The 72,089-nt window shown below is 45.3% G+C and overlaps 1 protein-coding gene across 1 annotated transcript; it reads right to left on the reverse strand.

Annotated features, from left to right (window-relative positions):
• Nucleotides 1–36,560: 36,560 nt before the first annotated feature.
• On the reverse strand, nucleotides 36,561–54,646 carry Gsdmc (gasdermin C). The gene is made up of 14 exons (XM_048802127.1): nucleotides 54,338–54,646; nucleotides 48,818–49,032; nucleotides 48,008–48,191; nucleotides 45,496–45,664; nucleotides 43,227–43,338; nucleotides 41,112–41,159; nucleotides 40,666–40,710; nucleotides 40,428–40,457; nucleotides 40,113–40,139; nucleotides 39,435–39,515; nucleotides 39,175–39,314; nucleotides 38,719–38,848; nucleotides 37,980–38,053; nucleotides 36,561–37,317 (listed from the first exon to the last, which is right to left on the reverse strand). The coding sequence occupies exons 2-14, from the start codon at nucleotides 49,026–49,028 to the stop codon at nucleotides 37,078–37,080; spliced, it is 1,491 nt and encodes a 496-aa protein (XP_048658084.1). The 5' UTR covers nucleotides 49,029–49,032; nucleotides 54,338–54,646; the 3' UTR covers nucleotides 36,561–37,077.
• Nucleotides 54,647–72,089: the final 17,443 nt, after the last annotated feature.

Below are 72,089 nucleotides of genomic sequence, written 5' to 3' on the forward strand. Positions count from 1 at the left end.
TCTTGCCAAATTGTGACAGCATCCTTCCCGGGGGCTTATGCAACAGCTGGGGCACTGTCACTCATTACAAAGAGCAATGGACATTCTTTTTGCATTGCTCCAGCTTCCTTGATTGGCTGGCCCACCTGTTGGAGTGGAACCACAGAACCATCCGCTCCCTGCACCCCTGCCCTCTGCTTGCAGACCAGCTCCATGGCCCTCTTTCCATTTCCTGCAGGTGAGTGTCATCATGCCACTTGCTCAGAACACAGCTGTCTGGCAAAAGCAGCAGCAGATGTGGAGTCAGGCCCCAATCGCGCTTAGCAGCGTCCTCCACAATCCCACTAGCCCACAGGCAGCGAGTGAGTCTATCTTAATTGAACAAAAAGAAGGTTAATTAGCAATTACTCCTGAAGACACATTTGTGTCTATTTTGAAAATATTTGGGAACCAGTCTACTCAACAACCACCTGGAAGAAAGCTGGCTATATGACTGTCTTCCAATCAAACAGAATCATCACCTTTACACCTTTGAGAAAAGAACTCTTAAAATGATAACCACATTCATCATAGTCCATTTAGGCATTGAAGTAACGGCAAAAAAAGCAAAAAGAAGAATATAGAAAGTGTGCAGAGCCCCACCACCTATTGACAACCACAATTAACCCACGTGTGATCTTCCATCTATCTTCGTTGTAGAACTTGTTTTGCATTTTGTACAAAAATGAGTTCATGCAAAATATGTTAGCTTGTATCCTTTGTTCCACATAACATTATATTCCAATCACCTTTCCATCATTCAATGTCCCGTGTGACAGCATTTGTAAAAAAAATACAGCACATCCCATTTACAAATGAGTAAAATGAGCTAAAAAGAACTAATGTATTCAGTATTCTAGATGTTAGCTATTATAATGCCCTTCTTATTTTTATTAACATACATGAATTGTGCATATTAATGGGGTGTAGTGGCATATTTCCATACATGCATACGTCATGCACAAGTCCAGCCACTCTTTTTTCACCCTACCCCACCCCACCTCCACCCACCCTTCCCAGTCTCTATGAACCATGATTCTACTCTCATGTTGATTTTTTTTTTTTGGCTTCCACATATGAGAGTAAACAAACAGCCCTCGTCTTTCTGCTTCTGGCTCATTCACTTAACATAATGTTCTCCAGTTCCATGCATTTTGCTGCAAATGAGAGGATTTTGTTTTTCTTTATGGCTGAAGAATATTCTGCTGGGTTTGTGTACCACATTTTTTCTTTATCCATTCATCTCCTGAAGCACACCAAGGTGATTCCACACCTTAGCTTCCGTGAAAAGTGCTGCAGAGTGGGTGGGTGTGCACATATCTCCAGTGTGACTTCGTTTTCATGGGGGGGTGGGGGGACATACCCAGCAGTTGGGTATTTGGATCACATGGTGGTTCTGCTTTCAGTTTTGTGAGGACCTTCCTCGCTGTTTATCAATAATGGCTGTACTGATGACCATTCCGCCAGCCGTGTCAGATGGGAATACGGCCTCTTCCTCTGTCAACACTCTCATGTGTCAAGGTTGAAAAGAACTCTGCCCTCGGAGTCAAGATATCTGGGTTGTATTCTCACCAATTCCATTTCCCCAGCCAAAGAGTCTTGGCCACCTCACCATTTTACCTGGGCTTCAACGTCCTCATCTATATGCTATGATAATACAATCTGCCCTCCCAGGCTCGACGGCATCTAAAGAGTAAATCAAATAATGAAGGGAGACACACATTTAAGAGGCCTTTGTGAATTATATTATAGGTCCATCAATGGTGAACTCTAACACTCTCAACTATATCAAAGAATTAAAAATAGGGAAGGAAATACTGAACCCAGCAAATTTTAGAAACAGAGAAACCGACTTCCTGAGAAGTTTGAGACTTGCTCAAAGTTTCACAGTGAAGCCAATGTCTGATTTCACACAATATTCCTGTTAGAAGACCACCTTTAGAGGGATAAATGTCCCCAACATATCCACAGAAACAGACTGAGGACAATTCAGTTCGTTCTGTTTATTTCAGTTCAATAAAGATAAGCTAGAAACTTTACTACCTACAATGACCTCCTCAGTCATCAAATTCCAGCTCTGATTTTTGTCTTAAACTTAACTTCTTTCAACTTCAGGGATTTCTTTGTATGTCCCTTAGAAGAACAAGAGCCCCCTGGAAGGAGCAGAGGGAAAAAACCATCAACCCGAAGCGTGGATTTTACACAGACTGGGAGTTCTCACAGCCATCTCCTGCCTCTGACCTGAAGGGGTCTGGTCAATTGATCACATCCCAGGAATTTGGAGAGCTGCCTGGCAGAGAAAATTAGCTACAGAGTCACCGAGCGGTGAGGCTTGTCACATGGAAGTCACTTCCAGCCTGGAACGCACTGCGAATTCCTGCCTTCTGAGTGGCATTTCAGATGACTGTGGGCAGTCACCAGAGCAACAGAAGGAAGTCAGAAGCAGGGGCATTCCAACTCCCGCCCAGACCCACATCACAGAAAAGGAGAACTCGGAGGCACTGCCGCGACTTCGTGTTGTCTGAGCAGAAACACCAAGTTTCAAGTCGCCCTCATTTTGAAACGCTGAGATGTTTAACAGCACAGAGACCCTCTGCCTTGACCCTCAGCTTTCTAGACGGTTCCCACGGCACAGACGAGGATGGCAGGGTTTTTTGAGATACATCAGAGCTTCTGAAAGCCTTTTTATTACAGGCCCCATACTGTGCCAGGATGTTACCAGGCTGGTCCCTGTATGCTGCCTCAGGAGGGAGCCACTGTGGTCACCATGACAGACCAGAACCCTGGTCCTCAGCTCAGCTAAAGAATTTGAACAAGGCCAATAACTGGCAAATGGCAATGGGGGAACTTAACCTAGGTCTGTCTGACTCCAAACCCAGGATCTAAACATGTGGAATAAATAGGAGGCAGGGGGGCCTTCAAATAATGGACAAGAGTTAAGGATCCCAGCCTTCGTTTGGTTGATCCCCTTGTCTATGGCAGACATACTCCAAGACCCCCAGCAGAGGTCTGAAACCAAGGACAGTACCGCACCCTATATACTAGCACTGCGATACCATGATCAGTGATCTGATGACCTAGATGGCTACTAAGTGACAATAGGCTGATAGCTCATTCAGCACAGATACCCTGGACAAAGGTTATGATTCAAGTCCAAGGTGGCACAGTGCAAGGTATCATCATGCTATTCAAATGGAATGCAACTTAAAACTTAGGAAGGGTTTATTTCTGGAATTTTCCATTTAATATTTTCAAACCAGAGTTGACCACAGGTAACTGAAACCACGGATAAAGGGAGACTTCTGTGTTACCTAGTCACCCCGATGGCAAGGTTATTTGGGCTGCAATGCTGTGAAAAGTCCTCCCCGTGTCAAGATGTTTCATCAGTCTTCATTTCTGCCTTCCGTGCTCCACCATCCTCTCATTTCCCAAACTCTCCTCAGAGAAGTCTGTCTCAGACTCCTGTTCCCATGAAAGACATCCCCTCACATCACAAAGGGACCCTTGTCCAACTTCTGTTCTTCTAGTTGAAGTTTAAGGGAAGCGCTTCTTGCTCTAACCCAACCAAGAGAGCATGAATGTCCTCTGTGTCATGTTGCCCTTGTGGTTACAGTGTGAGCTTCACCTAGGGGTGTGAAATAGGATTAAATTTTTTCCTAAAACTCTGGGGCTTGGAGGGGCCTGGAAATTCCATATTTAACTTACTCTTTCCTCCAGACAGGACTCCTATAAATCACCAAAGCATACAAATCGCCTGGAGAGTCATAGGGAGAGTATTATCAGCCAAAAGCTTTCTATTTATGAGGAAATCAAGGCAGGGTGACTGAGATGAGGTCCCTCAAGTAGACAGTGGCTAGGGAAGAAGGCAGGCAGGAACTTGGGTCTCTCAGAGGGAGTTCTGACTTTCCATATAGCCTTTTCCCATAGAATTTATGCAGTAATACTGACTATAAGCTGTGGACACTAGACAGGTCCATGGACATGTGAGAACATTGTGGTCTTACAGACCTTCAATGCCACTTTTCTGACATTTTTTCCACTGTCCCAGAGATATCAAGAACTCTGTGTTAATTCACCCTTCCCCAGAAGAGCAGGTCAGGACCTGGAAATTAAAGACAGACATGGAGCGCCCTCTGTTGGCAAGGCAAGTCTTAGGCTGGCTCCCCAACGACTGTTTCTCCTCTGTGGTGCCACAGCCTCTGCAGTAGACTCAGCGTGAAGCAGGCCCCAGAGTGGCTCCCAGCCCAGCCCTGACACCCCCGCCCCTGGCGGATTACCCACATGGATAGGACCAGGATTCCTCGCCTCTACACTGGGGTTAATACCACCTTGGAGTGGGCTGAACAATGACCATCTTAAAAATATGTCTACATCCCAGCCCTCAGAACCTATGAAAGAGAAGTTATTTGAATAGAGGGTCCTTGCAGATGTGATTAGGCCAAGGATCTTGGGATGAGATCATCCTGTATTATCCAGAGGAACCCCTAGCCCAGGGACAAGTGACACCAGGAAGAAGATGTGCAGACAGAAGCAGAGCTGGAGTGGTACGACCTCAGGCCAGTGAACGCCTGGAGCCTCACAGGCTCAAAGAGGCAAAGATGCATTCTCCCCCGAGACTCCAGAGTGGAAATGGCCCTGCAGACACCCTGACTGCAGACCCTGGTCCCCAGAACTATGAGAGGATGCATTTCTGGGAGTTGTTTTTGTTTTTGTTTTTAAGCCACTGGGTTTGTGGTCATTGGTTAAAACAGTCCTAGAATGTAACACACACCTGCTGCCTGCTGGTCAGCATGGACGCACCCCAGAGGAAGGACTCCATCATCTCATTGGTGCTATTCTTGCCCTTCTTGTGCTCAAACCAAACGTGAGCCCCTCCGAATCCTACCCATTCCTCCAGGAGACAGCCCCCAACCCAAAACTCTGGAACCAAGTTTTAGCGTTTTGATTTGGGGTTGCTTGTCTAATTTTTTTTAAATATATTTATTTTATCTATTTTTTGTATGTGGTGCTGAGGACCGAACGCAGTGCCTCAGGCAGGCAAGGCGAGCTCCCTACCACTGAGCCACAACCCCAGCCCATCAATTGTCTATTTGTTGGAGGGAAAGCATGCAGGTACCTATGTCCTAGGGGGATTTTCAAAATATAGCCCCGAATTTTGATTCAAGTGAAGCCGGATGGAATCTTTGAGTGTATTTTGAGAGCGTTTCCCAGTTGATTCTGATACAAAAACAGGACTAATATTCAGGCAGTGCACACTGACGGGTGTCGCTCTGACTCTCTGTGACGGGATGGGATGGGAAATATCTTCCTGCTGGCTCCTGTACCCCACCTTCCACCACCCCTGACATGGGGACAGCCTCTAACGCAGGCTGCCAATGCGGCGAAAGCCAGTAAGAATGACCCATCCACTTCCAAGACCCTCATGCAAGACCCTCACACAGAGCTGCTCCTTCTATCTGTTTTATAAACTGGGACTCTGCAGGTGACTCTTTGGGGGAGATTAAAAGATTCTGATTCTTTCAAAACAAATCTTAAAGCCACTGATATACTTATTTTCTAGGCAGGAAACTGAGGTCAGAGAGATTGAGTGACACACCCAGGATCACAGAGTGAGGGACATCCAAGACCAGAATCTCAGACTCCCGAACTTTATCCAAGGCTCGTCGCCCCACCAGCCACCCAGCCTCAGCCACCCAACCCCATGCAGGGCCTGCGGCATGGACTCCAGTGCCTCCCTTCAGGTGTGACACCTCTCAGGAGATCCATGGCTGACACGGGATGGGACACCCACACAGCACCAGCAGCCTCTCCTCTGGAATGGACTTGGTCACCGTCAGCACCGAGGCAGCCCAGTTTCCAGGCCACTGCTGCCAGAGTGGCAGTTGCCTGGAAATCTTCCTGCTGATCAGACCTTTCTCTCCACGGGAGCCTTCCCCTTCCTTGGAGCCAACACCCAGTTTTATCTCGGCTGAGGAAATGTCCGGGTCGTAGGACCGTTGAGATAGTTCTCAGAACACAGTGGTGAGGCGCATGGTCTCAGAGAGGAGAAAGGAGGAGGGGGAGGCACACAGCGATCACCAGACTGGTTCTGAGAAGGAGCCCTTATCTGCTCTGACCCGGCTTGGACCCACAGACTGAAGTCGACCTCGCAGCTGGTCAGTGAATTGGTGGGTAAAGTCCTCGGAAGCCAGGAGAATCCACCACCCAAAGTCAAGCATGCAAGACCATGAGCGCCCAGAGAGAGCTGCCTGCTCAGAGCCCAGGCTGCCCCAGGCCACTGTGCCACCATGAGGAGCCAATGACACTCCAAGCACCTCCCTGAGCCCTTAGCATGAAGGGACTGTCCCCTGGCCCATCCTTCCATCAGGGATCCCTGACGGCCCTTGATGCTGTCAGGAGGATACTGAGTCTGTTTGAAAAGGAGGTGGTCATGAGAGCCCAAGAATCATTCCAACCCTGGGAGAGCAGAGGCAGAGGGTACAAAGTACTACACTGTCAATGAGTAACTAGAAATGGTGGAGTCCATGATTACTAGAAGAGTTCAAAGGGGCACGTTCAGGCAGAAAGGACTAGCCAGCAAAGCTGGGCTTAACATCTTTCATTTATTGATGTTATGGACTTAATAATAGCTAGAATTCAGGAGTTGCTCTCTCAAAAATTCCACAAGGTCTGCATAAGTAGCTCCACTTCACGAAGAGTTGCCTGAAACATGGAGAGGCCAAGTGACCTCTCCCACAGGAATTCAGCTCCCAACACAGTGGGAAGCGAGGCTTTGCCTGACCCCAGGGCCTGGGCCATTTCCTGAGTGCAAGGAGGGCTGGGATAAAAGCAGAAGGAAGAAGAGTCGTTGTAGACAGACTGAAGGAAAATCTTAAATCACAGAGGCAGGAAAGTCAAAAGCAGTCTTGGGACCACTAACAGAGATGCATTTAACTAGCTTGGAGGCTTCTGGAATGGGTAATGTCAATCAAGTGCTTCCTATGCCAGGCGAAGTTCTGAGAACTTCACATGTATTCTCTTATTACACCCTCACATTAATTCTGTGGGGTAGGGTATCATTTCTGAAAGATCAGAATGAATAATGGGGCCCTGAAAGATTAAGTAACTTGTCTAAGATCACACAGTTGGTAAGTGGCAGAAAGAGGATTTGAACAGTCTGGGCTGAAAATTCATACTCCCTATCATCACCCTATACTCGAATAGGTGTACTGTGGACAAGCTGGAGGTAAGCTGAGTGTGGACACGGCCTTGAATGCCAGGAGTCTGCACTCAATCTTTCTGCAGAAAAAAAAAACATGGATTGTAATAAAATAAGTGTCCTTATAAAAGTAAACTAGCAGAGAGGGTTTCAGTGCAGGAAGGCTGGAAGGAACCAGAGAAGCAGGTAGGTGACTTGAGAAAAGTCACTGTCACCGCTTGTGGGAGTTTAATCCATAGCAAGCTTTTTCCTGACCAGAGATCCAGGCTAGTTAAGAGGATGAGGCAGAATGTCCAGCTGTCTCTGTCACCTTCTGTGTGCCTCCAGGGAAGTTTCCAACCCAGGGGACCATGGAGAGGGGAAGGCAGGACACAGGAGAGGGACATGTCCTCGCAGACTCTCCTGTGTCCACCTCTGCAGGAGGGCTCCCCGGCACTCACACAGGGCATTTCCCACCACAAGGAGATGCCACATGTGTTACCTGGCTTGATTCATCCACCCTTTCCAAAAAAACCCAGAGCTGTGGGACAGTGGGGCAAAGAGCATTTCTTTGAGGGGCCTGTCCCAGGGAGCGTTCCCATGTCCCCCTCAGTCACTCGGGATCATCCTTGAACTCCCTGGAACATGGCTTCTGGCCCCCACACTGAAGATGGAGACTTGAGCCCCAATGTGATGAGAGGGCTCCTCGTGGGCACACGACCAGGAAGGGTGGACTCCAGGTCAGACACCCCTTGGTGCTCTCTGCACAGGGGACAGGTCTGGCTTCACCACTGCGCAGGAATAACCAAGCCCCCAACACCGGGCAGGTCCTGCCGAGCTCAGATCTGCAGTTCCACGCTAGTGTGGCCTTCTATGACATGACTGGAGTGCCCTTGGTTTTCCCTCAGAGGATGGCCTGTCTTTCCAGCCTGATGTCCCCACAGCACCCCACACCAAGGATGGCCTCTGAAGACCTGCACATGCCCCGCTGGCCTGCTGGGCACCTCGCCTGGCAGGACTCAGCTCTCGGGTGACAGTATTTCCCTTCTCCAGTCCCTCCCTCCCTGGCCCCTGGAGGCCCAGTGCTAAAGCCTCTTTGGCAAGTTCAATCCTCCCCCTCCTTTAAAGCACAGCTCAAGTGCCATCGCCCCCACCAGGTCTCCCAGGCAATCACGACCGTGCCTCCTGGGCCCTCCACGCCACTGGCTGGCACACTCCCGCTTCTCCTTCGTCCCATTCCCCTTTCCCTGAAGAGCTGTCAGTCATCTCTGCACTCTGAATAAATGCTGGTGAGCCAACATGTGAAGAAATGTGTGAATGGATGGCCGGGGTAGTCAATGAATAAATAAATGCACAGACAGGAGGGGACCCAGGGGTGATAAGCAGGGGACTCCTCGTCAGAACCTCCAAATTCTAACCCAGGACTTTACCCCTGACTTTCAGCACGATCTCAGTAAACTCTCTGCCCTGCTCTTGGCCTCTTTTTACTTGTCTTTCAAAAGAAAGGGTTAGAGGACAATTGCTCACCTCCCTGGCCTCCAATTCTGTGAATGAAAAGATGCCCTTGGACAAACCGTATTAACGGTATCTGAGACCTCTCCCTTGAAATCAGCAATCCTCCTCCCGGAGGCTTATCTGAAACCAGCCTTCGCCTGACCCACCAGGAGCTCTGCTATCTCCTGTGAGACCTCCTCAGGGTGTGTGTGAACAAAAGCAAGCGTCTTATCTGGTTACTCTCTCTTGCACCATCCTGCCCTTGGAAAACATGAATGGATTTGCCTCTGATAGTCTTCCCGTCCCAGGGATGGCTAGAAAGGCAGCCTCGGCTTTCTTGGAACAATTGTGCAATTTCATGCTGCTATCAGGGCTGACAAGAAGGCAGCTACTAGCCTGGACCCTTGAGCTAGGTTCAACTGCAGGTCAAGACAGGGGCCCCCAGCCGCTCAGGGCACAGGAACCACAGGAAGAAATTCCAGGACGTTGCCAGAAGCTAACAACAGTTCCCAGCTGTTCCCAGCCGCCTCCTGCCATTGAAGTAGTTTGGAGTGGGGGTCTTTCTACAGACGCAGCCGAAGAAGGGTCGAGTGCATGGCGGTGCCTCTGGCCCAGCGCAGAGGACAGGCCTGGGAGAACAGGAGTCTCTTTGTCATGGGCAGCTCCTACACATGGCCCAAGACCCTGGACGGAGTCCTCCCTCTCCCCGGAGCCTGTGGGGACCACAGCATCAGTTGTATAGATGCTGCTGTCCTTGCCTGTGGCCTAGACCCAGACTGTAGTTCCTGCTGGAGCACATTTTACAAAGCTCTCTGTTAAAGGGCAGTTTCAGGACAGATCTCCCTTATGTGAAATCAAAACCATACCCTTAGGATGGATTTTGCATGGAAAGCCTCTATCTGCATCCCTCCTCTCCCCACTCTTCCATCCACTTCCAGCCCCTGTCCCCACTCTTTGGCCGTCCATTATTCATCTTTCGAGTCTCACATTTGGTGTCCCCACCTAGAAATGCCTTCCCCACCCATCTAAGCCAACCAAACCCTGTTCCTCCTGAGCTATCCATCACTATCCCTGTTCTGGCCCCTGTTGGACCTCCGTGTGGCCTCACTAGGGCACACATGTGCCTGTGTGGTGACGGCCCCCACCAGTACCATAGCCTCCTGGTGGTGGGAAGAACTGGAATCCAAGTCTCCTGAGTCCTAGCACCACCATTTCCTGCTAGCTCTCCTCCGCCCCTTTTCTGCTTGAACTATTTTTTTTAATTCTTATATTTGAAAGCAGATAGGTGCAGGAGTCTAGAAATCCACATTACTTTCCAGGAGTGCCCCTCGCAGGGACAGAGGTGCCTCTGGAGCCTGAGACCCTGCTCCCCACCAAGCTGGACATCGGCTCATCTGAGAGGGAAGCCCGTGCCACAGCTGCACGCCACCACTCCAGCCCCACGGAGCTGCCTCCACCTCTTTCCTGGCTCAAGGGATTTGAGAGAGTTTGTGCTACAGAGGCTTCTTTTGAACACCAGAAACCATGCAAAGGGAGAATGCATTCCACTAGCAAGCCACCACAGGCTGCTCCCGTGGCCATGTCAATACCCCCAGGGAGGGGACCTCTGGCTTACAAACTGCTCCTCCAGAGCTGAGCTGAAGAGTGCCTGCAAGCCAGTTTCCCACTCTGCAAAGCACAAGCTTCGGACTCCCAGAAACTGTGTTATTTTAGACAAGTTTCTCAAAATTCTTTGAAAATTACCTTCCTAATCTGAAAAATAGATGATGATGATGATTATGATTGTGAAGACCAAGTGATAAAAATCACCACCATCTCTGGCACTTTTGAAGTACTTGTTCTGTGATGACTCCCACCACCAACCTCTGGATTTCTAATTTCCCTCTCCTATTTCCTATACTGCCCCTTCTTGATCTTTATCTCACTGTTATTTTCTGGTCATTTCCCACATTACCAAGGTTTTTTAGATTCTGACCATCTGGGGAGTGACTGCCATCTCCCAGTGGTTAGCACCCAGGAGAGTCTGAAAGAAAGCTCGAGTAGATTCTCCTGTGAGAGTCAAGGACAGTGCATAGACAAGGAGATTCTGAACTAACTTTTGACAAAGGAGGTTTCCAGGTGGAAGAATGTGCATGGGCCTGCAGAGAGGGGATGGAGGGTCTGGGGTGCCTGTCAGTGTGGCAGAGCTGAAGCAGGGGGCTGGGCCAGGGCAATAGAGGAAGAGGAGGTGGATAAAGTCTCATTGTGAAATCTCCAGGTAACTTCCCAGAATGCCCTCCCGGGGCTGAGGGTGAGTCGCGTCTATGTGTGGTGAATCTCAGTCCCTCTCTGATAATGGGGAGGATGCATGGGAGAGAAGCACAGCGAGACACCACAGCACTGGTCAGGAGGTCCTGGAGCTGAACCAGCAAGAGTTGATAAGGGCCCCAATCAGGGCAAAAGACAATAAGGATTAGGAGGGACCTAATGGACCAAGAGATACCCTTGAGACACACCTAGGACACGACACACAGGACCTGGCAGTTGATTTGGGCAGGAGGAGATAGAAAGAACACAAAAACGCCTCTGGATTCTGGGGGGGGGGGGGGGTGCAGGCTTCCTGGGTCAACATGGAGGAGGTTCGGAATGCAGGAACGACACAGCCTTGTTGGGAAGAGACAGCGGGTTTAGTGGGTCACGTGCAGTGTTCCAGTTATCCATGGGATATCCAGGGATGTCCAAAAGGTACGCAGCAGATGGACCCGCGGTAGATCCAGGACATCGGCTTCGGAGACATAGTTTGGGGCCATTTGGCATGAAGGTGATTAATGAATTCACATGTGAATGAGATCGCCGCTAGGCTAGAGCCCATACCCAATAAATAAATAAAAATCAAAGCTAAACCACCAGCATTTAAAGAAAGAAAATATGGCAAGGAGAGCAGTATAACAAACAGCAGAGAGATGGAGAATGAGCCGGTGAGGGTGAGGAGAGAGGGCGGCCATGTGTGGAGACATATACCATCACAGAAGCTAGAATCACAGAACCATGTGCTAAAATAAGTCAATTTTGCTGCATGATAATTTTTAAATAAAATTAACAAAATACAAAAGGAAAAAGTCCCTTATGGTCTACCTACCCACCAAGGAAACCACTTCTAGCACTCCAGCATGCTGCCGCCTCAGCTTTTGCTTTCCTATGTATGAAACGGGGTCAGATGCACCATTAACAAGCACGAACGCCATCTTTCCTAATTTATATTACATTATTTTAAAACTCCATGTGTTAAACAAATAAACTGGTGCCAACACAGGAGGAAAGAAGAGGGAAGGAAGGAGGGAGGGAGAGAGGGAGGGAGCCATGGATCTTGCTGAACAGGCAGAGGGCTGAGAGAGTCTGAGCCTGAGAAGGGCATGTTTTTTTTCAAATTCACTTTAAGCCTTACCTAAAGCTTAGAAGTATACAAAGCTGTTCCTTGGTTTTCAAAGAAGAAAGGGGGAGGTTAAAAAAAAAAAAACTCTCTTTTTTTTTTTTTTTTTTTTGGTGATCCAAGTCCCCATCCAAAACTCCCCTTGGTGTGGTAAGAGCGCCATCTGCTGGACATGAGTGGCATCACCACCGAGTGCAGGAGGTGGCTCAGGTTGGCAAACCCACAACCCCAACAGGCTCAGCCCAGGCCCATGTAGCAGGTAGGAGGTGAAGAACCTTCTCCCTTCCCATGCCCCATTGGACACTCTACCCCTTCCGTAGCCACAGAATTAAATATCAAACATTTCCAGGGAACACAGAGGCATGAGCCCCCATTGAATGTGAGGGGGGCTAGCCGTGATTTAGGTCAGAAAATGTGCAAGAGCTCAACTCCTGGGGTTAGCACTGGGGCTAACATGGTTCTTGGGGCCAAAGTGCAGCCAAACAAACATGGGGGCCTAACAGCTGCCTCTAGCAAAAGAGGAGCCAGGGACGAAGGGGCACTGCTAAGCAAGAGGTTTACAAAGGCAAGGACAAGAACGAGAGGCCAGGACCCCACACTACCCACTGACTTAAAGGGCCAGTCCCAGCCCTCAGTGCCCATCCTGAGTCACGGCTGTGACCTCACTCTCAAGGAGTTGCACCAAGACATTTCTAAGCCAAAATGCTTAGAAAATAGACATTTCGATAAAAGAGGAAAAGGTTAATAAATGAAAATGCAGTTAGTTGAATTCTTGGGATTCACGCACATTCTCTCCAGCATACCCAACGGCTTTTCTCTCACTAATGATTTCCCCAGGAAAACTAAGAAGCCGTTGCTCTTGGGTGCCCTGTGCCTTTGTTAGCATAACATGCTGCCCAGCGCGCAGCTCGTCGGGCCCCAGAGAGACGCACAGCGAAGACAGTCGGCACAACAGACTTGGACTCTCCTCCTGGAGCTCACAGCCACGAAGGTGGCTTCGTGGCAAAGGCCAGGGTTCCCTGGCTGCTAAGTGACCTAGGCAGGTGGCTCACCTTGCGGTGCCACACTCCCTCGCCGGAGAATTACGGACACTGAGTTCTGACCGCGTGAGGTGTCGCAAGGACCAAGTGAGGCTGCGGCTGAAAACTCAAAGCCAGGCCAGCCCTTAAGAAAGGTGAGCAGTGGTCATCACGGTGCCAGTCCTGAGGGTCCTCCTTCTAGAGCACCAACTCTGGATGGTGCAAATACAGAAGTGACGGGGGGGGAGATCTCCCGAGACTGCACTGGCTCAAAACACCACTTGGTACTGTGGTGGGCTGGACAGTGCCCACTTAAAGATGTCCACATCCCCGCCCCAGGAATCTGTGACTTTATGTGACAAAAGCACATGGCAGGTGTGGTGAAGGGTCTTCATGTCACAGGGCAGCCTGGAAGCTGGAAACGGCAGGAGGGCTCCAGGCGGCCCGTGCCCTGCAGATGCCTTGATGCTAGCCCCTGGGCATTCAGTTCAGACTTCTGGCCTCCAAAACTAGGAGACAATACATTTATATCCTTATATGCCACAACCTTTGTGGCAATTTGTCACAGCAGTGACAGGAAACTGATCCAGATGTTAATAAGAACTAAGGCTTGCTTCCTTTGACTGTGTCTCTTGAGAGGCAGCATGATAGATGGAGAGAGGACCAGTTCTGGCGCTCTGTCTCCAGAAATTACTCTGTGTCATGGGACAAGTTACTTAGCCTCTCTGGGCCTCATTGTTACACATCTAAAATGAAGATAAACATATCCGTTTTAAGCGATGGCTTCAAAAGCACAAAGAAGACTCTTAAAAGTTGTATCACTCTTCCCGTTAAAAATACATGGCGCCCTTTGCCTCTTCCCTGAAGAGCTGATTAGTTCAAGGTGCAGCTCTTTGGAGCTTTGGCGACTGCCGTCCACTTGGGCACAGGCCACCAATCATTTCTGGTGTCTGACTCTTCATTGCTGTTGGAGGTTCACACTGGAAACCCAGATCCCTGGTGCTTCCCAAGGGGTAATATTTTAGTGCCTGTGGTCATGCCTGCTGGGACCTCAGCTCCTCCTGCCCATGCTCCCCAGGGCCCTACTCAGGATTGGAAGACTGCTGACTGCCAGCTGTCCCCAGCTCTGGGCCACCTTGAGATGAGCTGGCCAGTTCACCACCATGTCACTCTACTTAGGAACACCAGAGCCATCAACCTTTGCCTGCCCCTGAAATCCTGCTGCTTACGATTGCCACCAACAATGACACTGGGGAGTGGGTGCACTTTCCCGGCACCACCCTGAAGGCTGTGTGAGAGGGTGGGGTCTTCTCAGCCTCCCACTCTTTTTCTGAAGGGGCATTTCCCAGGGTTGACACAAAGGAACTGTGCCATAAAAGATGATCCGTTAGCAATTGAAGAATGAAGACGTTGGTCTTGTGGCAGTTTCCCTCCTAGACAAGAGAAGGTCTGAGCGCGCCCCCAGGCCTGCCACTCCACCTCTGCCCCCACTCTAGTCTAGGAACTGACCTGAGCAGGGCTCTCATTCCACCCCAAGTGTTAAGGGATAATAAGAGGGACCGGAGCGTGAGCGTGGTGGGAAGAGAAGCAAAGGCACAGGAGGGCCCTGGGGAGCACCACGGAACCAGAGTGAAGGACAGGGTCAGGGAGGAGGGACTCGTGGACGTCTCCATTACAGTGGGAGGGAAGGCCACCTCTTGCCTTCCTCTGGACTCTGGCCCCATGCATGTTCGTTCAACAGTGCGGTTTNGTGGACTGCAGAAGGCCCTGGGGCTCTGGGTCAACTGGAAATGAGGCCAGTGGGCAAGGATCCAGGATCCTTCCTGCACTCACATGGGGTGAGAATGGAGGGAAACGGACAGGTGTCCCCAGAGCACCAACTATGAGCTGCAGGCACCAGGCACGTGCTTTCACAGATGACATCAAGGGAGTCAGAGGGCTCTTCGGGGTCAAAAGCCCCTTCATTCCCAGCCTGCGAGCCTGAAACTCCTTCCAGTACAGCAGGGCTTCAGAGTACAGCTGTACCCTGTGCCCCTCCCTTCAGGTGGCCCCCCCACACACCTCTGTCCTGCCCTTCCCGGGGTTTAACCCTGTAGTTGGCAGAGGAGTCCCTGGCTCCCTGGGTCTAGCTGGGGATTGGGCAGCTGGGAATCCACATGTGGAACAGGTATCCCCAGGAGACCTTTTCAGGTAAGTTGGTCCCCTGACCCCATTAGAAAAGCATTGCTTCTTCGAGGAAGGTATTGCCTCAAAGTCTCCTTTTTCACATCAACAGTAGCTCATCTTCCTAAGGCCCCCACTCTCAGGACTCTTGGCTTCTGCCCTAGCACTTAGGCTGGCTTCCAGAACCTGCATTTCAACAGCCCAACAGCATGGCCACCATGTACCGTAATCCAGGTTTTGTACCTGAGAGCACCTGACTGAGAAATCCATCTTGTTTGTGTTCCTCCAGCCAAACTGTGTGCATGCAAGCTGGCCAGCAGGAGGACCTTTATTTTTATAAATCTGTCTGGCCCAGGGATTCCTCTTTTGGCTTTCTGCACCCCATTTTCCCTCTCATCTCTTGCTTAACTTGTCTTCTCCAGTCTTGGAGCCTTCTCTCTACCCACCCCACACCCTCCTGACCCACCCTTGGCCCCAAAGAACTTTGCCACGTGAGCAGGCCTCTTGCCCACTAATGCTCCACACAGTGGAGAGAGTGCGTCAGGGCTTCAGACGTTCCCAGGTGCAACAAATATGTAGCCAGAAAGAGAAATAGGGCAAAGAAGTGCTTCCCAGGGTTTACAAAGGAGGGAGAACAAATGGCAGGAGGAAATAAATACGGAATCATGGAAGCCCAAATTAGTTCCTTGGAAGGAGGGCACTTCTTTGAAATTTCCAGTCTTAAAGTTTTATATGAATTGTGCACTCCACTCCATCATAGAGCTGTGTCAGCTTAAATATAAAATGAAGGTTTGAAGTTACTTATGACTAAAGGGAAAAAAACGAAGAAATCCCTCTTGGTCTCTTGTATGCCTCAACTTTAGAAGTTAAGTTTTAATGCCCTGAGATGATATGGGAATTACCTGATCCATTTTTCAGGGATGCCCAAGAAGAAGGAGGTGAGATGAATTTGGTCATAGGGCAGAGGAAGGCAAGGGCCCCCGTCATGCAAAGAGCCAGTGTTCAGTGGCCCCATCATCAAAAGGGAGAGGAAGTTAAGCAAAGCAAACAAGGAGACACAGACATGACCTGCTGCCACTGGCCCTGCAAAGACAATACAGACACAGTAGAATATCAAGATATTGTTATTCACTGATGATAATATGCACAGAACGGTGTTAGTGGAGGAAAGAATTGACACCCCCCCACACACACAGAGAAAATCATCTTGCTCAGCCCCTGACTTTACAGGCTGGAAAACCCAGTTGGTTGCAAGAGAAGGAGGCTGCCCAAAGACATTAGCCCGGCTGTTAGTCTAAAGCCAAGATGAGGGCAACTTCCGCCCCTGCCTCAGGCTGGTTCTCTGCCCGCTGGTCATGCTGCCCTAGTCCCGAGCGTCTCCCCTTACAGTACCTGGCTTCTAATTCATCATGCAGCTTCAAGGGCTTCTGTGATAGGCATGAAAGTGCAGCTCTTTGACCTGCAATAAATCACTGCAGCTAATGGCCGTCTTGCTCGCCAGGCCCATCTGCAGACAGCCCTGTTCTCACTCACTGGTGCAATAAAGCAGCTGAGGCCGCCACTCACCTTGAGGGAGGCTGGGAGCCAGAATAAAGGGGAGGCCGGAGGGGCACGCGGGGTGTGCATTCCTTTCCCTCTGCCTGGCCTCCCTTCTCTTCTTCCCTCCTTTCTTTTTGTGTCACACAAATATAGCACTCTAAACCATTTATATATTAAATCCTGATGTGAGATGCCATTCCCACAGTCATCTGGAACATTCCCCTCATAGAGTCACTTCAAGATTGGGGGTCTCAGGCAGTGAGCAGGCAAAGATGTCCCCATCCCCAGGCTCTCCAGGTTGCACGGTTCTCTGCTGCATTGTGAGACGCGGGCCTAAGCCATTTACCTCTCTCTGCCTGAGTTTTCTCTTCTATAAAATGACAGCACCTATTCATAGGCTTAGGAGAGGATTAAATGAGTTCGTACATGTGATGTATTTTGGGCACTGGCCGCCACGTGGAAAACCCTGCCTAAGCAATTGCTATTAGTATTAGTGGCAGGCTGCAGCGCCAAAAAATTAATGGTTCTTTAAAGTGTATTAACAAGAATAGAAGCTCAAGCTTGGCTCAGTGGCACACACCTGTAATTCCAGCAGCTCTGGAGGCTGAAGCAGGAGGGCCTTGAGTTCAAAGCCAGCCTCAGCAATTCAATGAGGGCCTAAGCAACTCAGCAAGACCTTGTTTCTAAACAAAATATCAAAAGGGCTGAAGATGTGGCTCAGTGGTTAAGCACCCCTTAACCCCAGTACCAAAAAAAAAAAAAAAGCTCAGTTTTATAGATATAAGTAAGCTCAGAGATGGCTCCATGGTAGAGCACTTGCCTAGCATTTTGGAAGCCCTGGGTTCCATCCCCAGCACTAAAAAAAATGTATCAGCTAATCAGAATATCATAATCGTAGAGGTGAGAGACATGACATTCTGAAAATCTCCACGGGTCAGACTGCATTGGAATTTCCAGAGAAATAGCCTAAAAAATGTTAGATAAACTGAAGAGCATTTTGAGAAGATAGATCCAAGTGGTCTAAAAACTTAATGTTCTCCTGTGTAAAAGGAGACTGATGGGTTAATCTGAAACAGAGAAACTTGGAGGAGGGAAGGGGTGGAGCCAAGGAGGGGAGACAGGAGTTGTCCTCAAATAGAAGAAGGGGTCTTTGATCATCTGCATCTTTGTGACCCAGGTCCTGGTTGGCACTTACACCATGCTTAATAAACCTTAGTGAATGCATTCTTACAGGTGAACAGAGAGCTGATATTAGACATTTTAAGTGATAAGATAGTAATTAACATGAAGAAAATGGGGGGCTGTGGATGTAGCTCAGTGGTAGAGTACTTGCCCAGCATGCATGAGGTCCTGGGTTTAATCCCAGTACTGAAGGGGAAAAAAAAGATTTTTATTTGTTGTTTTGTTTTTGGTTTTGGTACCAGGGAATGAACCCAGGGTTGCTTGATCACTGAGCCACATCCCCAACCCTTTTTTTTATATTTCATCTAGAGACAGGGTCTCACTGAGGTACTTAGTCCCTTGCTAAATTGCCGTGGCTGGCTTTGACCTCACAATCCTCCTGCCTCAGCCTCCAGAGAGAGCCCCTGGGTTTACAGGTATGTGCCACAGCACCCAGCAAAAAAAAAAAAAAAAAGGAGATATTTTAAAATTAATTTTTACAAAGAAGCAAGGAGTTTCCTTAGAAGGATTACTAATAGTGTCCTGTTCAGAATGCTTATGCTGCTGGTCAAGGCACACAGAGGAATTTAACTGAATGACACAGATTATTCACAGATTTCATGTTTCCTGAACCAATAAAAATTTTCTACACACACACACAAAATGGAGATGACAGAGGGTTGCCATCTTTTTTCCAACAATAGATCTTTAAAATAGATTCCATTACCATCTACTATTTTAGTCACTCTGTAAAAACACAAATAAACCCCAAAATAAAAACATTACATTTTAACAGAAGAGAAGGAAGGACATGATTTCAGAATGAAGGGGATTCTCTGAATTCATAAACTGAGCTTCCAAAACCTCTGCTCACTTTCCTCACTCTCCTGCAAGCCCGCAGAACCATCAATGAATAGCCCAGGGAGCAGCCCAGTCTCAATGATTTCAAGGTCCATCTTCTCTGTCTGGATATTTGTAGTTCACAGTCCCAAACTGGAGCCAGGCCCAAGGTCAGTCCTCAGCACATGTCTATGTAAGGGACACTGAGCCGCTCACAGTCATCTGATATCAGGTGGCACCTCTGACCCTCAAGGTAGAAGCCCCATCTGCACAAAGAAGCCAGGTACCACACAACTCCCCACAATATGCCTGGAGAGGGGGGAGTGAAAATTCACAGGAAGCTGGGCATAGTGGCACAGGCCTGTAATCCCAGTGGCTAGGGAGACTAAGGCAGGAGGATCACAAGTTCAAGGCCAATCTGAGCAATTTAGCAAGACCCTGTCTCAAAACTAAATAAAAAGGGTTGGGGATGCAGCTCAGCTTAGTGGCAGGGCAATCTCCAGCCCCACAAAGAAAGGGAACAAGAAAATTTATGGGGAGCAGAGTCTGCCTTGTTGCTCTGCTCTGTGGAGCGGTGGAGAGCTATGGTCTCTGTAGCACTGTGATGACCCTATTACCATAGTGTCTTGCGGTTAACGTGACACTTTTGTGTTCATTGTGTCATTTGTTCATTCACCAAACTCTGAATCCAAGAAGGTCCCACACAAGTCTCACCCACTGAATTGAGTTCTCTCTCCTCCTGATGTTCAAGAAAAACCTTCTACCCCACACATGGAAGCAATTAGTGATGTTCAGCTTGCTGAATGCTTCTGTGCAAAAGGGGTAAATAGCCTTGGACACATAAATTCGGTAGCATTCCTTTCATTATTTGAATCCTCAGCCCAAACCCCGACATATCAGAGGCACGTGGTAAATTGCATTATGACAGTGTGCAGCTTCAAATCCTTCAACATTTCCTATTTGCCCTCCATGTACACAGTCCACTAATTCCAGCCATGACCTGCAGAGGCACTCAGCCTCACCTGGCCCCTTCTGTCTCTCCAATCTCATCCCTGTCCTTCTCCCCTCCATCATCTCCATAGCCTGTTTTCAAAATATCCCCTCAAAAATGTCATCCTTTCCCCCACAAAAGGGCTTTGCCTGTGCTCTTCCCTCTCCTGAATTCCCTTTTCTCACTTTTGGCCAAGCCAGTTCGTTGTCACCCTGGAGAGCTCAGTTTAATTGTGGAGTTCTTTGATCACTCGTCTAAGGCTGTCTCCCAAGTTCCCAGGATAGGAGGAGCTGCCTTTGCTGCCCATCTCTGGATACCAGCAGCTGGCATTGCACACGACAGTCCGTTGGTAATTAATAAACTGAATGAATGAATGAGTGAGTGATACATGAGCTAAATAATGTTTTCTTCTCTTCTACCCACATACTTCTTTGCTGGATATTTTGCCAACACAAACAGCATCTCCCGTTAGAAGGCAGACAGGGTTGGCTTTATGGATTTCTTCTGCTCCCCGTCTAGTTTGCAGTATGGTACAGTGCTTGTATACAACACTCAAAAAATGTTTGGTGAATGAATCATTGAATGAGTGAGCAAACAGGCACACATCCAAACCCTGCTGGGCTGCGCGGAGTTAAGTAAACCTGCAGGGTGAAGGAAGTGCAGTGTCCTCGTGACAGCAAACATGTGTTCTGCGTTTGTCAATGATGCTTTCCTGCGTTCAGGCCCCCACATGGCTTTCACCCATCAGCCCGCTAATGGGATCATAAAGGAAGGGGAGTCAGGGCCCTGGGATTACTCAGAGTCATCAGCTCAAAGCCCTTTTAATGGGAGTTCCTGACTCGATTGGGTGTGGAGAGAAAAGAAAAGGTGATGAATGGCCCAAATTCATGGAAACTCAGATACCTGACTTTGTTCTTATCTCGGGGAGGATGCAGCAGCCTGAAAGAGTCAGCAGCAGGCGCACCGAGGCATGATGAACTAAGAAACTCAAGAATGTCCCTTGATAAATGTTTGCTGGATAAATGAATGAATGCTTCTGTTGCTTATTACCTTTTAAGTGAATAGGGTCAAAGGTTGGTATTAACCCAAGGCTCATGGGGTAAGATATTCTTTGTGACCTGGCAGGAATTATTACCAAGGGCAGACCAGGCCAGCAAGTTCACATGGCTAATGAAGACAGGGTCACAGTTTCGAGGCCCCCTGGAGGCTAGTTATCTGCAGGCAAAGGGAAAATCTGCTTCACAGCCCTCCTCCAGGCCCCAACGCGGGGCAACCATCTTGCAGATTCTCGCGTTTGTGCACAAGAGGCGAGTACAGAGTGGATGCCATCACCGAACCCCTCATCAGAGGTAAACGACTGAATACATCTGCATGGGATGTCTTAATGATCGTGACCACGGTGACGATGGCTAGCGTTTATCCAGCATTACTCTGCGCCAGGCACTGCACTGAGCTCTCTATGTGGATTTTCTCACTTAATCCTTACGGGAAGGTTTAATATAATCACCCACTTTACAAATGAGAAGCTGGACGTTAACAAGAGCCTTTGGCACTCTTCCTCCTGCCCCTGCCTTCTAACTGCCACCAAGGAAGAAAACTTTTATTCTTTCTTGTATGGTGGGTAGGAGAGATTTTCTGACTTACCCAAGATCACCAACTGGGAAGTGGCAGAGCCTGATCCCGGATCCTGGTGTGCTGAAAGCCAGTTTCATTCTCTCAACCATGACACTAGACACTTTTTCTTGGCACACAGACTGATTACATGGTTTTTGCAGATGGAGGTTGATGAGTTCAAAATTAGGGAAAGCAAGGCATTCACTGGTTGCCAAGACTTGTCTCCTAAGAGGTGACCAGGCTACTTCCCAGGCTTCAAGCCTGGAAGGAGCACCCTGCAGTGCCGAGGAGGGATGGCCTTAGACCCCAGGGTCCTCGCGGCAAGCCCAGCTTCACCATTGCCTATGTGCTGCTGCCATGATGCTTAACATCCCCAGGCCCAGCTAAGCAGTGTTCTGAATGCTTTGAATTCGTCAGCTGATTTAGTCCTCTTAACAACCACTGCAGTAGGCGTTAGTAGCCCTGTTTCATGGATGAGAAAACTGAAACATGATGAGGCTAAGTAACTTAGCTTGACTCATTGGGCTGTGGCTCAAGGTCAAGGCTACCTTGGAGAGGAAGATCTTACTAGGTCAAGGCATCACTGGGAAGATGCATTATGAAAATGAGGGCTTGGGCACAGAGAATTAGTAAGGGTGGCTGTTATCAGGGTCAAGTTCATCACAGTTACCAGATAACTGGACAAAAAGTGGCAATTAGACAACCATCCCCAGTGGGACCTGAAGTTGAGTTTCGTTTGCCTTATCTAGAGTTTCTTAAAACTCTCTGCCTGGGGCAGCACAGCTCCTGGGAGCTTGGCATGGAAGCTGGCATGGATGAGGCTGAGGTTCCAACTGGCAGAGAGGAGCTGCCAAGGCTGGGATCCAGGAGTGGAAGCAGGCTGAAGCTGACCAGCCCTGGTCAGGGATGTCCTGTTGAGGCTCCATGTATCTGGTAAAGAGTTGGACCAGAGAACCTTCAATTTACCTCCGCCTCTACAGTCCCATGATCGTAACAGGCTGGACCCTGGAGGGGGTCGTGTTAGGCATCCGAGGACTGCACACATGATAACATTCGAGTTCCAAAAGTGGAGACAGCACAATCCTCCAGAATCTGAACCCTGCAGAGATGTCTCTGAGAATAATCTCCCTATCGTGACAAGGTTTATCCTGAAATCTAGGATTCACATTCCTGCCTCTGTTTTCAAAGGTGATGAGACAGGCTGCATGAGGCAGTAGCCCCAAGAGTGGTGCCAAGCCTGTCGAGGAGCAGGGATGGGACAGTCCCAGCCATCAATGGAGCCTTGTGGCCTCAGTGGAAAGAGAGGAACACCCTGTCTCAGGAATGCAACCTCCGGAGTGCCAAAGACAGCCACTCTTTGCCATTATGAAACCCCAAACACTCTGGGTGTGGTGGCGTTTTTAAAAGCATATTCTGCTGCCACTGAGGAGCCTTGGAAATGTGGAGAGCGCACCACCCAAGGCCATTAAATGCCCAGACAGCTCGGGACAGAGACAAGAACAAGGAGCCAATGAGCTCGGGGCAGACTGTCTCAAAGAAATAAACATGTGGCAAAGGTATTTCCATAGCCTGTAAATACTGTCTTTCAGGGGGTTCCGAAGGAGACCAAACAACCGCCCCCGCCACTCCCGGTAAAAGAGTGACCCTGTGTATCTTAGCAGCGAGCAGCCAGGCACCGAGGCCAGGTTTCCTAGCCACCCTTTAATTTATAGGCCATAAATGAAGGGGCCCATGATCTATTGCCCCTGACTCCGGGGGATTTATTCTAACCAAGAGCGCACTCCGCCTGCTGGTGCTGCTAGCGACCTGCGGGGGAAGCCGGGCTCTCACTGAACACTAAGCAATAATGTCTGGCACAGTGACACCACCAAGAGACCATTCCAAACATCGCAGGCAGCACACTGTGCACCACAGCCCAGGGAGGGAGAGCTGGGTGGCTGTGCACGGGAGCAGCAGCCTGAGGCAGTCCACGGCCCATCCTGGTGGCTCCCCAACCTTCCATGTCTTTCCAAGATGACTCTCACTCCCCCACATCCCTCATGCCCCAGTTTTGCCCCATCAACACCTGCTGTCAGGTGAGTATCCGTTCCACTCCTTCCCACGGCACTGCTAGATGACAGTGCCCCAGGGGCGTAGCCTGAGGTCCCATGATCTCTGTGCATGGAGGCTCCATAAACCCGTGTTCAATGACTCCATCCATCTACCCATCCAACCCATGTTTCCCAAAGGGAACGTGTCACAGAGAGAAGGCAGACCTCATGCTCAGCACCTGGCCAGCAAGAGAGAATTTAACAATGTCCCATTTCCATTGTGTTTATATTTTAGTTGTCATCTACATACAGCAAGTGATACCCATGATAGAAATTTTTCTTTTTCTTCAAATTTCTTCCCATAAAAACAAAGAAGTAGATCTAAAAAAATAGTAAATGATATTACAGGTTTTATAAGAATATGGCAACAATCTTTAAGTTGGTTAAGTAAAGACTAAGCATTGAAAACATCACATTGAACAAAGATTTGTTGACTATAGTTATAGGGTTAGTAACTAGGGCCAAGGCATAGCTTCCATTTTTCTGAAATTCCTCTTTATATGCTTAATAGGATTTTTCTCTTCTTCTGTTCACTTATATTGTTTGTCATGAATATAATCTAATATTAATTAATGCTTAGTCATTATGATGGATTGAAATGTGTCCCTGCCCAAAAAAAAAAAAAAATCTCATAATTGAAACCTTAATCTCCAGTAATTCGGAGAGACTGTACTTGGAAATGGAAACTTTAAAAGGTAAAGTTAAGCACAAAAAATAATTTTAAAGGGTAAGGTTAAAAATGAAGCCATGGTCCTATCCAATTCGACTAGAAATTTGTGCACAGAGACACCAGTGATGTGCATATAGAGAGGAAACACCATGTGAGGACACAGACAGAAGACGGCCATCAGCAAGCCCAGGAGAGAGGACCCAGGAGAAACCAACCCTGGCAGGACCTTGATGTTGGACTTCCAATCTCCTGAACTGTGAAAAGATGATTATCTGTTGTTTAAGCCATTTTATCCACAGTGCTTTGCCACAGCATCGCCAGCAGACTGAGAGTCACTTCGTGTGTGCATCTCAGGCTCAGACGCACCCTGTCAACTGATTCCAAAGTGCATGTTGAGAACTGGCTGGGACCTGCCACCAGCCCACGAGCATGAAGGGCTGTTCTAAGAGGCCAACTTCACCCGGGATTCCCTGGTCTACGACGCAGGTCCTCAGGCACCCACGAGAGTGGGATTTGGTAGGGGGGAAAAATCTCTTCCTATAAAGTCATTTTTAAATTTTGTGATCTGTATAGTATCAAATCATTTTTATCCTAAATAAATGCCTGATATTATCTGTTTCAATGAATTCTGTAAGTGAAACTTCAAATTTTCTCCCTAAAACAAATGGCTGATAATAGGTGCAATCTTTCTTTAAGTTTATTCATTCCTATCAGTCAATTTATATGTGTCATGTCAACCACACAAAGTGTTCCTCCATCGTCACGTGGCAATCAGTGTTTATTACCCTCTGGTTAGAAAACGAGCTCATCAGAGAAGGTCAGGCTTCTTACCCTTCATGTCCTTAAATAGCTGCATAGTTCGCCTCATGAAATGGACACTGAGATGCCTGACATACAGCCCTGCCTCATGGAACTTCCTGTCTAGTAAGGAAAAAGCACAGAAGAACTCGAGGTGCCTGCCAGGAGGGAACAGCTGAGCACAGCTTCTTCCACTGATTGCAGTGAAAACTCTGGAAAGAACAAAAAGACAACTACGGAGGGCTCTGGAAAGGCAACTTCGGCAGGTAGATTGGGGGCTGAGGCCAAAACCTGAGCGATAACTGATGACAACGTGGGAATGTCATGAGAAATTTTTTTCTCTGTTGCCACTCAGATTTGACCCAACGAGAATTCAAACCTTGAAGAATCGTGCAGTGGGTGGGCACAGCAAAAGTCCAGGACGAACCACCACCCTCCCACCAAAGAACCTGGAAAAGGAAAAGAGCACTCCCACATGTTGGAAAATAACGTAGAAACCCTTTCTTCTTTCTTTTCTTCCTCTCTTATGATTCCAGGTCCTACCAGGCCCACTCAGCCCCAGGCTGCACTGCCATGATGGAGGAGGCAGGAGCACCAAAAATCCCAAGAGAAGAATCATCTCTCCAGGGAAAACTGGGAAAGGAAGCCCTTGTCATGCAAAGAATGCCGGAGAATCCCTGTTCTACTGTCTCTCTATGTAGCGCTACCTTTGACCCAGGGGCAATTCATTGCATGGAACTGAATGGCTCTGAATCAGCTCCATCTTTCACCCAGAGGAACAGGAAAAGGAGCCTACAGGGGTCTGAATGTACAGGAGCAATCTCAGAAGGGAGAGAGCTGTGGAATATGAGCTAATATGAGTTCCAGGTCCACCATCAAACTGTCCATAGGCATACAAACTCAAAGAAGCACAGCAAAACCTTTAAAATCTGAATTGACATGAGAACATCAGCCCACAGTGGATGGGGAAAATCTTGTACTCTGAAACCAACTAAGTGGATTGCCTGAAGAAAAAAAGAAATCTCTAATTAGAAGATTGTCACTAGACCCAGAGTTTGAAAAAACAGAATTCATAAAGGAAGGTCCAGTATAGAAACCAAAACTACTCACAAGGGCAAGAAATCTCTGTCCAACACTCAAAAGAAAATCAATAGGTACCAACACCTAATCACCCAGAGATTAGAACTATGGGACAAAGACTTTAAAGTAGCCATGTAAACCATGTTCCATGAAGTAAGAGTCAACACTCTTGAAGTAAAATGAGTAGATAGCAGTTCTCAGCAAAGCAATGAAATCTATTTTTAAAAACGATCAAATAGAAATTTTAGAACTGCTAAATGCAAAATAAAATTAAAATGTCACTGAATGGTGTCAATAACAGAATAGAAATAACAATAGATAAGAATCAGTAAACAAAGACAGATTAATTGAAATTATACAATATGAAGAAGAAGAGTGATTTAAAAAGAAAAAAAGAACAAGTATCAGGGACATGATGGATAACATCAAAAGTCTAACTCTGGCCAGGCTAGGAGTGGTGGCACATGCCTGATGTGCCTATAATCCCAGTAATTTGAGAGGCCATGGCAGGGGAATTGCAAATTTGAAGTCAGCCTCAGCGTCTTAGCAAGGTCTTATCTGTAAGGAAAAAAAAAAAAAGGACTGAGAGGATGTCTCTCAGTAGTAGAGAGCCATGGGTTCAATCTCCTGTACCACCACCACCAAAAAAAAAAAAAACTTACAGTGCATTATTGGAGTTCCAGAAAGATAAGAAAGACACAAGTTCAAAAGTATAGAGACATGCGTACATAATGAAACAATGAAGTTTAGTGAAATCCAGGTAGGGTAAACTGAAAAAAAACTATTCCCAGACATATCTTAATCAAACTACAAAAAAAAAAAAAAGTTATTTGTTTTAATCTTGAAAACAGCCAGAGAAAAATGACACATTCCATTTAGGGAAAAATAGCTTGGATCATTACACTTTTACGGAAACCATGGAGCCAGATCCCTCAAAGGTTCATGTGACAGAAATGGGATCCCCACATAACAGTATGCAGAAGTTGGGGGGTCTGTAGAAGGTGGACCTAGTTGAAGTTGATTAGGTCATAGGAGCACCACCCTTGGAAGGGATGAATACTGGGCTCACAGAGTGGGTTAGGTCTTACAGGAATGGATTCTCTCTTGCTTCCTCACTGACACATGTGCCCCCCCCCCTTTCTGTTCATGGATATTTCACTTTCCATTTCTCTACCATATTGTGAAGAAGCCAGGGGGCTCTTACTAGATAGTACCATGCTTTTTTAGACTTTCAGCTTCCAAAACTGTGAACTCAATAAACCTATTTTCTTGATAAAGTATCAAGTCTCAGGTATTTTATTATAGCGATACAAAGTGGAATAAGACAACAGTGGAATTGCATTTTTATTGGGCCAAAAGAACTGTCAACCAGAATGCTACGTCTCACAAAAATTATCTTGTTAAATAAAGACATTCCCAGATGAAGGAATGCTAAGGGGCCTTGTCACTGATAGATCAACTCTTAAAAGATTTGCTAGAAGTTCTTAAGGCTGAAGGGAAATAGGAGCAGAGGTAACAAAACTTCAGATTTGAAAGAACTGCATAAATGTAAATACTTGGTGAATATAATAAACTTTTTTTTCCCCTAATTTCTTCAAATATTTATGACTGTTGAAAACAAAAAAAAAAATGTAGCATTACCTGGGAGGCTTCCAACATACTGCACATAATACCTATGTCAATTGTGACAGAAGGGAAGAGGGTGATGTTACCTAGTGACCATAGGCTTCTATGCTTTACTTGAAGGGACAAAATATTAAGCCTAAATATAATTGTAAATGTATGTGTGTATATATATATATAATATATTAATACATATTGTTTTATGTATGTGTGTGTATGTATGTATATATATATATATATATATATATATATATATATATAGTAATGCCTAGAGAAACCACCAAAAGGCCAGGCATAGCGGCAATGCCTACAATCCCAGCAACTCAGAAGGTGAGGCCAGAGAATTGCAAGTTTGAGGCCAATCTCAGAAATTTAGTAGACCCTGTCTCAAATTTTAAAAAATAAATAAAAGGGCTGGAGATGTGGCTCAGTAGAAAAGCCTCCCTGGGTTTAATTCCCAATACTGTAATAATAATAATAATAATGACAAGGAGGAAGAGAAAAAAGAAGGGGAGGAAGAAGAAGAAGAAGAAACAGAAGGAGGAAGAAAGGGAAGGGGGAAAGGAAGGAGAAGAGGAAGAAGAGGAGAAGGAAAAGGTTCATGTGATAGCAATGAACCAACAGTCCAAATGGATGTAGCCAATAAACCAATGAATAAATGAAAACTCTCAGCTGAGAGCCTGGGGACACAAAGGTGATTAAACCTTGCAGAACAAACAACTGTCAGAGAGAAAAAACTGAACAAAGAGAAACCTTTAGAAGATCTTCATCAAGATTCAACTGTCTAGCCCTCATGTGTAAGGAAACTACCCAAGACTGTGGGTCCAGGGACGAGGAGGCGGGAGACCACCAATAAGAGGTTTACAAGGGAATAGCACCCAGTCTTCACCCAGGGTCAGAAATAGAGCAGAGTCCCCAAGCTAAAACAAACTTGTGACTTTCTGGACAGTAGACAGAACTCTTACAAGGCTTTTTTTAACCTCAGTTATTAGGAATTGTTAGTTCCAGACTGAGCATTGTTCTGATCCAGCCTAAAAATTCTCAAAGGAAACGCAAAGAATCTGTCTCCAAGTTATTTAGCTGCTTCCCAGAACACAGCTCCTGAATGCAGAAACAAAAAAAAAATCTCCAGAACCAAAAAAATAATAATTAGAATCCTTTAAGGAAAATGATAGGAGACATAAAAGTACTTGAAAAAACAGTAGTCTAAAATGCCCTAATTTGACAAGCAATGTAAGTCCACAGTCATGAATCCTGATACCCCAAGTACAAGTACTAAAAGAAAATCTACCAACTAAGAATTCTATTTCCTGTCAAATATAATCTTTAAAATAAAAACTTTTACAGATGTATGAAAACAAAGCCATTCTACAAGAAATGTAAAATAAGCCACCAACAGACATAAAAAGGAATTATAAAAATACTCATTCCAAAAGAATTCAAGAAAAGGGGGAAAAAACAACACATGTGCCAATTAAATGATCAGTAGCAAGATGATAGACTTCAGTATACCATGTCAATAATCCCATTAAATATAAATGTTGTAAACATCCCTATTAAAAGGCAGAGAATTTCAGACTGTACAAAATGTAAGCTCCAAACATATGTTGCTTACAAGAAATGCTCTTTAAATAAAAGACATAAATATATTTTTTTAAAAGGATGGGGTAATTAACATACTGATGCTGATCAAAACTAAAGCTGGAGTAGTAAGTTTTTTTAAATATTTTTTTTTAGGTGTAGATAGACACAACACAATGCCTTTATTTTTATGTGGTGCTGAGGATCGAACCTGGGTCCCGCCCGTACTAGGCAAGCACTCTACCACTGAGCCACAATCCCAGCCCCATGGAGTAGTATATTGAATTCCAACAAAATAGATTTCAGAGCAAAGAATATTACTGGGGGAACTGGGGCCATACCTCAGTACTTCAATGCTTGCCTTGCGTGCTTGAAGACTTTGGGTTTGATCCCCAGCACCACAACAAAAAAAGAAAGAAAAGAAATATTACCAGAGATAAACAAAGGCCATTTCATAATAATAAGAGATCAATTCATCAAGAGAACATAACAGTACCAAAGATTTGCAGACCTAAAAAGAGTTTCAAAATATGTGAAATAAAGGATGATTAAGCCAAAAAGAGAAGTAGAAAAATTAGCAATTAGCTAAAAAATTAGCTCTAGGCCTGAGCTTTTAATATCCATAACTATATAATTGATAGAACAAATTGACAGAAACTCAGCATGGATTGAGAAGACTTAGGTATTATCAACCAACTTGACCTAATTGACATTGTGGAACACAGCCCCAGCTATCACCATAGTACACATTCTTTCCAAACCCCATGAATCAGTGCTCTCTCATCTGCAAGAGGAAGCAATATCTCCCCTGTAGAGACCTCCTATGCTTAGCAACAATATGTAAATGAATGAACATAAAAGGCACTCGATAATGTCCCTATTGTAATGTACTCCAGATAGACACGCCAATAAATGGGCAGGGGCCAGAATAGCTTCCTAAGTCTACACAACATCAAAGCCTGGACTTTTCCAAGTACACCAATCAGATCCTCCATGTGAGAACACTCAGAGAATAGAGCTTGTGATCATGCTCTGTAGGCTAACAACCACCAACTCACAAGCAAAGAATAATCATGATTATTATCAACCTCCAAGATTATGAATGGAAGCATTTATAGTGTTCTATTAACAGGACATGCCTCATGAGCCTAAATCCTTGTTTAGATCATATTTTAAAAGTCAATAACTTGTCTCTGAGTACTGAAATAAATACACATTCACACCCATATAACTAGATCATGCATAAATACACTTATAAGAATAATTCCACACACATAAAATGTTAATGCTGTTATATATAGGCTTTATTACATATTAATGCACATATGCACAAATACGATAATGCATTTGCTATAATGTCACTGTAAACACACACTAACACTTGCAGTCCATAACAGACTTATAATAGTAATATTGCTTACATACATATGTTAAGTTGTAATGTCACATACATCAGCTCCTGCAAGGATCTCAATTTCCCCACAGTGGAGATAGGCTAGCAAAGCAAAGCATGGTGGGAAAGGTGTCTATTCTAGAATTGGGAAGATTTGGTTTCATATCCTAGCCAAGTCCTTTGCAGAAGCAGACGACTCACAGACATAATGAAAATCAAATGCGGTAAACGCAATGGGAAACTGACATAGGAAAACTGGGGCAGGTAAGGACTGCCCACAGAAGTGAGGGACAGAGCAGTGGCCCCAGGGGAGCAGAGCCCAGCATGCCTGGCGAGCAGTAAGACACCACTCCTGCTGGCTGCACTGCTGAGCACCCCCACTCCTGAGCCTGGTCATCTCCTGGAGTCAACCGAGGGCCACTCTTTGATACCCATCGTATTCTCCCTTCATGATTTCACTCTCTATGTCATTGTTTCCTTATTGCCTCCCATTTTAGAAATGGCCTCCCTCCTTTGCTGTGGCCCCATCTTCCGGCTGCATGCCCAGCGGGTCATTTTCCTGACTTCTTTTTGTTCTGTTGAGGACACCAGCATCCTCCAGATCACTTGGCTCAGGCTGCTCAGTCCCACTGCCACATCCCTGTCTCCTTGGTCTTTCGCATTCTTTTCTAGCTCTGTCAAAGCCATCCCTAATTTCAAATGCTTAAACACCGTCTGTCACCATCTGCTGTGGCTCACCTATGTTAAGCGTTCCCCGTCCTAGGATTACTGTGGCCTAATAACAATGCACAGTAGGTTCTCGCACTGGTCAGACCAAGTCCATTCACGCTACTCCCAGGTGAGGGTCAAACCCTCCCCACCAAATCACAATGCCTGAGAGTGCAGAGGATGGCCCCCAAAGCATCCGAGGAGCTGCCACCCCAAGTGGGGAAGGAAACTAATCAGCCAAACCCAAAGTAACAGAAGGTCAACTGTCTGTGCAGCGCGTCTCTCTAGTGTATTTCTAAATTCCAGTTCCACACCCTTCAGTTCATTTCTGGCCTTGTCAGTGAACTAATCTTAAAGATGCTTTTCTAAGCTCATTCCTCCCCACTATCGATGAGTCTCCAGTGACTTCTCCCTGGAGCCAGCCCCTGCAAAGCTCAGGCAGTGGCCATTTGTCAGCACACTGGAACATTTCAGAGCCCTCCTTCTCTGAGAGGGAGGTGACATTTTAATAATTGTCAATATGGGTGGGGAAGAAGTTACAGTTTTACTTCTGGAAGCCCAAATGAACCCCTGGTAGTTTATAAATATGTCTGTTCCATAGGTGCCCACCCATTGTGGATGGGGTGATGGAAGGGATTCATAGCAAATTCATCCAGAAAGATGCTTTTGGTGGCTGTTGGTTTTCCGTGTAGCTGTCAAAATCCTCATTTCACCCACAGACGTCTTTCTCCCTTCTTCCCTAGAACAGTAACACAGTTCTTCTCCTTTCCCTGTTACACCAAAAGCCCCTTTAGAATGGTACACTCTGAAGATGGGGAGTCTGCCTATATATTTCTAAGTTCCCAAAACATAACCGAGTATGTACTCTTAATGTATTATACTCTTAATATTTATTGATAGATTGAATGGTAGACACCAAACACCATCTTTTCACTTCAGTATCATTTAATCCAGAGTCTTGCATAAAAGCACAGGTTCAATAGATGCTTATCAGATTTAACTGATTTCAAATACAATTTTTAAAAGGATTCTGATCTCATTTTCTTGTTTTGAGCCAGTGCAAATTTTAAGAAGCAGCATGATCTACCTAATTGCCGCACCCTAGAATGTGCAGTTTCTAATCATGGAACTGTGGACTGCTCACAAACGGGAGGGATCTGCTAACCACATTCTCCCTCTGTGTTACTCCCATTTCATGTAAGCCCTGCTGACATAAGCATCAAGGAGGTTTTAAAACAAATGTTATCCTTTCTCAGATGAGAATCATGCCTTCTTAGCTCCGACAGGAGAAACACTCATGGGCATACACATCGATCCCCACACCTTAGCCAATTCTACTTCCCCTGAGGTCTTTCCACCATGATCCACCCACAGCAAAGCTAGGTGGGCAGCAGGACTCCACATCGAGCAGTTTTTCTGCTGCTTGGGAAACCCAGGGAATTTTAATGCTATTGAGCCACTCTGCTCAAACACTCCTGGTGTGAACTGAGCAAAGCTCTAGTTGCTAGGCAACCATTACAAAAGCAGAAGGATTTCCAAAATAAAAAGAGACCCAGAATTCACTGGAATTAAGTGCAATTGCACGTTAATCAGCAACTGGTGGATGACACCCTTACCTTGATTAGATGGTTTGTTTCTTACTCTAGAAAATATTACTATCTGGGTCTTTCAATTTTTCACCAAACTGGGGGTGGGAGCAGGGTGTTGGTGTTTTGGTGTTTTGTTTGTTTAATTGGTTGGTTTTGTTGTTTTGTTTTGTTTTCTCTTTCACAGTTCCTGTGAACACAGAAAGAGGTATGTTTCAATGTTGGGACTACTAGAAAATGATGGGTGCTCAATAAATAATAAATATGTGGTCACAAAGGTGTGCATTTTCACAGCTTCTGGAGATGTATAAAAGTATAGTATAAAAGTATAGTTATGCATCTGTTTGATGGCTTTAAAATAAGTCCACAAATTCTTAGTTACCTCCCTTTGAGCAATGAAGCTTGCATGGCATGGAACTTAGTGTCTTGCTTCTAACATATAGAGGATGGCAGTGTTAGGCTAGGTCACAAAGGCATCTCAACTTTCCCCTCCTCCACCCTGCCATCAATCACCCTGGGGGAAGCCAGCCAGCATATTGTGAGGGTGCTCAGCTGTCTCCAGAGAGGCCCAACTGGCAAGGAACTGAGGCCTCCTGCCACAGCCAGGTGAGGGCACTCTCTTCAACACGGATTCTCCAGGCTCAGGGAGGCCTTCAGAGGACTACAGGAGCCTCTGCCAACATCTGACTGCAGAAAACACAGGGAAGGTGCCAAGCCAGAACCAACCAGCAAGGCCTCTGCCAAATTCCTGACCACAGAAATGAGGAGGTACTAGTCAAATGTTTGTTATTTTAAACCACTATGTTTTGGGGTGCTCCATTACACAGCAATGGATAACACAAGAGCTCATCCAGATAGAAACTCTCTGAAGGAAAGGTTTGGGTCTTGCTGGCTCCTTCATCCCGACATCCAGTATCCTATGTGCACTCAATTAGCAATGGGAGGAACTCACTTAATGACGAGCTTGTTCCCCAATTTTATAGAAACCTATACGTACATATTTTTCACCCACAGAAACAAGAGTATGATTCTTTTATTAAAAAGACACTTTTCAACAAAGAGCCACCAGGCAGCATAATTATCAAAGGAGCTATTAGAAATTATGGGGAAAGTCCACTGGAACTTGCAAACCCCTCCTCCTTGCTGGGTGGGAGGGAGATTCAGCCGGAAGCAGCAAGGGCTTGACATATACTCAGGCAAGAGCATGTAACGAAGGGCACATCTGGAACAGTTTGCGCTTCTCAGAAAAGGAAAAGGCACTTCACAGTGGAGAGGGGGACCCGCAGTCCCCACTAGGGTATCACCTAGAAGTTCTCCTGAGGCAATGTCACAGCAGGAGCACAAGTGTGTGAAGGCTGGTTGGACCAGATAGCCCTTCAGTCCTTTCTGACCGTGGTTGCAGAACATCCCTCCTGCCTCTTGGCCACACACCTGGAGGCAGGTGGCAGGTGTACCCTCCTGCCTTCTGCAGACCAAAAAGCTAAAGGTAGACACAGTGCCAGCATTTTCCACATCCTGCCCACATGCTCCCTCTCTCTATTGAGTATCTAAGGAGACTATTCTAGGACGAGCTGGATGCAGCCCCTGGAATACGAGCAAAGGGCAAGGCCTGCCCTCTAGGCAACCTCGGGCAGTGGAGGGCACCTGTGGTCAACTGCAGACCCCACTCATGCCTTCCTTTCTTTTAACAACTAGGTTTCCAGAGTTGAAATTCTGTACCCTGCTCCATGCTATGAGATCTGTAGGAAAACTAGAAGCTAGCCTGACAGCTCACTCACTTACCACCCCTCCCAAAGAAGGCACACATTTTTAAATGTGTTCAATTGCCCAAAAATATCTAAAAGTTAAAAGCAATAATTTAAATGTCCCAGACAAGAAATCACATCCTTCTCTTCTACTCATTGCTTTTGTGCACCCCCTGCCCTGTGGCCACCATATCAGGCACACAGCAAGCAAGGTACACGTGGAACTCATTGTTGCTAGTGAGCTAGAATTAGCTACAATTGCTGCTAATGCAGTTCATTCATGGGAAGCTTCCCAAGCCTGAATGCCCAAGGTACTCTGCTAGGTTCTTTATCCACACCACTTAACTTAGCCCAATAGCTACCCAACAGAATGAGAATTTGAATTATTTAAGAGCATCACAAAGCTAGCAATCAACCAACTGCAAACCCAGGCTCCTCCTGCTGTCCCCACTTCTCCCATCAGAACTATTTAATATTCAAAGGTAATCCTACATTCCCACCCAGATCTGAAGATACAGGTTTCCACCACCCTCTTTCTTATGTGTCAACCAAGGCTCCAATATTTTGAAAGAGTTTAACTGTCTCTGAACTTACTGAGAAACAATAATTCCATGCTTACTGAAAGACATTTCAAACTCCCAGCCCAGGACTTTGCTCAGCATGAGACAACCCAGTTTATCTCAGAATCCATAATAATCCCAGCGTAAGCGGTTGACACTTTACCAAGTTATAGCTTTTCTGAAATATTAAAAATAGCTCCAAATTCCCCATAATTCAGGTTTTGCCTTCCAGAGATTTTTTTTTAAAGAAGCCATTTAATACAATCAATGTAGTGTCTAAGAGGAGATTCCATTCTAAGGATATGAAGAGACCCATGTGAACCCCTCCGTTGTTGCCCCATGTCTCCCAGCCCACTCCACATTAACCCAGCAGGAAGGAAGCTGAGAAGGGAGGAAGGGAGGAGGAGGAGGGAGGCAGAGGAGCAGAGGGTGGGAGAGAGATGCCTTCATTCAGTTAAAGGAGAGTGCCAGGCACCACCCTTGAGTTTTACTGTTGGACAATGCTGCCATCTGCTGGCAAAGTTAGAAACTCATTACAAAATAGTGCCAGCCATTTATACAAACCACATCGCTGTGATCTTAAGCACCAACAAATTACCTCCATAGAGGTGATTAAATATAGACCAGAATCCATCTAAAATAGATTTCATAGCATTCACCTTTCAAGCTCCAAACTTTTAAAATATACCATGTAGAAGCTGAACAATTAGAGAACCTTCCTCCGTGTTCTACCCATCCATTGCTTGCTCCCTTCCAACCCATTGCTCACTCAGCAGCCAGAGTCACCAGTGGCTTTGACTTTCACTTGGAGCAAATCTAAACATGTTGCTCTGGCCCCTGAAGGACTCCTAACTGGTGGCTAGCAAGCCCAAAGTGCAGCAGTTCCAACTCTGTGCATGTGTCTCAACAGGGTTCTCAGTGGCTTTCTATGGAGACACCCTGTGTCCTGAGGTCTCTCCTACCCACACCATTTATTCACCAAGACCCTGCAGTCAGTACATTCACCTAGAAATTTACATCCAGCCAGAACCTCAGGATGTAATCTCATTTAGAAAAAGAATCTCTACAAGTGCATTAAGTTGAAAAGAGGTCACCCTGCATTAGAGTGACCCATGTGACTGGTATCCCCATAAAAACAAAGAGACAAAGGCCCATGAGGAAGAAGTTCCTGTGAAGACTGGGCAGAGACTGACGTCACAGAAGTTGATAGTAGACTAGCAGTTACCAGAGGCTGGGACGAGGAGGAGAGAGTGCCTTAGTCGGCTTTTTGCCTCTGTGACCAAAAAACCGATAAGAACAACTTTGAGGAGAAAAGATTTATTTTGGCTCCGGTTTCGGTGGTTTGAATCCATAGTCAGCTGGTCCCATTGCTCTAGGCCTGAGGTAAAACAGTACATCATGGCAGAAGGGTATGGTAGAGGAGAGCTGCTCAGCTCATGTAACCCAAGAAGCAGACAGAGAGGAAGGGGCCCAAGACAAGATATGGTCCCCAAGAGCAGGCCTGCAGTGACTTACTTCCTCCAGCCATGCCCCACCTGCCTACAGGTTCAGCCATCTCCCTGTGGTCTGCTGGATGAATTAATCCACTGGAGAGGCCAGAGCCCACATCATCCAATCACTTCCCAAAGTGTCACCTCAGAGCTTTGCTTTACTGAGGAGCTTTGACAGTTACGTGAGCCCATGCCAAGGGAGAGCATATTCTCATCACCCGAGAACATCCCCTTGAGTCTCTGCAGACCCCTGTCTCTACCCCACCTGGAAAAGCAAAGAGGCACAGCACTGTCTCCCAAGCCCACCAAGGACGGGCACAGGGAGGGCTTAGGCCTCTGCCAGCTGCTGCAGCAATGACAGAGTCCCATAGAGGGCAGACAGGGGCATCTTGGCCTCCAGATCCCAGGTTGACCTGGGGCTACTCAGCTCCATCTTCAGGCCACACTCCTCCAGCAAACCATAGGTGATGGCCAAGCCCTCACCCTGGAGTGGGGCGAGGAGCTCTCGGGGGAGGGTGAAGGGGATGCTCCACGGGTACTTGAAGTTCGGCTCTAGGATGATCCTTACCTAGAAGAAGAGTTATCCGATTGTACAGTCGAACCTTGGAGATGGGGGGGAGAAATTATCTATCCCAACATCAGGGACCAGGCAGAACAATGGAATCAGGAGCTTTGGGGCCAAGCCAGGACGTGATCAGTGGTTGAAAAGCATTGTGCATTGCTTCCTCTGCTATGAAATGGTCCTGCTAAAGCTTACCTGCACAATAGTGATGTTTGGCTGTCCGGATGCATGGGTACATGTGTATATGTCTGCACACACATATTTGTAGATGTGTGTGCATGGGTGTACATACATATGTGCATGCAATATGAATCAGTACTTGTGTACAGTATAGGTAAAGAGCAGCTTGAAATGGTGCCTTTGTAGTGAAATCAAGGTGTGGATTACTCACGTCCCCTTATTATAAAGCCACATAGTTCCTATATGGATATTTTGGGCCTGTTGGGGCCCACTGGTGGGTTTGGCATGAAAACAGAGTTGCTCTTGACATAACCTCAGACCCAAGAGGCCTGCTCCCAGAGGGAGAATGTAGCCAGGGATTTCCAAGTGCCCATCTCCCCTCCAGAGGAAACATGAACCCTCTCTCTTTTCTCAGAATCCTCAGAACCATTCTTACCCTCCTTCTTTCACCCTCCTCCCTGGACTGCTGGCCCCTGGGGATTTCTCACCAACTCTCGTTGCCAGAGCAGAATCCTCTTCTCCATGGACAGGGCCAGGAGTTCAAGTTGGGTGTCACTCAGCACTAGGGGAGGGAGAGATGTGGAGGAAGAGTGACAGAGTTCAGGTACTCTCTCACCATGGACTAGAGACCAGTGAGAGGGGAATGCTGAGGTAGAAGAATAAACCCTGCTCGTCGGCTGAAGTTCTTCCTTCTACCTTTTTTTTTTTTTTTTTTTGGCTCTAGGGATTTAACCCAGGGTGCTTTACCACTGAGCTATATCCTCAGCCTCTTTTATTTTTTTCTTTCTTTTAACTTTTTAACTTTTTTATTTTGATGCGGGGTCTCACTAAGTTGCATAGGGCCTCACTAAGTTGTTGAGGTGGGCTTTGAGCTTGAGATCCTCCTGCCTCAATCTCCCAAATTGCTGGGATTACAGGCGTGCACCACCGTGCCCAGCTCTCCTTCTACTCTTGAATGTCTCCAAGATATTGAACAGCATAATCCAGGGTGTGGGTTTTAGGGTGGAGGTTGGGATCTTCTGCCTCAAGGATCAGTTATACGATCAACAGTCAGTCACTTTCTAGTCCTTGGTCAGTGTCACACTGGGCCCTCCTAAACTTGGAGAGAGGGTAGATGAAAAGGATCATGATAACTGAAGTACTCTGGAGCAGTGGCACCTAAAGCGTTCATTCAGAGGGTCTGGGGCCAACTGTGCCTCTCCCACTCTGCCCACAAATCACTCTTACCCATCATGGCTTGAAGAAGGTAAAGAATGCTGTCCTGTGGCTTAACCCACGGAGGTCTTGAGCCCTGTCGCAGTTTATTTAGGATTATGCTGCCAGGGCCTTTCAAATGATCCCAGCTGTCCAAGTCCAGCTACAGGAGACAGGTGGCTTGTTAATGACAACAGTAATAACATCATCGTGGTGTGATCTGCCAGTGTCTCCTGTGTCCATCAGTGATGACCAAGGAGTGGGCTGATGGCTCTCTATCTCCACCAGCAGATTCCAAGGGTCTCTAGAGATGGGGGAGGCTGCCTGTGGCCCTGGTCACTGTGCCTAGGCCAGAATCCCCACTCTGACATCCTCCTCACTCCCTGGCCTCTTGCTCACGCCTCCTCCTTCAGGTATATCGGTGCCCATATGTCCTACATGTCCCCCCGACAGCTCTGACAGCCCCAGGAAGCTGTGGGGCATCCTCACCACATCCATCAGGTCCTGCAGAGCTCCTCTGTCCCCGAGCATGGGCAGGATATTGTAGAACACGACACCCTGAATGTCCTTTGAGAGCTGGGCCAGGGCCTCAGTTTTCCGGAAAACCTCCTCTTGTAGATGCTGGAAATCTGCCCTCCGCCATCAACACCAACCAAAAAGTGGGAACAATCTTTAGTTAGAACCTCCCTGGGATGACGGCCCTTCCCACCAAAATCAGCCAAACACCTCTATCCTTTTCAGCTACTGACCAAAAGCGCCTCTGCTATTGGCTTGCTTGGGCTCCAGGGATGGGACTATAATGAGGCTGGAACGATGACTGATCCCAGGCTCTGAAAGAACAGCATATTGAGAGCAGATGTAGACATTCTCAAAACAGTCATTGCAAGTTGGAGGAAAAGACCAAGTGGCTATTTCTGGGACAGTTCAGGGATACTGTGAAATCCAGTGTTGGGCTCTAGAGAGAAAAATCTCAGGTATTCTGAGATCAGTTTCCATATCTGTTAAATGGGGATATGGCAAGGATTAAATGAGTTTGTGTTTCTAAAGCACTTAGCACACAGGGTCTACCTTTATTATGCAGTTGTGCCAGTACCTTCAACATGCATAAAGAATTGATCAATGGTAGATATTGGGGGCTGATTTCCCCAGGGGGCTTCAGGGAGCTTCAAGGTGACTTACTGAGAGTGAGAGATCTCCTCAGTGGAATCTCCAAAGAGCTGGGCATTCTGTAAAGCCTGCTGGGCAATAAGTCCTCAACAAATGGTGACCGCGTGCATGAATGAATGAGTGGAGCTAACCAAAGTGGTCACTTGGGAGTAAATTTTTTTTTCTCAGTTGCAAGGAAACTCTAATTTGGGACTGGCTTCTTTACCTTGGCCTTTAATCTCCCACCCAGAAACCCCAGATTCCCCTTAATAAACACTCACCTTGCCAAAAAGGTTCCTCTATTCTCCCTAGGAAGTGAATCACAAGTGATCATTTTTCTTCACCCTCAAATTTGCTTGAGGCTCATTGGAGGGTCTGCCCACCCGCTGTCTCCCCTGTCCTGGTTAACCTCTTGGTGACCCCATCCTGGTCCTTCCCTTCACCATGTTGGCCCTCCTGGACCCTTCTCATCCACAGGACCCGGGGAGGGCAGAGAATAGTGACAACCAAGTCAGGGACAATCTACCCTCAGGCCTGCTACCTGCAGGTTGGGATTCCCACCTTCGCCTCCAGCACACACCCTCACCTACACTCACCTATAGAAAGGCTGGAGAGTACAGACCGGCCTAGAAAGAGAATGTAACCCAAGAGTTGGTCCCAAAGACTTGTTTTCTCCAAATCCTGCCTCTACTTCCCCTCACTCCCTCTTCTTCACTGCTCCGCCCCCTGCCCACAGGGCCAGATGCCCACGCCGGGGGGATTGGCAGCAAAGGCAATCGGGTAGTTGGGTTTCTGTTGTGCAGAGTGGCCCAGAGAGGCATCAGGTTCACCTACCTGATTCGAAAAGTGTTCTTGAACAACCCTGTAATTTAAGTAACTCTGGAAAAGAGAGAAAGTGTTCACCCACCAAGAGCCAGTACCCCCACTCCCCTCTTCTCTCTTCTACCTCTTTTGCTCCACCTCTCACCTCTCCAACTCCTCCCTCCTTTCTCTTTTTCTCACCTCATACCACTACTTCAATTGAGAAGTTCCTCCAGAGAAATGGATTCCCAGGCAGACCCCACCCCCATCACACTCACACCTATCCCGGTGTTCAGAGGAGAAAAGCTGGTCTCCCTGGCCCCAGGTCTTGGCCAGGTCCAAGACAGGGAATGTGGATGGTGAGGGGGGAAGGTTTTTTAATGACTGGCCCCAGTGGGGGGTGGAGTGGGCTCATGCAATATGCAAAGGGGGTCAGGACTCACCAGGGCCCAAGTTCTAGGCAGAGAATCTGGACTCACCATCTTGAAAGGTTTTCTGCTTAGCATCCGTGGAGATGAGAAGAAAGGCTGAACGGAAAAGCATCCAGTCAGGAGAGCTGTGTCCCACACCTTGTACCTGGAGCTTGGGGACCCATGGATACACCACTTGGGATGTTCGTCAACCAAGCCTCTGGGTCTTATGAATCAGATCCCTGGATGAAACCTTGAGGAATCCTTATGCCTCCAACAAAAAACTCTCTTCTCCAGGTCAAGGGGACTGGCTTTCTCCTGCCTGCCCAAGGGACTGTCTCTTTGTCAATCTTTCCTCACAGTGCTGACCTTACTTATCAATTCCCAACCTTGCAATCTTGGGTGGTTTCATGTTTCATATATAGAAATGTACTGAGGTCTGAAACTTGCCTAACACCAAACTAGGAGAACAGCTTATGAAGAACAGTATCCCAGGTGCTGGAGAATGTGATCCATGGAATCAGACGCGGCTGAGCTCCGCAGTGCCTGCCAGTCACACCCTGACCACTAGAGGGCAACAGGGGAAATCCACTGACAACGCAGGCCCAATTGAAGGGAACTGGCAGGCAGGGCTTGATTTACAAGATAAATCGCAAGATAAATAAATTTACATAACAAACAGGAATATTATGTGCAGAACAGTGTAGTACTTTGCCACACCACAGGCTAGTAACTTCAGAGAAAATTAGAATTCTCCTGAGTGCTAGTCTTCTCATCTCAACTGTAAAATGGAATCAGGACCTTCTCAGCCAAGCTGACACAAAGAATCAACATCCAGCAACGTGACTGACACCAATCATCTTCGGCCCCTTGAGTTCAACAGCCTCTTCCCTGGCCTGACAACAAGCCCAAGCCATCTCAGGATCCACATTACCATGCTCCGTCTTTGTGGCTTCCTGTCACCCACTTTCCCCTACAGGAAACTTCCCTAAGGGGTCATCTGTGCTGTGTCTGCACTGTCTCCCTCGCATTCACTCCTCGGTCATGCAGTTTATCCACCAGAATTCACCAGACTTCAGCCACCAGTGAACATGGTCTTGGTTCTCTCTGGATACTACAACCCCATGCCCGATGGGGTCTCCTATATTCAGACTATGTATTTTTGTTTTGTTTGTTGTTAATATTTTTTAAAATAGTGCTCTTTTTCTTTCCTTCCCTAAATGAAAAGCACTTTGTTAATCACTGTGATCTTTAATAATAGCACTGCCATCTCCTAGTGCCCTTAGTGGGCATCTCTAAAATTTCTCTCATCCCACCTCTACACCTCAGTAGAGAGATGGTTAGGTATGGATGGTCTTTCTCCAGAAGCCAGGGTCCACACAGGAGTGAAAAGTCCAGCGGCCCTCTGTTGTACCCTCCCTGGCACCAGGACCCTCCCTTGGCCAGGATCAGCAGTGAGAACACTGCAGGAGAACATGGGAGTGTGCTCATGGTGAGGATGTCCCCTCCTGTCCTGCAGCCCAGCCCCAGCTGAGTCGACTGCCCTCCAGCTGGGACTCCACATCAGAAGGACGGTTGGTCCTGTCCCCAGCACGTACATCATGCCCAGGTACTTAACTGACCCTGACCATCTGCGCACATGGTATCCAGCCCCAAGGTGTGTGTGTGTTGGGGACTGTGTGTTTGGAGGATGGTGACAGAGGGAAAGATGTAAATAATATCCTGCATGGGGCTGTCAGGGCCTTGGGTCTGTCCTTGTTTGTGTTTGTGTCTTCACTATCTTTGGGGGTTTTGATGTGGGTTCATGGGTAACCTGAAGGGCTCTGGGGCTCCCTCTGCTGAGCTTCTGAGAGAGGCAGGACCTTGCATGATGAGATGGTTGGGATTACAGCCTGGCTTTGCCCGTGCTCAGGGCACCTCCAAGTGGACACTCCAAGTTGGTCCCTTCACATGAAGGAGACGTCTCAGCATCTACCCCTAGCAAAGTTTCAGCAGGCCATGCTTGTAGGTGGCTGTGGGTAGGGGGATGTGTGTGTGCCCAGACAGTGACGAATGTTGCTCATCCTTCCCCTGGACTGGGAAAGCAGCAGAGGTGGCATGTTAGTGGCCTCTCTTCTGTTTCTCTCCTCAGGAGGAGCAGGGCCACCCTACCCCACCCCAGGTGCCTCCCGGGTTTCTACTCACTGACGCCATTCCCTTTGATGACCAGCTGCTTCTTCTTATAGGCCATCACTGTGCCCTGGGGGATCGTCAGTGTCATAGCTCCATCCTTGACAATCTGTCCCTGGACTTCACCCTGGAGAGAGAAAACATACCTAGAAGCTTACATCTCTCTGCCTCACAGCACAGTTAAAAATCCTGTTTCCTTTTCATCACAGCAATGCATGCTTGTAGTTTTAAAGTCAAATACATCTAGAAAGCTCACGAGAAAAACAGCAGACCCCACTCTCTCATTCCTCCAGGTCCTATTTCCCATTACCATTAGCTTCTCCTTCTTCTGTCCAGCTTTACCTACACATTTTCCAGTTGTCATGTTGCAATATTATAGTTTTTCCAAATTAGGTGTATGAATCCCAACACTGTAGAAGACCACAGACCACAGGGACACGGCTTCTCATTTCAGATTTTACTTTTATCACTTAATGTGATGCCCCTGTGTCTTCTCCACCTCATTACTCCATCTCTCCAGGGAAGATGGGGATACATGCTTTAAGACTTTGCACACCTAAAGACCTCTTTATTTTAACTCTCACGTTTGAGTGATATTTGACTGGACATAGAATTCTAGGCAGAAATTCCTTGAAATATGACTCTTTTTTTCCTTTTTAGAAACAATGTACAATTTTCTTTTTGAGGTAAGCATCCTGAAAATCTACACTTGTATTTTGTGATGTGGATCTATGCTGACCCAATGGACTTGGATGGAGCCTGAGTCTCCTCCAGGAATAATTCACTGGCCTTGGGAAAGTTTGTGCATATCTCAGTTTTTTTCCTTTAGTTTATGAAGTTCTTAAGTGAAGACTAACTACACAGAAATATATTGTATATAAAAGCACATGATGAGACACAAATTTTACATGTCCATACTTGATCTGAATAAGTTACAAATACATTTACTTAAATTAATTTAAAAATTTTTTTGGTTATCGTGAGTGAATTATGTAAATCACATTGCTTAAAGACATTTGCATCTTACTCCTTAAAATATTTCTTATTGGTTGTCATGGTTTAGATTTATAATGTCTTATGGTTTGAATGTGAGGTGTCTCCCAAAAGCTCCTATGTGAGATAATGCAAGAATGTTCAGACGAGAAATGTTAAGATTGTGAGAGCCTTAACCCAATCAATAAATTAATCCCTTAATAAGTATTAACTAAGTGGTAACTGAAGGTGTGTGGGGTATGGCTGGAGGAAATGGGCATTGGGGGCATGGCTTTAGGGTACACATTTTATATGAGGATGAGTGGAGTCATTCTCTGCTTCTGGTCTTTATGTGAGCCATTTCCCTCCACCACACTCTTCCTCCATCATGTTCGGCCTCACCTTGAGCCCTGAGGAATGGAGCCTGCTGTCTATGGATTGAGACCTCTGAAACCATGAGCCCTCAACCAAATGTTTCCGCCTTTACAGTTACTATGGTTGGTCTTTTTATCACAGCAGCGAGAAAGGTGATAAACCAGTGTGTGTTAGAAGTATGGTCCCCAATGCAGCAATGATCAGAGGTCTGATGGGCAATGATTGGATCACGGTGGCTCTGATGGATTAATCCAAAATCCACTGGAGCTGGATGGATTGTGGGAGGAGGGACCTAGCTGGAGGGAGTAAGTCATCAGAAGCGTGCTCTGGAAGAGTTCATCTTCCCTCTCTTTTCTTTTCTCTCTTCTCTCTCTCCTCCTCTTTCTTCTTTCTCTCCCTCTCTCTCTCCCACCCCTCCTCTCTTCCCAGCTGCCATGGGCTGAGCACCACCATGCCCTTCTGCCATAAGGTTTCTACAATGAAGTCAATAGACCATGGACTGAGACCTCCGAAACCATGAGTCAAAATGAATCTTTCCTCCTCTATCCAGTTCTTCTCAGGTATTTCACTCATAGAGACGAAAAGATGACGAACAAACAGGTCATCATAGAACTTAGGCTACTTTAACAGCTGAGGTTTGCTTTTAATGTTCCTGTTTCCTCCAGTCATAAAACTGGATATGGACACAAGGCTCGCATTTGATTCAGCAAAACTCACTATTTACCCAAGACACAACATAGTAACAATAATTAAATCCATTTCTAATCTCATCAATAACATACATCCCCTAATGTAAAGCATTGTAAATTAAGACGTTATAATATAGTCTCAGGATACGCTGGCATATAAGATGAAGAAAATCGTCGTCCCCCCAGAGACCCTGGGAGATGAGGATGTAGTGGCTAGATGGCATACTCTTGGTGTCCCCATGCCATACCTTAATTAAAGTATTCCAAGAGCCAGACAACTTTCCCAAAGTATTCGCACTACTCTTGTCGTGCAGTGTAGTACTGTTGGTCAGTTCAACGACCTCCGTCACCACGTACAGGTTGTCCCCTCCCTCCCGGCAATGCTTCAAAAAGGATGGTTCTGGATCCAACAGTTTGCTGGGGGTATAAGTGAGGTAAGTGGTCAGAGTGAGAAAGCGATGCCTCTCAGGGCACTCTGGGTTACCCTTCTCCTCAAAACCCAGAGGGGTACATGCCTTTGAACTTTGACAGGTGAGTGCTCAGTGGCAGGAAGATGCTGGACCGCGAGGTTAAGGTGCCCAGGGCACAGAACACCTTTTCTGATGTGCAGGATAAAGGCCACTCCATTTCTAGGTGGTACACACTGTGAAGCGCATCTGCATTGTACTAAATTACACTGATCCTAATAAGGGGCCATTTATCAATTTCCAGCCCGAGGGTCTCTCAGAAAGCTAGAAGTAGATAAGGTCCAGATGGTCGAGACCAGTCCTGAGAAGATCCTATTTTCAAAGTTAAGTATTCACTCTGAAATGTCCAGAGACAAAATCAGGGTGAGATATGGAGCAGGTAGATAAAGCACAAGAAGCAAAATCAAGAATCAATAAATGAGATGGTATTAAACTAAAAAGCTTCTTCACAGCAGAGGAGACAATCAGTAAAATGAAGAGGGAGCCTACAGAATGGGAGGAAATCTTTGCCACCCGAATTACTAGAGCATTAATCTCCAGGTATATAAAGAACTCAAAAAACCAAACAACCCAATCAATAAATGGGCAAAGGAACTTGATCAGACACTTCACAGAAGAAGAAATATGATTGGTCAACAAATATATGAAAAAATGTTCAAAATCTCTAGCAATTAGAGAAATTCAAATTAAAACTACACTGGGAGCCAGGTGGAGGAGCTCATGCCTATGATGGGGTTAGAAGGCTAAGGCAGGAGGATCGCAAGTTCAAAGCCTGACTCGGGAACTTACCAAGGACCTAAGCCACTCAGTGAGACCCTGTCTCTAAACTTGAAAAAAAAGGCTGGGAATGTGGCTCAGTGCTTAAGCACCCCTAGGTTCAATCCCCAGTACCAAAAATAAATAAATGAATAAACCACTACACTGAGATGTCATCTCACTCCGATCAGAATGGCAATTATCAAAAATACAAGTAACAATACATGTTGGCAGGGAAGCAAGGATGTGGGGAAAAGGAACTGAAAATTAGTGCAACCACTCTGGAAAGCAGTATGGAGATTCCTCAGAAAACTTGGAATGGAACCACTATTCAACCCAGTTGTCCCAGTCCTCGGCATATACACAAAGGACTTAAAATAAGATAATACAGTGATATGACCACATCAATGTTTGGAGTGGCTCAACTCAACCTAGGTGCCCTTCAACAGATGAATGGATAAAGAAAATGTAATGTGTGTTTGTTTGTGTGTGTGTGTGTGTGTGTGTAATGAAATGTTACTCAGCCATAAAGAAGAATGAAATCATGGCATTTGCCAGTAAATGGATAGAACTGGAGACTATCATGCTAATCAAAATAAGTCAATCCCCAAAACCAAAAGGTCAAGTACTCTCTCTGATATGTGAATGCAAACACATAATAAGGGGGGAGGAAAGAATAGAACTTCATTGGGTTAGACAAAGGAGAAAGAAGGGAAGGGAGGGAGAGTGGGAATAGGAAAGACAGCAGAATGAATTGGATTCAACTTTCCTGTGTTCATATATGAGTACACAGTCAGTGTGACTCTACATCATGTATAACTGCAAGAATAGGAAGTTATACTCCATGTATATATAAAATGTCAAAATACACTCCACTGTCATGCATAACTAAAAATAACAACTAGAATTTTTAAAAATTTATACAATTCCAGGCTGGGATTGTAGCTCAGGGGCAGAATGCTTGCCTAGCATGTGTGAGGCATTAGGTTCAATCCTCAGTATCCCATAAAAATAAATAAAATAAAAGCATTCTGTCCATACACAACTACAAAAAAATTATTTTTAATTTACACAATTCCAGTTCTCAATTATACCACAGAGAATTAGAAAAAAATAACAAAATAAATCCCAAGACCTTGAGATATTATTTAGAGAGTTCCAGAGTCTGTCTCATTTTAATCATACTTAATTAATTTATTTGTTTTGCTTCTTTCCCCATTACCTGCCCATCCCTGACTCCACTAAGCACAAGTTGCCCCAGGACAGGGACGTGGGTTTGTCCTGTTCTCTGTCCCAGCTACAGTCCTGGGTAAAGCAGTCATGGGTAAACACTGCTCCACTGAGTACTGACTGGGGAAGGATAGCTCCTGGCTGAAGGAAGGAAGGAAGGAATGGGTACCCAAGAGGAATGGACCAGTCTGAGATGTCCGCTCCTCATTTTGTTGGGGGGACCACAAGGCCTGGTAAATGCCTCTTGCTTGCAAGAAGACACTGCTGGGATAGTAATGTCCCACCCCTTCCTCTCCAGGTGCCTCACCTGTTTTGAAGGCTTTCCAGGTTTCGGGATGGGACGGTAACCTTCTGGAACTCAAGGGTGGATCCACGGGACTGAGTGAACTCCCCTGTTGCACTTCCATCTACCCCAGCACTGACACTCACACCTGCCTTCCATTTCTGGATCACAGTGTCACTGAAGAAGAATGGTCTTGTCACTTCCACTTCTGGAAAGAGAAAAATGACCAGAGGTTTAGCCAAGAATTCACTATGGAAGAGCTAGGTGTGGGAAGGGAAAATTGAGGCCAATTCTGCCCCAACACCTCTACTTATTAAAACCTCTCAATCAAGACACTAACCCATCAATTAATGTTTGAAGTGTAGACTACCTTGGAGGGCAAATGTTTGACTCCAGCGATACACAACAGGGAGAGTCTTAACCCTAAGAAATGGTGCCATCACTTGTTCAGTGTCCAGAAGACCCTGGGAACTCTCTTTCCCAAATTTAGAAAATGTTTAGGATTTGGGGACGGAATGACCTGTCTGGATCCTACTTCTTCCAGTGCCCAGCTATGTAACTTTAAATGAATTATTTTATAAACTTCAAACTCTTACACAAAATGGGGATGATATCTCCACCTCAAGAGGCCCTTATGAGCATTCTATGACCTGATGAATGCCTGGTTCCAGATAATCAGTTGATTCTCAAATAATGTTCCTTGCCCTTTTCTTAAGGTGAGAGGAAGCAGAGATGGACCTAGTGAGGCGTCTCCAGGATTCTTGGATGTTGCGCTCCTTCTGTTTAAGAACGTTGGTTCTTCACACCTGAAGCCTTGGCCCCTGGCCAACGTACCTGGGACTGAGGAACCCGATGCCAGGATGTCCATGAGGGAGTACTCAACTGGAATGTCAGGCTGTTCCCAAAACTGGGACTGAGGGTTCTTCCGCAAAATACTAAACTGACGGAAATGGGTGGCATCCAACAGGGATTTGACAGGCCTCAGGTCTTTGCCTCCAAAGTTTTTGACCATCTTCTTGCTAACACGCTCAAATATGGAGGGCATGTTGCTGGGAGCAGAGAGAAGAGAGCAGTTACCTCTCCCTGACCCCCGACTGCTTTTCATAAAGGAGAGAACCTGCACATGAGACAATCAGGTCTTCACTTCCTGGGGTGACTAGCTCAGAGCTCCCTCAACTTCTCTGCTCTGAAGACAGGCCAGGCTTCTGACAGAAGCACTCCTGAGAAGTTTGCTTCCCCTCATAGCTGTGGTAGGAAATCCTGGTCCACCTCCATCTGTAACCCAGGGATCCCAAAGGACAGGAAGAGGAAGGGCTCAATTTTATCTTCAAATGACAGCGCAGAGGGGTGGTTGGGCTTAGGTTAAGTAGACATGGGTAATGGAAGAGCTGAGATGGCCTTGGTCATTTTACAGATTTTGCAGAGAAGGCCTCATTGACAAGTGACATTTGGACAGAAATTTAGAAGGGGTGGGTATTAACAATGAACATACGTGAAAAAAAAGTATTCCAGGTAGAGAAATCGGCAAGTGCAAAGACTCTGAAACAACCCATGCCTGAATAAGGGGGGTGCAAAAAGAAAGGTGAGGCAGCAGACACTGCTGCAAGCTGGCTCAGGCCCTGGTTGGTCAGTGTCATCTCTGTCTTTCACTTGTAGCAAGATCAGGAGCCATTAGAGGGCTTTGAGCTCACACCTCTGGGGCATTTCTGACAAGGTGCTTGCGGTTGCTGGGCTGGCGATAACTGCAGTGAGACAGGAGGGGCAGAAGTAGAGGGTCTAGTTGGGATAGTTTTGCAATAACCCAGGTGAGAGTTGGGAGTGGATTGGACCAAGTCATAGCACTCCCAACAATGAGAAGGGATCAGATCCCAGTCTGTGCCACAGGTAGAGATGACATCTACAAAAGGGGTGGGTTGGCAAGGTGGCCTCCATGAGCACTCATAGCTCTCACCCCCAGAATGGCTCAGGAAAGTGCTGTGTGTACATCAGGAGAACATTTCTGACATGGGTTGTTTGAAGAAAGTGAGGTTGAGTCAAGGGGAGCAAGGGGTGGCGGGTGTTGAAGAAGGAGGGAAGGTGAGATAAGGAACCATGAGTCAGAGCAAGTAAACGGGGGCTGGTCTGGAAAACTCTGGAGGGTAAATCATACATGTGCCACTCTGGGTGCATTTAGTGTACTGGTGAGGACGAGCCGGGTTTTCTTAAGGGGCTCCTTTGGATCTTGAACAGGGGAATAAATGGGTCTTAATATGCCTTGCAGAAAAGTTTTACATGGTGATTTGAAATCTTCACAGAGAGATTTAGGTGCCTGTCAGATGTGCACAAGGAAGAACAGGCAGACACAAGTGCCTGATAGTGGCTGGGAAGGTCCCAATTTTGTTTAAGCAACTCTCTAGCAGAGATGAGTTCTTGCCGGGGTAAAAGGGGACTGCTGAGCACCTGGCTGCTGTGTGAGAGGTACAGGAAGAAGACTTCCCTTCCAAAAGGCTAGCCTATGGCCTTTCTTAAGCCTCCCTAGTGAACACCAAGCCAGGCAAATTGTCCGACTTCACCCACCAGCTGGAGGGCTGCTGTGTATGGGTGTGAACTGCCTGTGTTCAGGGCTGCCAAACTGGAGCCTGTCAAGATTTTATACAAACCTGCTGGAAGAGAAACAGCACACAGTATGGGCACATGAAGATAGGCAGGGGATGCTTAAATAGTACAACCTGGAAGCTTGTACTGTTGTTCCTAGTGGATAAGGTTTCTCTATAAATACCATAAAGTCAATCACTTTTACAAAGTGTCACGATCCCTTGCACATGTAGCCATCAAACAGGGCCTGTTCAGCCAGGCACAGGTGGCACATGCCTGTAATCCCAGTGACTCAGAAGGCTGAGGTAGGAGGATCACAAGTTCAAGGCCAGCCTCACCAATTTAGCAAGACCCTGTCTCAAAATAAAACATAAAAAGGACTAGGGATGTAACTCAGTGGTAAAGCACCCTGGGTTCAATCCCCAATACCACCCCGCCCCTTCCAAAAAGAAAAGAAAGAAAACAAAACAAAACAGGGCCACGCTCTTGAGCTGCTTTCAAATTCTTGCAATTTCAACAAACCCAGGATCTCCACCAGCCATTAAACCAAGAAGTAGTGCTTAAGCCTGTATTCCCTAAAGAAAACTGATACGTTAATTGATTTGCTCAATCACTTATTTGCTCATTTAGTCAGTGAAGTTTTTACAAGTATCTTAGATGCTAGGGCCCTGCCTTGAGAACATGTTCCTATGGTCTCTGGTCTCTTGGGGCATAGTACACTGATAAAGACAGATATTTACCAAATGACCTCACTGATAAATGCATAAGTAGCTATAAATCATGACTGACACCATGAATGAAAGGGACCCAATAACTTTCTATTAACAAGAACTTAACAACTCAAAGCATGGGTGAATCTCATAATCTAACCTCAAAAACTTAAGAACGAATATTATTATACAGAACCTAATAATTAGTTCATTAAGAACACAAAGATACAGAAAATACGAACATTACAGATAACACAATATAATGGGCTTATAAAGAACTGCATACCCTGATGAGGAGACTGCTCATTATATTCATGCATTGAAAATTTTTCACAAAACAGAAAAATGTCATAAAGCAAACCTCCACAAATATCAAGAATCAATATTACTCATATTATATGTTTATAACAATTCCATAAAATTTAGAGGGGACAGACTAGGGATTGAGCCTAGGAGTGTACTACCACTGAGCTATATCCCCAGTCCTTCTTATTTTTTGAAAGAGGCTCTCTTGCGGAGGCTGACTTCAAACTTGGGATCCTCCTGCCTCAACCTCCTGAGTAGCTGGGATTATAAGCAGGTACCACTGCAACCACCTCCATTACATTGTAAATTAATAATAAAAAAAATACTGTACTACTAAGTTGCTTGATACAATAATTTTTAAAAATTAAATGTGAGTCATATGTGGACAACATGGAACCAAGTGGCCAACTGTCCAGAGTACAACATGCCCAAGTTTTATTGTAACTATCCAGATGCAGACCCTACCTATGACTCGTCATCTGTGAGAAAGACACACTACTGGATAAGGAAACACAAAGGGAATGTTGGAAGTCTCCTATGTTACTAATATGGCATTATGTAAAATGTGGATGTGTAATCGATGTGATTCTGCAATCTGTATTTGGGGTAAAAATGGGAGTTCATAACCCACTTGAATCTAATGTATGAAATATGATATGTCAAGAGCTTTGTAATGTTTTGAACAACCAATAAAAAAATTAAAAAAGAAAAGAAATTGATGGAAGAGATGGCTGGTAGACAAAACAATAGCTGCATTCAACAGAGCAGGACACCTCCTACTCTAGCCTCCGTATCTCCTCCAAAAGAGGCAATGATCCAACTTCCTCCTGGTCCACCAATTCCTCCTCATCTGGTATGATGCCAGCACCCCATGGGAAAGCCCTCCCAAGAGGACAGTGATGGTCTTCTTCTCCTGGGATGATGCCAGTGGGACCAACCTCTGGAATGAGGTCCCTGTGGGAGGCCACACGTCAAAATGAGGCAAGGGCCTCCAATGATGAGAACTTCTTGTCCCATGATAGTTCCCATATAGCCAGGAATGACTCAATCAGACAGTAAGGGTAGACTCTTTATATAAGAGTCACAGTACTTTTTCTACTTCACCAGGAGATGGTGGTGCTGTAACTCTGGGTGCTTCCTAAAAGCATAACAATGAAGACTAGCTCCCTTCTTCCTATCAAATAATTATTTTGGAGGGGAAAAGATGGACAGAAAAAGTGAAGTTTACATTTGTATTGTGAAATGCAAAAATAAAATTGGCAGCTCTTTTAGTTAGAAATTGTGTTCCTGAATATAGTTGTCCCCAGTACCCCTGGGGAGTTGGTTCCAGGACCCCCCTGCAGATACCAAAACCTGAAGATGCTTAAGTCCCGGATATTAAAATGCTACAGTATTTGCATATAACCTACATATATTCTCCCATATACTTTAAATTTGAATGCTATGTGAATAGTGTTTGTTGCAGAGTTTAGGGAATACCAACAATTTAAAAATCTGTACACATATAGAAGTAATTTTTTTTTTCTAAATATTTTCAACCTGTGGTTGGTTAAATCCACAGATGCCCTATCTATGGCTATGGAGGGCTGACCATACCACCAAAAGAGAAAAAGAGTACATAACTAAAGAAGAAAGGAACCTAAATGGATTTGTGATTCAGAAAACTCACTCATTATGGAAGGGTCAACAGTGGACAAGCATAAATTAATTCTCAGGCTACTTCTAGCCATGTTCAAGAGAAAGCTATTGGCACCTTAGCCTTGGATGATGACAGAGAAGTTCCATAAAATCAAAAGGAATTGATGATGGCTTTGACATGGGTGGTGAGGAAGAGGGGGGGACACAAAGGGGGTTTCTGAATTTCTGGCATGGGTAATAGGAAGGGTGGTGTGCCATTTTCTTAAGTAATAGAAAAGAACTCTGTTAGGAGACATGATTATAGAGGAGGAAGATGAATTCCTATTTGGTCACATTGATTTTGAGATCCAAGAGAAGAGTAAAACAGACAGTTACACAGATTGGCCCTCACAGTAGAAAACTACCCTGGAAAGAAAAATGGTTGGGCATAGAGGTGGGAGTGGAGACCTTGAGATGAAGTCACAAACACGAATGTTTCATAGTCAGGTAGGGCAAAGTGTGACAGCACTGGGTAGACCACACTGAATGAAAGGGACCTACTTCAATTGCTTCCTTCTGAGTAAATAAGCACAGGATTTCTGGCTACAAAGAATTGGGTTGGGCTGGGGATGTGGCTCAAGTGGTAGCGCGCTCGCCTGGCATGCGTGTGGCCTGGGTTCGATCCTCAGCACCACATACAAACAAAGATGTTGTGTCTGCCGAAAACTAAGAAATAAATATTAAAAAAATTAAAAAAAAAAAAAGAATTGGGTTTTTGAACATGCTGAATATGTTCAGTACCAAAGAGGCAGAACTTTCAATGATTTGTGTAACAACCCTGACGTGATTGGTTCAGTTCAGTCTGGGTTGGGCCGTGGAAAAGGTCAATGACAACAGAGAATACCAAGAACAAAAGCAAAGTCTCCAAAACCGGACCTGGACAAAGACGTATCACAGATACATCCCATGGCCTCTACACTCTCAGGAATTCTCCATTAATTCTCTTAAGGAGCGCTTAAGGAAGAAGTGCTACCTTCCTTGCAGGTCAAAACATGTAGGAAAAATTCTCAACCCATTTCATAAGCCCATCTGGACATTCCTATCTTCTCCTCTTCTTACTTGTTCCCTGTTCCCCGTGAGCACTTACCAGATTGTGTATTGTATTGTTCTGTAGAGAAAGAACTCAATTGAGTGGGGTCTGTTGAGCCTTCAGACCTTCTGATGTCAAGCCAAATCAGTCAGCAATCCCAGAGACCAGACCAATGTGATTCTCCTCTCTGTGCTTGTTTCCAACCCACGTGTCTCTGATTCAATTTCCAGGGAAGGATTCTGGCAAAAGGTGAGCAAAGGGAGGACCCTCCTCTTTTCCAGGACACCAGGTCTGGAACTGAGTCCATGAATCATAGAATCTTGGCTCTCAAGTCCTCTCCAGCCAGAACTCCTCTTTGGAACAGAATCAGGTAGCATTTGATTACAAAATGGTGAGGCTTTTCTAGCTCAGGGTAGACAGAGGTGTGCCCCTTTCTTTATACAAAAACCAGCTGAACAAGTCCTTGACTTATAGATTCCCTAGGACTCAGGCTGAATCAACTCATTTGGCTCATATCCCACTCTCAGATTGCTGACTGTAACAGAAGACTGTGGGACAGCAAGAAAGGTCCCTCCTTGGGAAGGGTGGGGACCTTTGCCAGGGCCCCAGGGAGAGTCTTGGAACTGCCCATAGGTAGAGTTGGGGACACCAGGAATTTTCTTAACACCTTCTCTGTGTCAGGTCCAGCATATAATTATGTAGTCCAACCTTGCAATAGTCTTTATTTTAAAGATAAATTGTTTCCAAAGTCCTAGGCTGGAGGCCTCATTCTGGGGATCCAACAAATCAGATTCAGCCACTAGCCCCAAATACCAAATAGAAAAATGCAATGGAGAAAAGCAGAAAGGGAGCTTTACCAATGGAGCCACATGGGGAAGGTGGGAGGACCTGCATCCTTAGCCTTTCTTCAAGGGCTGAGACTCACAAATCTTCTCAACTTGTTGGGGGTCAGGAGATTATAGATACAGGAAAAAAGAGATGAGGGGGACAGACTGGCTAGTAAGAGGGAAGAAGAGTCCTGTATTTCCTGACAATGGGCAGGTATATTCCAGGAACTTGGGCACCTCCTCCTTGTACTTCTTTCATGGTTCTTTATGGTCCCTCAAAAAAAGGGGAGATGAAGATGGGGTAGAAATTCAGCTGGGTTATCAGGCAGTGCAAGATTAGGGTGGGGTAATTTTTATTTCACAATGCATTTATTCTACCTTTGCTTCCTTTCAACATTCAGAAAAGTCTAGCTGTTTCCATTTTGGGAATCCGAGGTACATTCCTGTGGGAGCCTGACTCAGAGCTGTGTCCTCTGTCTTGTCTCCACCAAGCAAGATTTACCAAAAGGGACTCTTGCTTTCTCTAATTACACTGTAAAATTCATAGACTTGAGGTGTAAATGTTTAGTGACATGTACAATGTGGGGGGGGCCTTCGCACTGAGTGACCAGCATTTTCCTTCCCTGATCGGTTGAGGCTCTGTCGGTCACTTCCGGTGATCTGGCCACATCCAAGTGGCCCCAGATGGCTGCCCTGATCCTGGGAGTCGCAGAATATGTCTTCATGCGCAGGTGTGCCTTCCTACTGCCCAGGGTCGAATTACCCTACCTGTCCTTGTAACCCTGCCCCTCTTGACTTTTTTTGGATGGAATTTTCTAAAAAATAAGAGTCCTCCCCCCAATAAAAGCCCACTCCCCAACGTGCTAGCTCTGTCTCGCCAGCCTCTCGTGACATTCCTCACTGTCCCATTTGGGGGGCTTGAGGCCGAGGGCAGAGGAACTGTCCTGGGGCTTGAATTGAAGGTAAATTGTGTGTCTGTGTTTTATTTGGTACCTTAGGAAATTTACTCAAGCAACCCTTAGTTTGGCTGCCCGCACTGGTCGGGGGCAGCAGTACAACTATTCAATTCTCCAGCATTTTGAGTGCCCTATCCTGCTACTGGGTATTCTAGAAATCAGAACAAAATAACTCTGCTTTGGGGGAATTTATGTGAGTCCAGTGGACACTGAGATCCTCTTGATGAGCCTCAAAACTGAGGAGGATCAAGTTCATCAGTATATGGAAGGTAGAGCCAGGAGCTTTACCTTCACATTTCCCATCATGGGCACAAAGAGGAAGATACAGAATTTCACAATGCATTTATTCTACCTTTGTTTCCTTTCAACATTCGGAAAAGTCTAGCTGTTTCCACTTTGGGAATCCAAGGTGCACTCTGTGGTAGCCTGACTCAGAGCTGTGTCAGACACAGAGAATAAGAGGAGCTCCCTCTAAATTGTCCTTTGTCTGCCCCCCCCCCCCCCCCCCCCCCCCCCCCCCCCCCCCCCCCCCCCCCCCCCCCCNGCCCCCCCCCCCCCGCCTCGCCATTCCACCTCTCCCTAATGCTTTGGTTAAAGAGTATCCCCACCTAGATGGCACCATGATAAATAGCACTTATTGTATCATCAACTAACACAAGAGTGTAAATTAACTCACAGAAGAGTATTGTGTCTGTCTAAAATGCAGGAGGCAGGAGCCTGTTGCCATGTCCTGGAGAAGACACTACGGAGCTGAGGAAGGACCACCAGCCTGCATCTCCACTGACTCCTTTCCCTCCCCACAAAGCCCTTCACACCCCTGAGACCAGCAAGATAGAGCTTGGAGGAGCTAGTCCTTCTAATTTCTTTACAGCCAGCTTTGAATAAACCTGATTCCTTCCTGCTAACATGCAAATCCCCAATATTGGTGCTCTTCAACATTAGGCAGGCAGCCCAGACCGGACATTTCCTTCCGGTAACAATGGTAGCAACTAAAAATCCTGGAACCTCCTGTACTGAGAACAGTATCTTTTTTTTTTTTTTTTTTTTAGATGTTGATGGATCTTTATTTTACTCATTTATTTATATGTGGTGCTGAGAATCGAACTCAGTGCCTTGCACATGCTAGGCAAGTGCTCTATCACTGAGCCAGAGCCCCAGCCCTGAGAACAGTACCTTGTTGGGGAAGGTGCAATCCTGGAAAGCAAGAGAGGAATTTAAAAAAACTCAAATTCCTTCTAGAAGGAAGCTGTGTGAGCCTGTGAGCAGCTCATGTGTTGCTCATCTCTGCCCAGTCTCTGCTTCCCTCCTGGCTGACCTCACAGCAGGAATCTGCACGTTGTACATTTATATGTTAGCTCTTCACCCCATGCTTTAAGAACCAAGAGTGAGTGATGAAGATCTACTTGGGAAGGGGTAGCTGTGGTCTTTGTAAGGCATATGCTATTTCCTTGCCAATTTTCCATCAGTTGCACTTTCAGGTTAGTATTTATATGCAGATTTTCATGCAAACCTCTATTCGCTGAGGCCCTTCCCCCTCCACTTACTTCTCTGGCACCCCCTTTCCTAATCTTCCTCTCCCCACCAGGTCATTTAAGCTTCTGCCCCTTTGCTTCCTGCTGTCTATCTTGCCCACATTATCCCCTTCCTTGAGGTATGCATCTGGGGATACAGAAATTTTAAAAATGGAGTTTCAAAAGAGAAGCAAGCGCCTGTGGGCTTTTGGAATACAAAATAAGCAACTCAAGTGCAGCCCAGCCCACCTCCTTGCACCCTTGACCTTACACACAGAAAGTGGCATGGAGTAAAGGCATTGCACAAGCACAAGGAAAACTGGTGCCATACTGCACAACTCCACTCAGTAGCCTCTAGCTACTGTCCCTCTATACATATTAGTACCCCAGACCCGGGGGTTGTTTCTCACCCTTGAGATAGCCCACATTCTCCCTAGAAAATGCCTCCATTTAAATTCATTTCTACAAGGTTTGCAAGAGCCTCACTCATCCTGGATTGAGGTCCCCTCTTGGAAACTCCCTGGACTCCCTCCAGTGACACTTATGCAATGTAGTTCACCCTTCTTGAAATTTGCTCCCAACTGAGTGAGTCAGCAAATACAAATCAACTCCGGGCTAAGGTTTTGAGGTTCTAGGTTTACTTTTGTACACATTATCTAGATTCCAGTACTGGGAAGTGTCTAAGAAAACCAGAGCTGGACAGAAAAGAGGCAGCAGAGACAGATTTTATTCAGGAGCCATTGAAAAGAGGGAAATGACCTGAGTATAGAACTTGGTTCCATTCCAAATGTGAGAAGGAAAAGTAGGAATTTATGGCTGGGGGTGGTCAATGAATGGAAAGTTACTAAGAGGGGTAGTTTTTCCTAAAATGACCGGACAGTCCAGTTGCTGAAGGCAACCTAGGTAATCAATATGCCCTGGGTGATGGAGGGGGAATGAGGGATTTGATGGATATTGAAGGTGACCTAATATTCAGAGTGGGGATTCTGGCTAACTTCACTTGACAGGAGTGTTTCTCCAACTGGAAAATACCATGGCAAACACACAGAGGTAGCGGCCCAATTGAGAAGCAGGTTCAGTGGAACCTGTCTAGAGTTTGGTCAAGGCAAGAAACTAATCTAGATGGAGAGGTCAATGAGCCAGAATTCCACACCCAACAGATTTGCCTTGGAGTTGGACCAGGTGACAGATGTGTTTAAAAGAACAAATAAGATAGTTTCAAGAATAGATAGGAGTGAGAGAGAGAGAGAGAGACAGACAGACGGGGGGGCAGGGGGGAGGGAATGACACGATAGGTAGAGATGAGACTACTTGAGTTGGGTGGTCCTTGCAGGAGCAGACACCCAAGCAGGACAGGACTGGCCAGGAGCACCCAAGGGAAGAAGAAGCAAGTGAAGCAAGTGTGAAAGGTCTCAGATGGGAATAAGCCTGACCTGCTGCTGGCAGAAAGGAGGGCCATGTGGCTGATCCTCAAAGAACAAGAAGACGAGCAGAGAAGGGGCAGCTGGACAAGCTGAGCCCTGTCAGTATCAGGAACAAGTAAGGAGGCAAAAAAAAAAAAAAAAAGTAAAAGTGAAGCAGTGTCAATTGCACGTCAGGGGATATTACAGAAAACCTGCCGCACAGCTGTTTGTCCCAATAAGCACTTCATTAACTCCTTGAGGTCACAGGGAGTGATTGGAAAAGGCATGGACATGGGGCAGTTCTTTTCCTTCTTTCTACAAGTGTCCTTTAAAATAAAGACTGCTGCAGGCTGGATCATATAACCTGTGCCTGGTACTTGACACAGAGTTGGTGTTTAAAATGTTACTATCTGTTGTGCAAAGCCCTGCAGGGCAATGTCCAGATGCACTTCCCGGAGCCCTGGCCCTTGAACACCTCCAGACTCCTGAAGCTCAATTCCACATTTCTTTCTGACCCATGGTGACGTTTCTAAAGAACCACTGTCCACTTGGAACCATGGTACAGGCTCCAAGTTGTCCTATTTAACCATCCCCTGCCCATCTTCATGAGGAACACACCATGTGTTACTCTGTTCCAGCAGGTTTGTATGGAATCCTGAAGGCTCCAGTTTGGCAGCCCTGAACACAGGCAGTTCACACCCGTACAGCAGCCCTCCAACTGGTGAGTGAAGTCTGACAATTTGCCCGGCTTGGCCTTCACTGTGGTGGCTCAAGAAGGCCATGTCAGGCCTGTGGAAGGGAAGTCTTCTTCCTGTGCCTCTCATAGCGTAGCCAGGTGTTCAGCAGTCCCCCTTGACCCTGGCAAGAACTCACAGCCCAGGCACCTCGTCTCTGTCCCAGTGACCATTCTGCTAGAGAGTTGCTTAAGCAAAATGTAGGACCCCTCCCAGCCACTGTCAGGCACTTGTGTCTGCCTGCTTCTTCCTTGTGCACATCTGACACACAACTAGATCTCTCTGGGAAGATTTCAAATCACCATGTAAATATTTTCTGCATGACATAGTAAGACCCATTTATTCACCTGTTAAAGAGCCAAAGGATCCCCTTAAGAAAACCCAGCTCATCCTCACCAGTACACTAAATGCACCCAGAGTGGCACATGTATAATTTATCCTCCAGAGTTTTCCAGACCAGCCCCCGCCCCTCTTTACTTGCCTTGACTCATGGTTCCCCATCTTGAGGGAGATGTAGGAGGGCGAAGGCAGCCAAGGCAAAACTGCAAGTGAGGAAGTCAGGGACAGGGCCAGACCAAAGGAGCCTGGAGAGGGTCTTCCAATGAGGTCAACTTCCCAGTTAACAAAAGTTCTCATTGACACAAAGGGAGACCTAATCAGACAGATACTTTCATACTTGTGCCCCTAAACCCGGAATCCAATAGAAAAACTAAGATAGACATGTGGACATAGGGGACACCAACGACCAGTAGTGAGGAGAGCATGGACAGGGGAGATGAGGAAGGGAGGAAATCCCAGGGACCATAAAAAGAACAAGCCAAGGCAATCCCGCATTGTGAGCTCCTGTAAAATTAAAAGAAATTTAAAAGTATCCAATACATAAGGGTACAGAGTAAACATCTTCATTCATAATATTAGGGGCATAGGAAGAAGGGATGAGACCAAAGCAAGACTGAAATTCTGTTGGGCAAACAAGTCCCATAGCTCCATGTCCAGCATCTGGGGCACATGGCATTGTGATGTTCTCTCCAAAGATCTTGTGTAGCTCTGCCCCTGTGGCCATGTTGTTTGCAGCCTAAGTGGCCTTTCTGTTGGCTTGACTCTGCTCAATTCCTGCCACTGTCCTAGGATAATGTGCCACATTATTGGCATTTCTTAAGCTTGTGGGTCTCCATTGCACCTTCAGCTTCCTCCTCCCATCTCCTCCCATACTGCCCTCTCAGCAGGTGCCCCCAGGGACTCTAACCCTGCTGCACCTTCCCTGGCCTCCAAAACCTTCCTTTGAAATCTTGGTGGAAGCCTCCATGAGCCCCTCACTCCAGCATCCTGAATTCCTGCAAAACCAGAACCACGTGGTTGATGCCATGGTCTGCTGCCATCTTGAGTAGTAGCCAAGCCTCCAGGGACCCTGGCTTAAGCAGCCCCTGAATGCCTAGGTAGCTGAGCATGTTGAAAAACTTCCTAAACCTCTTTATAAAATAAGGGTGCCCCACTGGTCTCTTCTCAAGAGAATTTTTACTTTTACTTCCTTGAATCTGAGAGGTGTGTGGTCTTGCCAATTCCTAAAATGACCTCAACTCAAGCCATCTTCCTCATTGTTTATGGGCAGCATCCTTAGCATTTCTTTAGTGGTGGTAATTAAGTCTTTAACAACTACAACTTCCTTAGCCCCAGCTTTACTCCTGCCTTTCAAGTCCAAGTTTTTCAAATATTTCTGCTCTGCTTTCTGCTCCTGAATATCACAATAAACTTGGCTAAAAGCCACCAGCAATATCTATGCCACTGCCTAAATACTATGCTGTCTAGAAATTTCTTCCACCAGATAAACAAATTGATATCAACTTTTGATTCAGAAAGTCTCAGGACACTGGCAAAATTAGACAACTTCTCAGCCAGAAGACGACGTGGATGGCCTCCAGTCCGATTACCAATAGAGTCCTCTTCCTGTGAACCACTTGAACCCTGTTTTTACTGTGCACAGTTCTATTGGCCTTCTGGTCTTCTAAGATCCCACCAGGAACACCTACTAAGTTTCACTTAAAACTAAAGCTTTTCCAGCTTCATCATTAACTTTTCCCAAATCCTCCAACAAATTCCAAAAAGCTCCAAAAGCTTCTGAACCACATGGTCAGGTTAGTCACAGCAACAGCCTCACTTCTTGATACAAATTTCTCATTAGTCAGGGTTCTCTAGAGGAATAGAACCAACAGGTTATATGTGGTGTGTGTGTGTGTGTGTGTGTACATATATACAAATATATATGATCATAAAAAAGGGATTTATTCGACTGGCTTACAAAATCAGAAGCTGGAGAGTCCCACAATGGCTGTCTGTAGGCTGGGGAGCTGATGCTGGAGCCTCAGAACAAGAAGGATCAATGATGCCACCCCAATCTGGGTCCAAAGGCTTGGAAACTCTGTGGAGATTTACCTGTTCTCAGGTGATCACAGCATCAATCAAGAGTCTACTGAAGAAGAATCAAGCTTGCATCTGCTACTGCTTCCAATTTCTATTACGTTCAAAATTTTGACCTCTTGGACAGTGCTGCCAATTCTTAAAGTGGGTCTCCTCTTCCATTTGCTATCACATATGCCAATCATTCCTAGAAACACCCTCATTGACACAGCCAGAAGCCTCTTAATCTTAGGCCTCTATATCCAATCAAGTTGTCAATTCAGATTAGCAATTACAACATCCATTCCTGCCATAAAAACAGAAAGAATTAACATGAAGACTACACCACACCTATGATCTAAATCACTCACATGGGCTGTGGATGTGGCTCAAGTGGTAGTGTGCTCACTTGGCATGCGTGTGGCCCGGGTTCGATCCTCAGCACCACATACAAACGAAGATGTTGTGTCCGCCGGAAAAAAACTAGAAAATAAATTTTTAAAAATAAATAGATAAATAAATCACTCACATACCCCTTTAAGTGAAGAAGAGCAATCACAGAGGATATATCCCACAGAACCTGCTGTATATAACACAATCACCAGATATACAAGAAGAACCCCATTTATTTGAGACCTACCGGAAAAGCAGAATCCTCAAGCTCTCTCTCTCCGCCCCCTCTCTCTCTCTCACACACACATACACACACACACACACACACAAAACAAAAAAAAAACACCATATCAAAACACACCACTAATCATCATCAAAGAACTATCAGGGAAAATATACCACAAAGCCCACTTGGAAGTATATGGAAAGATTTACAAGAACATAATATCCTTTTTTTAATATATTTTTTTGTAGATGGACAGAGTATCTTTATTTTATTTACTTATTTATTTTTACGTGGTGCCAAGGATCAAACCCAGTGCCTCACCCATGCAAGGCAAGTGCTCTAACACTGGGCTACAACCCCAGCCCAAGAACCTAATATCTTAATGCAAGATAAGGCTTTGCCCTAAAAATACCCACATGTTGAAGTAGCACAGATGAGGCTAGACACCAAGGAACTAGCAGGAAGCAGGTTTGTTGACTGCAGGGTTCAGAGGAGGGTCTCACCTAAGAATTCTTCCTCTGAACACCAGATCCAGAAAGTTTTAGAATTTTATACCCAGTATGTAGGGGAAGGGCCTCAGAGGTTCACAATCTGCAGAAGTTCACCTAAAAGTAGGTTTATTCTATTGCACTGGGCAATCTGGATATAACCCAGGTCGAGATACAAAAATAAACCAAGGACATTATCTGCAAAAATCAATACCTGGGAAAGGGGGAGTTCACCGCCCCCACCCCTACCCCAGATGGTTTCCTAGGAACCTAATTTGCACAATTTCCTCTTATCTTTGGGTTGTAAAGGACTTTCCCTAGGATCTAACTACTTTTTCTTGTAAACAACCCTGTGAAGGCTCCCCACCCAAAGCCTCATTAAAGGATCTTGTGTTCCCTTATCACATTCTGCTTTTGTAAACAAAATTCCCACCTGAGAACTTTTACAATCAATATATCATTTTAGACTAGAAAATTTACAACACTAGATAGCCCATAAATGTTGTGAAAAATCAGTAAAGGGGTGCTCAGCATCTAGAGTGCTAATTCCCTTCAGTCCCACAGCCAATTTTAGTAATTGTGTGACAGAGAAATAGAAAATAGGAAGCTTAAATACATTGAATTCTTTTGCAGAGATTCTTGCTGATAGTCTAAGAACAATTATGGTGAGGGTCTCTGGAGAAGCCTAATTAAGATTTTCTGTAGAGAAAGTGTGCCACTATAATGAAGAGTGGAAGAGAATTCCATTTCAACAAATGCATAAAACACAATATGGCAATACAAGAAAACAAAAAAACTAGGTGACATTATGTCTCCTGAAGTCCATAATTCACCAGCAACTGATTCCAAAGATATAGACACTGATGAAATGCCAGATAAATAATTCAAAAGAATGATTACAAAAGTGATAAATTAATTCCAAGATAACACAGAAAAATAATTAAATGAATTAAGGAAGTCAGTACAGGATATGAATGAGAATTTCAATAAGGAGACAGAGATACTGAAAAAGAACCAAACAGAAAGTTTGGAAATGAGAGGCATAATAAATCAAATAAAATATTCAATTGAAAGCCTCTCTAATAAAGTAGACCATGCTCAAGAATTAATCTCAGAACTACAAGACAAAATGGTCAGCCTTGAACACTCATACAGTATTAAAGAAAAGAAGTAACTATGACCATAATATATAAGATCACTAGGGCAACATAAAGAGACCAAATTTAAGAATCATTGGAATTGAAAGGGGTCTGTGAAATTCATCTAATGGGATGAATAACCTCTTCAAGAAAATAATAACAGAAAATTTTCCAAACATTGAGAATGAGATAGACATTCAGGTACAGGAAGTATTCAGAACTCCATATAAATAAGATATTTTTAAAAAAAAGAATCTCTTTATGACATATTATGACTAAAATATCTAACACAAAAAACAAAGATAGAATTTTTAAAGTCTCCAAAGAAAAATGTCAGGTCTCATTAGAGGCAACTCAATCAGAATACTGATTTCTCAGCACAAACTCTAACTTCCATGACAGCTGGAAATGAAAGGTTTCAAGCTCTGAAAGAAAATAACTGTCAATCAAGAGTGCTATTTCTAGCAAAGCTAACTTTCAGAATTTAAGAAGATATAAAAAAAAAAATCCAAGGTAAGTAGAAGTGAAAAGAATTCATGACTACTATGTTGGCACTACAGCAAATACTTAAGGAAATACTAGAAATGGAAGAACTCAAAACCAAGCCTCAGGGCTCACAAATGGACAAATCTCATTGGAAAAGAGGCTAAGGAATGAGAAACAAATTAAACATTAGACCAAATTAAACATTAGAAATAAAACAAAATGTCAGGAATCAATAAATATCTTTCTTTAGTGGCATTGAATGTGAATGGCTTCAACTATCCAATTTAGAGACATAGACTGGCAGAATGAGTTAAAAAGCAAAGCCCAACTATATATTGTTTGCAAGAGACTCTACATACAGGCAAGGACAGCCACATGCTGAATATACAATAATACAAAGGATCAATGATCTGAAGAGTTGGTTCTTTGAAAAGATAAAAACGATTGATAAACAGTTAGCTAGACTAACCAAAAAAATTATTTGAAAATATTCTGAAAACTTATACTCCAACAAATTGGAAAATCTGGAAGAAGTGGATACATTCCTAGACATGTTGACCTGCCAAAACTGAAACAAGGAAACAGAAAACTTAAGTTAACCAATAACTAGCAATGAGACAGAAGCAGTAATAAAAAGCCTTCCAACAAAGAAAAGCCCAGGACCAGATGGATTTTTAGCTATCTTGTACATGACCTTTTGAATAAGAATTAATGTCAATGCTCCTCAAATTATTCCATGAAATATAAAAAGAAGGAACATTTATAAATTCATTCTATGAAACCAGTATTACGTTCACATCAAAATCAAATAAGGACACATCAAAGAATGAAAACTACAAACAAATATCCCTGTTGAATTTAGATTCAAAACTTCTTAAGAAAATATCAGTAACTTGGATTCAACAACATATTAGTAATATTATACTTCATGACAAAATTGGTTTTATTCCAGGGTGACAAGAATGGTTTAATACATGCAAATCAATAATTATAATTCACCACATAAATATAATTAAGGACAAAAATCACAATGATCTCAATAGATGCAGAGAAATACTTTGACAAAATTCAGCACCCATTCAAGATAAAATCACTGAATAAACTAGGAATAGAAGGAATTTACCTCAACATTATAAAGGCTATATGATAAGCCCAAAGCCAACATCATAGTGACTGAGAAAAACTGAAAGCATTTTCTTTAAAATTCAGAACAAAGATGACTGCTCTCACACTCCTATTCAATGAAGTACTAGAAATTCTAGCCAGAGCAACTAGGCAAGAGAAGGAAATAAAAAAAGACAAAAATAGAAAAAGAAGAAGTCAAATGATCACTGTTTGCAGATGGTATGGATCTATAATTAGAAGAGCTTAAAAAGCTCACAAAAAGACTGCTGGACATAGCAAATTCAGTAAACATTTACAAAATCCATTGATTTACAAAATCAATGGAGAAAAATTGAAAGCATTCCCTCAAAAAAACTGGAACAAGACAGGGATGCCCTCTTTCACCACTTCTATTTAACATAGTTCTTGAAACACTGGCCAGAGCATGTAGACACACAAAAGAAATTAAAAGGATACAGATAAGAAAAGAAGAACTCAAATTAGCACTATTTGCTGATGATATGATTCTATATCTAGGAGACCCAAGAAATTCCACTAGAAAACTCCTAGAACTAATAAATGAATTTAGCAAAGTAGCAGGATATAAAATCAACACCCATAAATCAAAGGCATTTCTGTATATCAGTGACAAATCCTCTGAAAGGGAAATGAGGAAAACTACCCCATTTACAATAGCATAAAAAAAATAAAATACTTGGGAATCAACCTAATGAAAGAGGTAAAAGACCTCTACAACAAAAACTACAGAACTCTAAAGAAAGAAATTAAAGAAGACCTTAGAAGATGGAAAGATCTCACTTGTTCTTGAACAGGCAGAATTAATATTTTCAAAATCACCATACTACCAAAACCACTATACAGATTTAATGCAATTCTGATCAAAATCCCAATGACAATCCTCATAAAAATAGAAAAAGCAATCATGAAATTCATCTGGAAACATAAAGCAATCCTTAGCAAGAAGAGTGAAGCAGGTGGCATCAGTATGCCAGACCTTAAACTATACTACAGAGCAGTAGTAACAAAAACAGCATGATATTGGCACCAAAATTGACTTGTAGACCAATGGTACAGAATAGAGGACAAAGAAACAAACCCACGGGAATACAGTTATGTTAGACAAAGGCGCCAAAAACGTACATTGAAGAAAAGATAGCCTCTTCAAAATGGTGGTGGGAAAACTGGAAATCTATATGCAACAAAATAAAATTAAACCCCTGTCTCTCACAATGCAAAAAATTCAACTCAAAGTGGATCAAGGACCTAGGAATTAAACCAGAAACACTGCACCTAATAGAAGAAAAACTAGGCCCAAATGTCCATCATGTTGGATTAGGTCCTAACTTCCTTAATAATAAGATTCTTGTAGCACAAAAATTAAAATCAAGAATCAATAAACAGGGGGCTGGGGTTGTAGCTCAGTGGTGGAGCGCTCACCTCACACGTGCGAGACCCTGGGTTCGATCCTCAGCACCACATAAAAATAAATAAGCAAAATAAAGGTATTGTGTCCAACTACAACTAAAAAATAAAATAAAAGAATCAATAAACAGGATGGATTCAAACTAAAAAGCTTCTTCTCAGCAAAAGAAACAATCAGTGAGGTGAAGAGAGAGCTACGGGGCTGGGGATGTGGCTCAAGTGGTGGCGTGCTCGCCTGGCATGCATTCGGCCTGGGTTCGATCCTCAGCACCACATACAAACAAAGATGTTGTGTCCGCCAAAAACTGAAAAATAAATATTAAAAAAATTCTCTCTCTCTCTAAAAAAGAGAGAGAGAGAGAGAGAGCGCCTACATTTTGGGAGCAAATTTTTACCACATGCACATCACATAGAGCACTAATCTCTAGGATATGTGAAGAACTCAAAAATCTTAACACCAAAAAAACAAATAACCCAATCAATAAATGGGCCAAGGAACTGAACAGACGCTTCTCGATCAACAAATATATGAAAAAATGCTCAACATCTTTAGCAATTAGAGAAATGCAAATCAAAACTAAGATTTCATCTCATTCCAGTCAGAATGGCAGCTATTAAGAATACAAACAACAATAAGTGTTGGCAAGGATGTGGGGGAAAGGCACACTCATACATTGCTGGTGGGACTTCAAATTGGTGCAGCCAATATGGAAAGCAGTATGGAGAGTCCTGGGAATGGATCCACCATTTGACCCAGCTATCCCACTCCTCTGTGTATACCCAAAGAAATTAAAAACAGCATACTACAGGGACACAGCCACATCAATGTTTATAGCAGCTGAATTCACACTAGGTAAACTGTGGAACCAACCTAGATGCCCTTCAGTAGATGAATGGATAAAGAAAATATGGCATATATTCACAATGGAATACTATTCAGCATTAAAAGAGAATAAAATCATAGCATTTTCAGGTAAATGGATGGAATTGGAGAATATACTGCTAAGTGAAGTTAGCCAATCCCAAAAAAACAAAATGCCAAATGTTTTCTCTGATGTAAGGATGCTGATTCATAATGGGGTTTGGGGTACCATGAGAGGATTAGATGGACTCTATATAGAGCAAAGGGGAGTGTGGAGAAGGGAGACCACTAACATGCCACCTCTCTGCTTTCCCTGTCCAGGGGCACACACTGACACTATCACTGTCTGGGGCACACACATGTCCCCCCACCCACAGCCACCTCCAAGCATGGCCTGCTGAAATATTACTAGGCTTCATGTGAAGGGACCAACTTAGAGTGTCCACTAGGAGGTGCCCTGAGCACGGGCAAAGCCAGGCTGCAATCCCAACCATCTCATCACGCAAAGTCCTGCCTTTCAGCCCTTCAGGTTACCCATGAACCCACATCAAAACTCCCAAAGACAGTGAAGGCATGATCACAAACAAGGACAGCCCCAAGGCCCTGACAGCCCCATGCAGGATGTTATCTACATCTCTCCCTCTTCTACCATCCCCCAACACACAGTCCCCAACACACACCTTGGGGCTGGATGTCACATGGCAGATGGTCAGGATCAGTCAAATACCTGGGCATGATGTAGGTGCAGGGGACAGGACCAACCATCCTTCTGATGTGGAGTCCCAGCTAGCGGGCAGTCAACTCAGCTGGGGCTGAGCTGCAGGACAGGAGCACACTCCTATGTTCTCCTGCAGTGTCCTCACTGATGATCCTGGCCAAGGGAGGATCCTGGTGTCAGGACCTCCTGTGGGTGCAATAGAGGGCGGCGGGACTTCTACTCCTGTGTAGTAGGTGGACCCTGGCTTCTGGAGAAAGACCATCCACACCCAACCAGCTCTCTACTGAGGTGTAGTGGGGAGAATGGGATTCAGAGTTAGGAGAGAGGTCAGAGATGCTTGCTATTCTAGATTCAATGGTTTGGATCTAGAATAGCCCCAACAGGCTCATGGGTTGAAGGCTTGATCCCCAATGCAGCAGTGTTTGGAGGTGGAGATCTGGGGAAGTGATTGGATCATGGATAAACCCACGGATGTATTCATAGCTGGACAGACTACTGGATGAAAGCCCTAGGAGATGGGACCTCGTGGTGGACATGTATCTAGCTGGGGCCCAGTCCTGGAAGGGTATATTTTGTCTTCAATCCCTTCCTAGCTCTCTGCTTCTGGCCTCCACCAGTGGGGGAACAGCTTTCCTGTACCACATCTTTCCACCATGATCTCCTGCCTCATTACAGTCCCAGAAACAATGGAGGCAGCAGACCATGGAGTGAAATTTCTGAAACCACTGAGCAAAAATAAATTTTTCCTCCTTTAAGTTGTTTTTCTGAGGTATTTTTTCCCAGCAATGGAAATGGGGGCACCAGGAGATGGCGGTGCTACTGAAGATCATGGTGAATGACACACTGCTCTCAATTTGGAGAAAGTTAAAAAAGGAGCCCTATTTTCAAAAATATCATATTTTATTATAAGAGTTGAAAAACATGAGCTGAGTGAAGTTCTAGGGGAGGTTGTCTCCCAGCAGTGCCTGCATGTCACGTCCTGACCACCAGGGGGCGAGAAGGGCATCACTCTTTACATGACTTAGGACCCAGGAAAAGAATCCAACCTGTGAAGTGTACCCAGGCTGAAAACGCTGGATTCACACAGACGAACTTAACTCTCATAACAAATCAGAAAAGAAATTCATGTGCAAGATTGCCATAGAACTTGCTGTGTAACTGGAGAAAATTAGGGTCCCTCTGAAGTTCAGCTCTTGGAAAGAGACGGTAATTAAAAGTAAAATATTTTCTAAAACCAAAAAAAAAAAAAACCCTGTCTACCAAGGTCAAAGAAAAAACTTATTATTAGATATGTTTGAAAACAGAATGTAATACACATCACAGGCAAGCAGCTAAGAGACAAACCTAACCTTTTTACACCAGCAGACCCAGAACATTCCATACATATTTTGAAGATAAGAAATATTAGTCCTCAAGTCAGAGGACTTGACAGGTCCATTTTTCAGGCAGAGTTTATCCTAGATTCATCTGGTAATTGGGATGATCTCCGGTTGGCTAATTGGCTTTTCCAGAGGAAACAAACTGTCCTATCTTCAAGACAGAAGGTAATTTTGCAGTGAGCAAGGTGTCCACCCAGCTAGCCTCTCTCTTCCAGAAACTGAGAGATTGGGCTGCTAACTCCTATGATGTTTGCATTTCAAAGAGATGGCTCCCAGGTCCTTGAGAAAGTCATTCCTGGGCCCTCCAGCTGTTAAGTGGCCTATATAGGTTGAATTTATGTACATTTCAAAGAGAGGAGAAATTCTCTATAAATTTGTGCTATAAGAAAAAGGAGGCTGGGGGACTCTCTTCCCCTGTGTTCAAGTGGGAGAGTTAATCTTATTTTTAATTGGTCTTTACTCAGTAAAATGAGACTTCTCTCCTGAGCTGACCTGAGGAAGGGAGGTAAGTGTCCAACGGTGGTTGACACCAAGGTCATTTTTCCCAGTGGGGTTCTGGTTTGGCTTGCAGGTTTCCACCTACATCAATGTGCCTGGCAGTTCAGTGGGACTGGGAGGTTGATCAGGTGATCAGGCCAGACGGTATGGATGGTTCCTCCAATGTTGGCCCCTAACCTCCTTTGCTACATTCCAGAAAAAGTGAACTGGAAAGTTATTAAATATGTTTGGTATGCCCTTACACTCTGGCCCTTCTCTGTCCTTTAGGCTCCTTTGGCTCATGAATTCCCAACCGTCATTCTATAGTTTAACAGAGCTATTCTTCCTTGCAAGACTCAGTGTTCTCTCTGTATTCTTGCATTTCTGTGTCAATTTGGGATGGGAAATAGCCCAGTTTTCTTCATATGGCCCATAATTTTCAGCAACACAAATATCCAGATTCTTGATACACAAAGGTCAGAAAAAGGGTGGGGAGAGAGAGCAGGTGCCAAAACATTGGAATTTCTGGATTTTTCAAAGGTTCCTGGAGAGTTCAGGATAGAAGCTCAAATCAGAAACGCCCAGGGGAAAATTGGGAAAGCCATTTCAGGAATGCACAAAAGGACAAATAACTCTTACAGAAGGCAGGAAGCCAAGGGCTCCGTTAGAGACTCAGAGAGACGTCAGAGTCATGTCCGTCTGGAGCAGTCAGTGCATACCAGGCCTGCTGTCTGTCCAGGGCTTCATGTTGTTCGCTTCCCGTAGTTCTTCAGGGGCAAGCAGGATAATGCAATTCAGATAGTACGTGACCGACACCTGTGTCCTCCAGATGCATAGCAACTAACCACCTATGGAACTGACCACCTGAAATGGAGCTAGTTCCAACTGAGAAGAGCTGTGAGACTAAAATGCATACTTGGCTTTGGAGATTTTATACAAAAAAATATAAAGGGCATTATGTATTTTTATATCAATAAAGTGTTAAAACAATATTGTAATATATTGGGTGTAGTTAAGATATATTTATTACATGCATATGTTGCATAAGTTCTTCTGTTAACTTTTACTTTTTTAATATAGCTACTAGAGAATTTTAAATTACGTTTTTTTATTGGGTAGAATTCATTTAGAGTAAAAGAAAACAGCTTGGCACGATGGAACACGCCTGTAATCCCAGCGACTAGGGAGGCTGAGGCAAGAGCATCACAAGTGCCAGGTCAGCCTCAGCAACTTAGTGAGACCCTGCCCCAAATTTTTTTAAATTGTTTT

Source organism: Marmota marmota, unplaced genomic scaffold (assembly GCF_001458135.2).
Source record: "Marmota marmota marmota unplaced genomic scaffold, marMar, whole genome shotgun sequence".
NCBI lineage: Eukaryota > Metazoa > Chordata > Mammalia > Rodentia > Sciuridae > Marmota > Marmota marmota.

Excerpts from the sequence above, each read along its gene's own strand:
- Gsdmc (XM_048802127.1), bottom strand. The coding sequence starts at position 49,028 with ATGCCCTCCATATTTGAGCGTGTTAGCAAGAAGATGGTCAAAAACTTT. Across the intron at positions 40,140-40,427 it reads ACTCTCCAGCCTTTCTATAG|GGAGAATAGAGGAACCTTTT; the intron begins GTGAGTGTAGGT and ends TTCACTTCCTAG. Across the intron at positions 37,318-37,979 it reads TGCTCTGGCAACGAGAGTTG|GTAAGGATCATCCTAGAGCC; the intron begins GTGAGAAATCCC and ends CTCTTCTTCTAG.